The 64,780-nt window shown below is 42.1% G+C and overlaps 2 protein-coding genes and 2 long non-coding RNA genes across 4 annotated transcripts; all 4 read left to right on the forward strand.

Moving 5' to 3' along the window:
* The first annotated feature begins 6,283 nt into the window (after positions 1–6,283).
* On the forward strand, positions 6,284–14,600 carry LOC143418535 (uncharacterized). The gene is made up of 3 exons (XR_013098519.1): positions 6,284–6,496; positions 8,041–8,122; positions 13,571–14,600. It is a non-coding gene; the product is annotated as an uncharacterized LOC143418535 (long non-coding RNA).
* Positions 14,601–15,446: 846 nt separating this feature from the next.
* On the forward strand, positions 15,447–16,559 carry LOC143418536 (uncharacterized). Its single transcript, XR_013098520.1, has 2 exons — positions 15,447–15,731; positions 16,315–16,559. It is a non-coding gene; the product is annotated as an uncharacterized LOC143418536 (long non-coding RNA).
* Positions 16,560–28,626: 12,067 nt separating this feature from the next.
* Positions 28,627–31,297, forward strand: LOC101466260 (GTPase IMAP family member 4). The gene is made up of 3 exons (XM_004556487.4): positions 28,627–28,680; positions 29,409–29,432; positions 29,938–31,297. The coding sequence occupies exons 1-3, from the start codon at positions 28,674–28,676 to the stop codon at positions 30,720–30,722; spliced, it is 816 nt and encodes a 271-aa protein (XP_004556544.1). The 5' UTR covers positions 28,627–28,673; the 3' UTR covers positions 30,723–31,297.
* A 4,453-nt stretch (positions 31,298–35,750) lies between these two features.
* On the forward strand, positions 35,751–39,300 carry LOC101466550 (GTPase IMAP family member 5). The gene is made up of 2 exons (XM_004556488.2): positions 35,751–35,862; positions 36,816–39,300. Exons 1-2 carry the CDS (start codon positions 35,802–35,804, stop codon positions 37,679–37,681), a joined length of 927 nt encoding a protein of 308 aa, XP_004556545.1. The 5' UTR covers positions 35,751–35,801; the 3' UTR covers positions 37,682–39,300.
* The last annotated feature ends 25,480 nt before the right edge of the window (positions 39,301–64,780 follow it).

A 64,780-nucleotide genomic window follows, 5' to 3' on the forward strand; every position in this document is an offset into this window, starting at 1 on the left:
ACCTAAAAGAGGTCCTTGGTAGGCTTTAGTCCGCTGGCCTCTCTTTATAACCAAGCAAATGCCAATTCTGCCTTACAGAACTCACCTTCCTTGGTTATTGGGTTATGCCAGAGGGGATCCATTCTGACCCTGACAAGGTGAGAGCTGTGAGTTCAAAGTGCCACAACAAAGCAGGTGCGACAGTTCCTTGCCCTAACTGGCTACTGTCGCCGCTTTGTACATGGCTATGCCCGTCATGTCCTCACTAAAAAGGACGAAGAGTGTCATTCCAGAGTGCCGAGCAGCTGTAGACTTTCTGAAACATTCTATAGCCTCAGCACCAGTCCTCAGGTTCCCGTCCATTCTTCATTCACACTGATGCATGTGATGCTGGTCTTGGAGCAGCATTAATGCAGAAGTATTAGGATGGCAAAGATGTTGCTGTGGCTAGCCATGCCTTGCACAAATCAGTAAAACCCTACTCGACTCCAGAGAAGGAGTGTCTGGCTGTCATCTGGGCCTTGGACCCTATGTCGAAGGCTTGCACGTAACTATTTACACTGACCACAGCAACTGAAAGTGGTTGATGTCTCAACCAAACCCCTGTGGCAGGCTTGCTTGGTGGTGTCTTCTCCTTCAAAACCTTGAGTTCAGCATTATCCACAAACCTTGAGAACGTAATAAGGTGCCTGATGCCCTTTCATGTAATCCCCTCCCAGGTGTGGAAGTCCCTACCGATCTTCTCCCTCCCTATGCCGTGATTGGGAGCATGGACCTTCGTGCTCTACCTTCTGCAATTGTTTCTGACCGCCCGCATGTTCGTCAGTTGCAGCTTGAGGACCCAGTCACGGGCTCATTGCTCAATCAGCTCAAAAGTCAAAAACAAACTGTGGAGGATAGTCGGGATCTGGAGAAGTACGTTGTACAAGATGATCTCTATTTCCTCAACCAAAAACAAAATGTGGTCTCCATCCACTCAGCCCTCCTGTTAAAGACTGAATGTCCACGAAACGTCTTACTCAGATAACCTGAGAGCTTCACTTCAGGATGCTCATGAACATGCTCGCTTGGTGCTCGCAGAGAGTCATAAACGGCGAAAGCACTACTATGATCTGAGACGTCGCGCGGTCTCTTACGATGTTGGAGACCTAGTCAGAGTAAAGTCACACCCAAAATCAGATTCATCGTCCTACTTTTCTGCAAAGTTGGCCCCTTTTTACACTGGTCCCTACCTTATCCCCAAGAGGAGGTCTGAGGTGAATTACTGTCTCACCACAATGGACACTGGAGAGAAAGTTTTTCATGTTGCAAACCTGCAACCATTCTACAGATTTAAAGATCTCCAGACACCCTAATCTTAGGGAGGTGACGGGCAGTCACAACTTTTCTGGGAGAGGGGCAAAGATGAGCTGGACTGAAGGTGTAGAGATATATGATATGCTGTGGATGTTCTTTCTTTGAGACTTTTGGGAAGGTATAAAATAGTTCAGGGCGGTGTCCTTCCTCAGAAAACTGTTTGGTGCTTAATTTAAACTTTTTCTCCACTGCAGTGTTTTTCTTTTTCCTTTTTCTTTCATAAACCTCACTTCAAAGACACTCAGCTGGTGGTTGCAGTTTTATTTAAAGTTTCCGTAACAAAAGCTGAAGGCTGCAGCAGCTTTGGATCTCAGTCTCCTGGACAGCAGCTTGCCTCCTGCTCTTCCAGACCCAGACTGTAGTGACTTGATAATGTTGATACGAACACTATTGTCTCTAGCCACACCCCTGCCGAGATTGACTTTGACCGTACTGACACTGTCCCGCTTTTCGTGGACCAGAACTCTTTCCAAGAGACTACTGACATTGCTCTGGAGACAGAGGCGTCTACTTTAAACAGACCTGGAGTGTCAACAACATCATATTTTTGACAGTCAATGATCTTTCCTTCCTTATGGCACTTCTTTAAGTCCTTATCAGAAGTGAATATTTCTCTGCTGCCCATGTTGATGCCTCCTAGAGTACTTTTACCCTGTCCACTCTGTCCATACGGGACGATTCTCAGCTCACTCGCAGAAAAAATATTTGCATGTCAGAATTTTCCCAGTCATAATGGCTTCAAACTCATCAATCTCTCGCTCTCAAACCTGATTCAAACTGTGAAACATATTTCATCATTTACAGTAATGTATCCAAAAATGTATTCATCAAGTCATTAAACAGACTTTAAAAGTACAAATGCTGCAGTCAAAGGAGCTTGCAAAGAAAAGCGTCTGGACTTCTTTAAGTTGCTTGAAGACGTTTCACCTCTCATCCGAGAAGCTTCTTCAGTTCTAAGGTCAAATGGTGGAGAGTCCCAGATATAAACCTAGTGGGAGTTTCCCCCCACAGAGGGACAAAAGGACCCCTGATGATCCTCTAATCGCCTGAGCCAAGGTGTGAAACTGGGTGTGGGTCACATTCAGCCAGAGTTTCGGGTGTGTTCATTGTGAAACCTGGCCCCACCTTATCATGCGAATTCCTGAGGTCAGATGGCCCAGGATGTGAGTGGGCGTTAAGGCGTCTGGGGAGGGAACTCAAAACTGCTGCACCAGCTCACATACACATATTTTTATAAATTAAATAATTTGATTTTATGTATTTTTTTCTGAAACCTAAATCAGTTAAAATGAAAAATAGGAATATTCTGAATATCGATTTTCTATATCTATCTGGGTTTGCGTCACAGCTGCAGCGGTCAGAGCAGAGACGCCCAGACTTCCCTCAGCCCAGCCACCTCTTCCAGTTCATTCATAGTCCAAGAGCTCTCCTAATCAACCATCCCAACAGGAGCAGCAGCTCCACTACAAGTGCCTCTCAGATGGCTGACCTCCTCAGCCTGCCTCTAAGGAAGAACTCCTCATTCCTTTGGTCACAAAACCACATCAGAGTTGGAGGCCACCACCTGATAAAGCATAAACAGATAAACAGAACCACACCATGGTAAATGGTAGCTGCAATGGTTCTTATGCAGCGCTTACTCTGCCTGTGCTATAAAGTGCTCCTGAGCTACAGCCACTGCTCATCTGCAAAAAGTAAAGATGAAATCCTGAGGCCACCAAAGTGCAGTCCTTCCACCACCTATGCTATTCTGTCTATAAAGGTTATAAAAGCCCAACACTCAGTGTCATATTTTTCCACTCTGGGTCTACTTCTGCTGGATTGATGGATGTGCACCGCTCTGCCTCTCCTCTGTAAGCCGACAACACTGGTGAGACTGTGCTGAGTAGACCTCATACTGGACTGTGTTAATGGTGAAAACATTTTAATAATTTAACCATCATAGAAAGGAAGAGCTTTCTTTTACCAGATCTTTGTGTGTTATTAATCTGCTGATGTTCAGTGAGCAGTTTCCTGCTACTGACTGACTTGGTGATGGTTGAATTTCACTTGTGTTAGCTAATATCGTCTAAAAAAACCCCAAAAAACAATACAGGGTCAGATCTGCTCTGAAAAACCAAAAGATTCGTCCAGGAATCGAAGTTTAGATGAAACTGTCTTTCTTCTGTCTAATGCTGACAGGAGGATCTTCTAATGCTGTATAGTTGTTACTGTACTGCTGCTGTATAAATATGTTTTTTTTTTTTTCTTTTTTTTTTCTTTTTTTCTTTTTTTTCTTTCTTTCTCCAGGCACCAAGACTGCCAAAATGAAATAAATAAATATATCATTAAATAATTAATTAAATGTGTCAATAATTAATTAAATGTGTCAATAATTAATTAAAATGTGAAATACATAAATAATTAATTAAATATGTCAATAATTAATTAATTAAATGTGTCAATAATTAATTAAAACGTGAAATACATAAATAATTAATTAAATGTGTCAATAATTAATTAATTACATATATCATAACTATTTATTTAATTAATTAATTCCAATTTTAATTAATTATTTTTTTTTTTCATTTAAAAAAAAAAAAAGAAAAAAAAAAGTATAAATATGTTTAAATGTGAGTGAAACACCAAAGAGTAAAATGATATCTGATCTGTTGTTGCCTGTTTCTAAACTCCGTGAATCATTGCTTACTTGTGTGCTAGAGAACATTAGTGCCTGTACTACGCCGACAGTGTTGGAGACGAACACACGTGTTACTGAGACGAACACGCGTGTTACTGAGACGAACACGCGTGTTACTGAGACGAACACACGTGTTACTGAGACGAGTGTCGTCCTGTTGTGTGGGCGTGCCGTCACTGAAAGAAGGAAATCTGCTGGAAACAGAGCAGTCTGGAGCTTTTGCCTCACATGGATTATTCTGTATACCTCTAAACTATTAGTCACTTTTAGTCTAATTTGACCTCTGACCTTTCTGATAGCAGGTGTGGTTCCTACATCACCGTTAAAGAGAATCATTTCTGTATCTTTGACGTGTAGCGAGTTCAGTTTAGGTGTGGACAGCTGTCAGAGGCAGAAACGTTTCAGTAACCTGAACTATTCCTGCAGGGAGATTAGTCTGCATGACTCAACACGACGATAATTATTAGTTGGATTTATTTTCCCACAAAGACTCTCTGAATAAGCTGAAATACTTTGATGTGTTAGCTTTTTGTCTCACCGTGTTCACTGTGACATGAACAGTGGTTTTCCACGCTGCGTATTAAAGTGTCATGTACACAAACACACCGTCGGGTGAGCTGACGTGATGTTTTTTAGACAAAAGTATGAAATAGTAAGTTTAACACGATCCAGCTTGGTCAGCAAGCTGCATCTAATCAGATGATCAGATGACAACACAGTTCATCACTGACCTTCACCCTCCAGCAGTGGATAAATAAACGTTTACTGCTTTCTGCAGATACTTTTAACCAGGCAACGGGACTTGACACATCACACCTTAACAAATGTAACCAGGTCATAAATTACATATTGTTATATTTACACAAAATATGTTTTAAACCCCAAACTGTCCCTGGTAAACCTTACCGTTAGGACCTCCAAGTCTGTAGCTATCTTCATCATCAGTTAGAGCCCCTCCTCATCCTTTTCTTCTTCTTTGGTGCAACCCTGTAAATTTGGGGTACCCCTTTGGCCTCTCCCCTTTCCTACAATTCCCCTGTGGGAGAGGTCGGTGTCATTTCTTGTCCTAATGATATCTTTATCCACCCTGATGTTTCTGATCATGTGTTTTAGTTCACTATTGTCATCATTGCGCCTCTCTTTGCTAAATGCTGAGTATGTGGTACGTGTGTGCTGTGTATGTGTATAGGCGCTGATCATGCTAGCATGAACAGTCTTGCTAGCTTGGAGGTTGTAGTGTGTTGAGCAAACTCTCGTCCTAACTGTTCATATTTGGTCATAGCAGGTCTTTCTGTTTACCTTTCACTGTCAGAGACAACACAGGAACACATCGGTTACATGTACAGTGGATCACCGACACCAACTCAAAGACTAAAATTAAGAGCGGATCCATACAAAGAAGATCCACACACTGCTGTGCAGGTACGCCCACACTGTGCGTGCAGACCTGACTTTGTTGATTCAAAAAAATCTTCCTTCCTGTTAGATCAGTCTAAAAGAATCCACTGCCACAAACCTGAGATCTATCCCAGTGTCTGGTCTTTCGCTTTGTTATTCACACGATCCTGTACTCATCCACACGCTTAGCATGCACAGGCAAACTCGCCACACACCACAAACATGTGGCTGCTTGATGCTATAATACTGCTTAAAGAAGATAATGATTGTCACCGCACCCTGTGGTTAAAAACAGCACAGGAAACAAAGGCTGCATGGAGAAAACTGCTCTCCGAAGAACAAATGTTCACAATCTGTTAGAGAGAGGACACACGTGAGCCCGACTGGAGTAACTGACAAAGCTTTAAGACACCAACAAAACGCTCCGTCTTTCTTCTCTCTCACGTACACAAATACACTCTGTTGGGTTTTATATCTTGTGGGGACATCTAACGCTTTCCCCAGCCCCTCTCCCTAACCATAACCACCAACAATGAATGCCTAACCCTGAACCTAAACCTAGCCATAACCCATCGGTAACCCTGACACTAAAACTACAAACTCAAAAATGCCTTCACACTTGTGGGCACCAGGATACACACACACACGCACACACACGCGCACACACACACACACACACACACACACACACACACACACACACACACACACACACACGCACACGCGCACACGCGCACACACACACACACACACACACACACACACACACACACACACACACACACACACACACTCTGTTGCAGTTTGTTACAGTATCTATTTGCCAACTAAATGTGTTACAATTAAAACAGCAGAAAATGCTAGAGGAGAAATTATTTGAGGCAGTTTCTCTGAAAGTGACGCCCAGCTCTTTCAGTGTGAAAGACGGATCCTAAATGGTTCAGTAGCATCCGTCCTTTCAGCCCCCTGTACTTTCACTTTCAGGGTATAAAAAGAGGACTGTTTAGTAACACAGCTACACCGGGAGGACGACCCATGTGGACACTGCTTATTGCTTTTATCTGAACTCATCACGTTATTGTAAGTCAATTTTTCATTGTTTGATATTAAAAAAACTAGTCTTAATTTAGTCTTGTACGTACAGCTTCCTCTGATTCACTGCATTTTCTAACGTAGGGTTTCAGACTGTGTGAGCCTCACTGTGATTGGACTGTTGAAACAGAATGAGAGACAGAATCTGAACTTTGTAATCATGACTTTCAAAGGGTGGAAATCATAAAAACACGGAGAAACATTCAGTAAAAAGCAGCAGAGGCGGAAACTGTGACCACAACCTGATCGAAGTTTCATCAGTGGTGAAGCCGGAAAGTTTTCAGTGGGGTGTCCAGGATGGATCTGTGATCATTATGGGATGCCACACATGTCTCACAAAAACACAGGGCTGTTTAATCTAGACTATGTTTGGAATGCAGATCAAATAAGATTCAGTGTTTCCAACTTTTTCCTTATTCTGAGATCAAGAGACAAAGAAGCACAAGCTGCACACAGTACTGTAATACTGTAATACTGTACAAAGTACTGTAGTACTGCACACAGTACTGTAATACTGTAATACTGTACAAAGTACTGTAGTACTGCACACAGTACTGTAATACTGTAATACTGTACAAAGTACTGTAGTACTGCATACAGTACTGTAATACTGTAATACTGTACAAAGTACTGTAGTACTGCACACAGTACTGTAATACTGTAATACTGTACAAAGTACTGTAGTACTGCACACAGTACTGTAATACTGTAATACTGTACAAAGTACTCTGTGCAGTATTACAGTATTACAGTACTGTGTGCAGTATTACAGTATGTTGGATTACTGCTGTAGATGTTTACATGCTTGTACATTTATATATATGCTTTATTCTTTTGAAGGTAAGTTGATCTACAGCATTAGATCGTATTTCATAAAGATGTTTAAAGTTCTGTGAGATGCATTTAACAAAGATCAGCCTGTTTAAGGCTCTGACGTCTTTTATATATGACTTCAAACAGTTATGATAACACGTGTTTTTCTCACCCAGCAAAGGAATATTTGCTATACAATTAATCACGGCTTGTGATCAGCATTTTAAGCTTTCAGGTTGAGGCATCAACACAGTAAAGGAACAACATTTGTCTCTTTCATAGACAATTCATCCGTATATAAGCTGTAAGAGATATTTGCCTTTGAGATAAAGAAGATATCAAATGATATGAAATGTAAATACTGAAGCTCAGTGTTTGAAATTTAAGTTTCACTGCTGTCATTTTTTAAAATAAGTACATTTCATTTACTAATACAATGAATGTAACGTTGACCTGTGTCGGCAACCTGAGCAGTGCTTGGTGTTGTAGACCAGAGCTCTAGGCTACATTAAACAGCCGCTCACTCCGGCCTTCACAGCCGGGTCCTTCAAACAGTGCAGCTCCTGAACTGAGACACAGCTACAGCTACTGCACCAATTATCTGAAGGCAGGATGTGTCCACAGTGCACAATTGTTGATGTGAAAGAAAAACCTCCTCACATCTGTCACCATCCAGCTGAGTCCCTGAAGGCTCAGTCGTTTTGTTCTTCTGCTTGCAGACGTCATGGGTGCTTCTGACTCTCGACAGTGTGAAGTTGTCTTTAGCAATTACAGCAAGAACTACTCGCTGCGCAACCCCAGGTGACTCCTTACTCAAACACAATCACTCACATTTCATTTTTTCTGCTGGTTAGTTCAAAGTGCTTCACAGATCATTGACATGCTGTTAATAACAGAACTATTAAGCAGATTAAAAATAGAGACATGAACGACATGAAATTAATTAAAAGGTAAAAACATCATAAAAAATGTAGAACAGAGTGTGAATGACTAACAAAGACCAATATAAAGCATGTTAGGGGTGTTCATCGTTCGCCTTGGAGCAGCTTTCACAGCAGAAACGTCTTCATGCAGCTCTCAGTTTCTCATTACACACACTCACCTGTGCAAAACACACTGCAGCAATCAAAACTTTTGTCCTATTTGTCATGAAAACTCAGTCAATCACTTCATCTCTGATCACTGAATTCAGATCCTTTCATTACATTTTTGAGGCTTTTATCAAAACTTTTCTGACTTTGGAAAAATATTGGCCTCGTGTAGAAAAGTGTGACACAAAAATAAAAATCTAATTACTGCTTGTTTTACCTAAAACTCTTCTTAGAACGTGTTTATTTTAAAGGCAAATTCACTGCTGTTCATGTGTTGCTATGTTTGCTCTTTCATACACGTCTGAATAACGTTTGAAGTGATTTGATTGAAATGCAAACAGTGCTGAGGAAAGTGAGAGAGCTGTGCTGTTCAGATGAGAAGCATACTGAGAAATATGTTGATGCACATATTTCACACAATGAATTATGACTGATGTGAGAACTGCATTAAGAGCAGTGAGAATGACAAACTGTGAGTGGTGTTTAGGGCGGGGCTCTGGACTAACTGTTTGCCACTGTTTCACTGGTGCACCTACATTTTTTTTCTTCGGCGCACCGGCACAAAAGTTTGGAGCACTCAGATTTTTCAACTGCACCGCTTCACACCGCAGTTTCACATGTGCACTTTTGGGGGGGAATTGCTGACCATACAGACAATATTCATTTGTAAATGATTAACTAACGATCGTGTGCTTGTGCTTAAAGTGCGTTGGCATTCTGGTAATATTGTAGACAATGTTAAACTTAATCATCACATCGGCCTCTGACGACCTGTTTGCTGCTGCACAGCTGCTGAAAGGCAGTGAGGAGAGGGGACACCTGGGCATTTACTCTTATTATCATGATTCTGATGCGTCGGGTCTGCGCTCTGTGTTTACATCTTTGTGTGGAATCTTCTCTCATTTGTGTCTGTTGTTGACCACACGGAGACTTTTTGTTTTTTTGTTACTCGAACAGTTGGTCGCACCGGTGCGACCTAAGATTTTTTTTAGTCGCACCATTGAAAATGCGATCAAATTGGCCGTGCTCTAGAGCGCTGGTGTAGGGATCTGCATTTTTAAATGTTGCCTGAAACTGGAATTTTATGCAAATTGGGAATGGTTGAGGAAAAATGTTATTTTCTAGGAATTTGCTGATTGGATGGAATCACTTGGCACTTGTTTAGTGAGCAGAACTGAGCTTCCAGAGCAAATTTACCCACGAGAGTGAGAATCTGCTGGAAGCTCACAAAGCCTGCCCTGCTGCATGTGCAACAGTTTCTCTGTGCTTGGATTCAAAACTCTTGTGCCTACATACACACCACTAAATGGACAAGCTACACAAAGACACGTACATAATGTACTGCTGCTAACATGGGACCGGGTGTGTGCTGAACAGGGCGTGGACACAGATGTAGGACTCAACAGACGGATTAAATTCTAAATCCAAGCGTTTAATTTCTCTGCATCTGAGACCACAGTTATAACAACTTCTACTGTTATAACTGCACATTACTTCTCTCAGCTTATATATACACTAACTTATTGGAAGTTACATGTCTACTTTTTAATGCACAGATACAACACACAATCTGCACTTTTCCAGTTATTCTAAATATTCTTAACTATTTAAACATCTTTCAGTATCCTGCTCTGATTGCACACTACAACCTGGGTTTGCCACTTATCTGTACTCTAATTTTAATAACTGTACAGTACTCTGATTTGGTAACTACTGTCCATGATGTAAATATGTAAAAATTTTGTTTCTGTGTGTATTTGTGGGGGTTTTGCTGCTGTTATGACCAAATTTCCCCTTGTGGGACAATTAAAGGATTTTTCTGTTCTAAATGTAAATCATAAGTCCAAAGGCAAAACTCATGACTCAGAATACTGGGTCAAAGTCCCAGGACCATGACAGCTCCAGGCTCAGAAGTTGTTAGTTGTTCCTTGTTTGAGCTCAAAGACCTTTCAGTCTGGAGCAGTTGGTGGATCAGCTCCCAGGTTCTACAGTCCTTGTGTCAAATTCAATTCAGTTCAATTTCATTTATATAGGACCAAATCACAACAACAGTTACCTCAAGGCACTTTATTTTGTACAGTATATCCTATAATAATAGATACAGAGAAAAACCCAACAATCAACAAACTCCCTAAAAGTAAGCACTTTGGCGAACCAGGCTCAGGGAGGGGCGGGGCCATCTGCTGCGACCGGTTGGGGTGAGAGAAGGAAGACAGGATAAAGACATGCTGTGGAAGAGAGACAGAGATTAATAACAAGTATGATTCAGTGCAGAGAGGTCTGTTAACACATAGGGATGATCTGATATCGTCGTGTTGGTGTTGTTCCCACATCATCATGAAAATGTTGTTCCAGGTTCAACATTGCAAGTGACCAATCACATTCTTGTGGCGTTATTCTTTTGCGCGCCAAGCCATTCGTGCATTTATGAAATTCCAATGTTGCAAGGACAATATCAATTCTGCTTACCATTTATTAAAGGGTTAGGGTCCGTTGATTGGCGGACAGAGGCGGTTTCTCGCAGCTTAAGTACAGTTTTTTGTTTTACGGCGTTTTTTCCCGAAGTCGCAAAAGTATGACGTCACAACATTCTGATTGGCCACTTGCAATGTTGATCCTGCAACAACATTTACTATGTTGATCTGGGAACAACACCAACACGACGATATCAGATCGTGCTAACACATAGTGAGTGAAGAAGAAACACCCAGTGCATCATGGGAATCCCTGGCAGCCTACATCTATTGCAGCATAACTAAGGGAGGATTCAGGGTCACCTGGTCCAGCCCTAACTATATGCTTTAGCAAAAAGGAAAGTTTGAAGCCTAATCTTGAAAGTAGAGATAGTGTCTGTCTCCTGAATCCAAACTGGAAGCTGGTTCCACAGAAGAGGGGCCTGAAAACTGAAGGCTCTGCCTCCCATTCTACTTTTAAATACTCTAGGAACAACAAGTAGGCCTGCAGAGCGAGAGCGAAGTGCTCTAATAGGGTGATATGGTACTACAAGGTCATTAAGATAAGATGGGGCCTGATTATTTAAGACCTTGTATGTGAGGAGCAGGATTTTGAATTCTGGATTTAACAGGAAGCCAAAACAGGAGAAATCTGCTCTCTCTTTCTAGTCCCTGTCAGGACTCTTGCTGCAGCATTTTGGATTAGCTGAAGGCTTTTCAGTGAGTTTTTAGGACTTCCTGATAATAATGAATTACAGTCGTCCAGCCTGGAAGTAATAAATGCATGAACTAGTTTTTCAGCGTCACTCTGAGACAGGATATTTCTAACTTTAGAGATGTTGCACAAATGGAAGAAAGCAGTCTTACATATTTGTTTAATATGTGCATTGAAGGACATGTCCTGGTCAAAAATGACTCCAAGGTTCCTCACAGTGTTACTGGAGGCCAAGGTAATGCCATCCAGAGTAAGAATCTGGTTAGATACCATATTTCTAAGCTTTTCAGGGCCAAGTACAATAACCTCAGTTTGATCTGAATTAAGAAGCAGAAAGTTAGCGGCCATCCAGGTCTTTATGTCTTTAAGACATTCCTGCAGTTTAACTCATTGGTGTGTGTTATCTGGCTTCATGGACAGATAGAGCTGGGTGTCATCTGCATAGCAGTGTAAATGTATGCTATGTCTTCTAATGATGCTGCCTAAGGGAAGCATGTATAATGTAAACAGAATTGGTCCTAGCACTGAACCCTGTGGAACTCCATAATTAACCTCAGTGTGTGAAGAGGACTCTCCATTTACATGCACAAACTGGAGTCTATTAGATAGATATGATACAAACCACTGCAGTGCAGTACCTGTAATACCTACAGCATGTTCTAATCGCTCTAATAGGATATTATGGTCGACAGTATCGAACGCTGCACTGAGGTCTAGCAGGACAAGCACAGAGATGAGTCCACTGTCAGAGGCCATAAGAAGATCATTTGTAACCTTCACTAAAGCTGTTTCTGTGCTGTGATGAGCTCTGAAACCTGACTGAAACTCTTCAAATAAACCTCTGCAGATGATCTGTTAGCTGTTTGACATCTACTCTTTCAAGGATGTTTGATATAGGTGACAGTGACAGTGGCAGAGAAAAGGACATTAAAGAAACTGCTGGACATTATGGACAATGCCAGGCATCCTCTGCACACGGCCATAAACAATCAGAAGAGTCTGTTCAGTGACAGGTTGCTTCTCCCAAAGACAAGAACTAACAGACTTAAAAACTCCTTTGTCCCACACGCCATCAGACTGTTTAACTCCTCCCTGGAGGGGAGAGGGAGGGGAAACAGGAGGACAAAGGAGGGGGGAACAACTAAGCTGTAGTGCCTCTTCACCTCACTGTGCAATACCTTTTGTGCAATACTTTTGTAAATAGTCAACGGTGCAATAGACTCAATACTTGAAATGTGCAATTCACTTGTATTTTATTTTTTATTCCTATTTATTCTACTTATCCCCTTCATATATTTTATTTATATTGTCTCTGTATTTATATATGTGTGTGTGTGTGTGTGTGTGTGTATATATATATATATATATATATATATATATATATATATATATATATATATATATATATATATATATATATATATATATATATATATATTCTGTAACTCTGTAACTTCTGTCGGTGCTGTGCTTTTTTGGAAATCGAATTTCCCAGAGGAACCCACCCGAGGGATTAATAAAGTTCTATCTAATAAATGAAGGTTGGAGATTGGCCTATAATTAGCTAAGACTGCTGGGTCTAGAGATGCTTTTTGAGTAAAGGTTTAACTACAGCCAGCTTGAAGGCCTGTACCACAGGCTGAAGGCCTCTCATCCAAGACGCTTCATAAGTTCTAAAACCAAATGGTGGAGGATCAAATGTTTATTTATCCAAATATATCAAAAAGCCAAACACTACTATTTTTTTATAAACATTGTGGGAAATGTGTTAAATCTTTTTGTATATCAGGATGTGATATGGAAAGTGTCGTGTTGGAAGTATTTATACTGCGTGACTGTTAAATGTTTGCTCTGTGCAGTCTTTGTGGCAACCGTAGCCAAACATTTTCTGTTAATCCAAAGTAACCCTGGTACACGCCTGTCTCATGACCGCTGCCCTTCATTTCAAAATTGACATATTCATTGAGATGTCTTTTGTTTCTCTGTCCAGAGTGCATTTGGAGAGTGGACAATATGACACTGCCATGCCTTCAACACTGCGCACTTCTGAATATGGCAGCGCTGTGTTTTCTAAGACTGCTGGCGCAGCGCGCGGATGTGTTGGAGTCGTCACCTACGATCTTTACAATGAATCTACAAAGCGAGCTGATAAGAAAATTGCTGGCATGTTCTCTGTTCCTTTCGATTATAACCTGTACTACATCTGGCATGGAATCGGAGTCTTTCCCATCAACACACAATGTAATTCTTGTCTGTTTGACATTATGAAAAACAATGAACAGCGAGGGTTTGTCAGAGGAAGAGCTGAGGGTCCCACTCTTACTTACAGAGATAATGATGTTACCCTTACTTCCGCCATCTCAAACTGTAGTCGAGCGACTATGACAGTGGAAGTGCGCAACCGATAGTAGACAGTCTAATAATGGAGAAAACAGAGTGACGGGTTTTTATTTTGTTCTTTGGTATAACCTTCAGACGATCTTTTGTTTTTAGTGGTTATCAAGACAAAGAACATCAAAGTGGAAATTAAAATGCATCGACATTAAAACAAGGAGGTCAGTGATATAGAAGCTCACTCAGCACAATACGTCAGAATTCACAACTTATTGTCCAAAAAGTGACAAATATAACTCTGAGCACAGTTTGAGTGAAGACCTATTAGATGAGCATTGTATGTAAGTTTGATTCTATTCAAACCAATAGTGTGGGAGAAGAAGCAGGTCTGGGGTAATCGTGAAACAGAAAACAATCATCAACAATGAAGGAAATTTGGATCTTCTGTAATGTGGAAGTCTGTTCCACAGTTTGGGCCTGACATTAACTGCTAAACAGTGAAGAGGAGTTCAAACAGGAATTTGGGAAAGAGTATTTTAAATTATTCCTATGATTCAATTGTTTCATGCAGAAATAAACTCACACTTTTGTTCTATTAGAAAAAATGTCCCCGATACAACAAAAACTATGTGATGGTTTGTCTGCAGATCACTGAATATGAACAATAAAGATATCTGACGTTACTATCCCTCAGCCACTCCTGTGCTTCATTAACTGATCATGATGGCATTTCATTATTACTGGGTTGAATATTCGACCAAATAATATATTTGTTTAAATGTCTGTAGATAAAAGAAAAAACTGTGTCTTCAGGTAGATACACAAAATGCTCGATGTCTCACAATTCAAAGCAGTGTATGTGTTCAGTGTAGCAGCTTTGTTGAACCACCAGAGGGCATCAGTACTTTTCTGTGACAGCTCCAACTTGTCAGCTAAACACAGCCCCTGAGATTCACTTAAGCATTCATCATCAGCAAGGATAAAGTTACACCTAAAAACCAAAATCTGGACTTTGGTTTCTCAATCAGTAAGACAATAAATAAATCAAACAGGCAACATGTTTCATTTATCTTAAGCAAGAGTTCTGTGAATGCTCAAAAGAGATTTTAGTCCACAGGATTAACATATTATACTTCTCTTATATTTAACTAGTCGTACAAATTAGAAAGTGAAGATAAGAACTACTCCCCAAAGACTTAATGTCATAATGTAATTCATTTGAAGTGTATACATAATATAATCACCAGATAATTCATTCAACCTCACCTCAATCAATCAATCGATTTCTTAATAAACACACTTAAACAACACTCTGAGGTGGAAAAAGCTGACTTTTACAACAGAATTTATTTGCTTCTCAAATAAAAAAACTGCCTTCAAAGAACACTGGCAGATTATTTGCAACAGGAGTTCTGGACTTTTCCAGAGGGCCAAGGTCATCCTTAAGAGAAGGACGAAGGTCTAAAGGTCCAGATACAGCAAATTCAAAAGTGTTAAATGTTTTGGTGTTAATAGTCTTCTTGCAAAAGTAGAGTTAATTTTACTCTAAGCAGAGTCACATTCTTTTAATGTAACTCTGAGGTGTAAAATGATAGTAGTTAAAATCGAGTGTTAAAAATGAGTGTTTCTCTGTCAAATCTGGAGGTGTTACAATGGAAACATTAACTCTTGACCTCTTAACTCTGAACTCCTACAGGGGCTATGACACCAACAGAGTAAATTCACAGACTCCGCCCCCAGCACGGCTCCAATCGAAGCTGAAGTGAAGCCGTTTCAGAACATTTTGCTCTACATATTTGAGTTGTTTGCCATGCTTGGTAAGTCATTTTTTCAAAGATTGTTTCAATTATTTCTATTAGCTTTTACTTCTGTGGCTCTTTGGAGTTGAGACAAAGCTGTGTGAAAGGCATTAGCCATGTTGCTCGCTGATAGCATAATATTCTGTTTTAGCTAGCTGAAAGGTATTGTTTGCGGGCAAATACCACAGCCTTGAAAAAAAGCTTGCATGTGAATTTTCAGTCAAACTTTTGGTCAAATACACCTAAAACAATGTCTAGAATGTGAAATGTTGGTATAATGGTGCTACTTGAAGCCTGAAAACGATCGCCCATTAAAATAAAACGAGCTAACAGCAGTAGCTGATGTCCTGACTGGGTTCTACGTTAGCATTTAGATCCCTCCAGAGTTTTGTGCACACGGTTTAGGTAAAAATTAAAAAGGTTGAGGTTTTACATTTAGTTCAGTATTACCTGTTGCCTGTGTCCTTGTCTTTTGGGAAAATACTTTACACAAGTAATGGCTCAAAGAGGATTCCTTTTTTTTTTACTGTGCTGCAATTGTTTACTGGATTATTTGTGCCATTAATTAGTGTCAACTAATTTTTATTCAATCTCCACACAGGATATGCTTGTGAAGATGGAATATGGGGGAGAGCAGAAGTGCGTTGAAGTTCCACAAAGGGATGAATGAAGGACATGCATATTGTATTGAAGAAATAAGTGATGAGATGCTGTTATTTGCATTTACCATGTCAGACCTTTTGATAAACAAAATTCTAATGAAAGTGAGAACATGTACACTGTTACATCTTTCAGAAAATGTTTTGAAATTGTGGTGCACAGTTCAGAATAAATGTTTTTCAAAAACCATTGCATCTTTTTAGTAAATGTTTATTTCCAAAAGAAATTTCTAGAAGGTCAGAACAGTAAAATTCCCGCTTTTTAGAATGAATTAGAAGATAACTCTTACGTAGTTAAACTAAAATACTCTTTGAGAGTTAATATATAAACTCTTAACACCAAGTGTTAAATTATCAACTCCAGACAGATTTGGTGTTTAACACTAAATCAGAGTTAACGTACCAACTCTCCAAAAAGAGTTAAATTAACACTCTCTGGTGTGGACCCATATAGACACTTTAATAGTGTTGAAATTAAATCCGACAGTGTTAATTTGGACATGCTGGATTTGCTGTGTACAATCTCTGTTTTGTTTTTATTTTTTTGATCATTTATATTCAAAAATGTAATGCCAACCATGATTTTATATTGTCAAGACAGCAAAGACAAGACCAAAAAAACACAGGCTCCATAAATGCTAAAGAGGTAAGTATTTATCAGTTGCAGTAGATAGAAATAGAAAACAAGCTGTAGGAAACCAAAACAGAAGAAAGAAGAAGAGAAATAACAATTTAAGATAAACCAGTGACACACTCCGGGGCTAGTGTGTCTAGTGATAATGGCCGAAACACCCGATGAATCCAAGGTCCACTACTGATGATGTGTCCCAAATTTAGAATGATAATCTAGATCGAAACCCTTAAACCTAGCCAAGGAAGGAAAATGGCAGATTAGCCTGGGTAAAAGACAGAAAGTTGAGGCACACATAGATGTGTGTTTCTGGGCTGCCTTTCCTCATAACAGCCATCCCTCAAGAGTCTCTCCATTTAAAGCAATGCATTATCAGGGACTGTAACATCTTGTAACTGAATTTTTTAAGTAGATTTGAGAATCATTGGCGTAACAGTGAAATGAGATTCTGATTCTGAAAATAGAACCTATATGGGAGCATGTAAAGGGAAAAAATACTGGACCAAGGATATATCCTTTAGGCACCCTGCATTAAAGGGGGTTGGATGTGGATGAAGAGCCACCAAACCTGACAGAAAAACTGTCAAGATTGGTGCTGGTTAAATAAGATTTAAACCATTCAAGCGCAGTTCCTTTAATACCCACAGGGTTCTCCGGTCTAGACACTAGAATACCATGCTCTGCTGTATCAAATTCAGCATTCAGGTCTAAAAGAACTAAAATAACAGAGTTCCAGAGTCAGCAATTAATACAAGATGATTAAAAACTTTTAAAAGCACAGTTTCAGTGCTATGTAGTGCTTTGAAACCAGACTAAAGTGTTTCAGAGATGGGGGGGAAAAGGCTAAGAAATTCAGTTCAACTGACAAATTGTTACTTGAATTATAAAGACAAACATACATTTAAAAGAAAATGATAAAGACACCCACTTATGTGACTCAGAGGTCACTAAAATCAATATTGAATCGGTGTGCAACTTTGCCAAAACAATGTGGGACTCTGTAGTTTTCTCTGGTCCCCTCCCCAATCAGACCGGGAGTGACATGTTTAGCCGCATGTTCTCCTTAAATTGCTGGCTGTCTGAGTGGTGTCCCAGAAACGATGTGGGCTTCATAGATAATTGGCAAAGCTTCTGGAGGAAATCTGGTCTTGTTAGGAGAGACGGCATCCATCCCACTTTGGATGGAGCAGCTCTCATTTCTAGAAATATGGACAAATTTATTAAACCCCCCAAAATATGACTATCCAGAGTTGGGACCAGGAAGCAGAGCTGCAGTCTTACACGTCTCTCTGCAGCTTCTCTCCTCCTGCTACCCCCCCAAAAACCCATCTCCATAGAAACTGTGTCAGCTTCCAAACAGACAAAAAACAAACTAAAAACCAGCAACAAACAACTTAAACATAAACAATCACAAAGAAAGAACAATACAGTATCCACATCTGAACCAAAGAGTAAAACAGTGAAATGTGGATTATTAAATATTAGGTCTCTCTCCTCCAAGTCTCTGTTAGTACATGACTTAATAATTGATCAACAAATTGATTTACTCTGCCTTACAGAAACCTGGTTGCAGCAGGATGATTATGTTAGTTTAAATGAATCAACACCCCCGAGTCATTCTAACTACCAGAAACCTCGAAGCACAGGCCGAGGGGCAGGTGTGGCAGCAATTTTTCACACCAGCCTATTAATCAACCAAAGACCCAGACAGACTTTTATTTCATTTGAAAGCCTGATGCTTATCCATATTCACCCTAGCTGGAAAAAACTTTTATTTGTTATCATCTAACATCCACCTGGGCCTTATACAGAGTTTCTACCACTTTATTAACAGTCTAAATATCTTGGTTCTTTTAAATTTTGAGACAAGCCAGTTGAGTCTAATAACCGATTAAATGCAGTGTTGAGGCTGTCATTTTTAGCATCTACATGGATGTTAAACTCACCCACAATAATAGCTTTTTTTTCTTTATCAAACATAAAAGCTTCTTTAAACTAAAATGACGTCATTTTCTCTGATTATTTTGAGGATCTTTTTCTTTTTTTTCCCCCCCCCCAAGAAACCTAGGATCACTGGACTAAATGACTACAGACCCGTGGCTCTGACATCTGTGGTCATGAAGTCTTTTGAGCGCCTGGTTCTCTCCTATCTCAAGACCCTCACGGCCCCCCTCCTGGACCCCCTGCAGTTTGCATACAGAGCCAACAGGTCTGTAGATGACGCCATCAACATGGCCCTACACTTCATCCTGCAGCATCTGGACTCCCCAGGAACCTACGCCAGGATCCTGTTTGTGGACTTCAGCTCTGCCTTCAACACCATCCTTCCAGACCATCTCCGAGGCAAGCTTTCCCAGATGAATGTGCCTGATCCCATCTGCCGGTGGATCACTGACTTCCTGACGGACAGGAAGCAGCATGTGAGGCTAGGAAAGAATGTCTCTGACTCTCGGACCATCAGCACCGGCTCCCCTCAGGGCTGTGTTCTTTCTCCCCTGCTCTTCTCCATGTACACCAACTGCTGCACCTCCACCCACCAGTCTGTCAAGCTAATCAAGTTTGCAGATGACACCACCGTTATTGGACTCATCTTGGACGGGGACGAGTCTGCCTACAGGAGGGAGGTTGAACGTCTGGTGTCCTGGTGCAGCCACAACAACCTGGTGCTGAATGCCCAGAAGACAGTGGAGATTATTGTGGACTTCAGGAAGCACACAGCCCCACTCCCCCCCATCATCCTGACTGACACCCCCATCACCTCTGTGGACTCATTCCGCTTCCTGGGTACCACCATCACCCAGGACCTGAAGTGGGAGCCCACCATCACCTCCGTCATTAAGAAAGCCCAGCAGAGGATGAACTTCCTGAGGCAGCTGAAGAAATTCAACCTGCCAACACGGACGATGATGCAGTTCTACACTGCAATCATCGAGTCCATCCTCACCTCCTCCATCACCGTGTGGTACGCTGGAGCCACTATCAGGGACAAACAGAGACTGCAGCGTGTTGTGCGCTCTGCTGAGAAGGTGATTGGCTGCAGACTCCCATCTCTGCAGGACCTGTACACCTCCAGGACACTGCGGCGTGCAGCCCGGATCTCAGCTGACCCTTCTCACCCTGGACACAGTCTGTTTGACCTGCTCCCCTCAGGCAGGAGGCTCCGGTCCATTCGCACCAGAACCTCTCGCCATAAGAACAGTTTCTTCCCCTCTGCTGTTGGACACATGAACAATAACCGTATGACTGTTCCCACCACTAACACATGACCCTACGCTGTGTTCACTGCATCATTCTATGTTTGGCACTGATCACCACCTGCACTCATGTATATATCATGTATATATCTATCTATCTACTTAGCACTTTTAATTCTTATTCTCATTTTTATTTTCATATCTATTTAAGCTTAATTTATAACAGTATTTATAACAGTATGTTTGCACTGAAGCACCGCAGCAATTTCCTAATGTTGTAAACCCGCTCAACATTTGGCAATAAAACCCTTTCTGATTCTGATTTTTTTTGTTTTTGCATCAAGAGAGCAGACTGTGTGAAGTGAACCTGCTCCCTGGCGGGTTCTCTTTCTGACTCCTCCTCTTCCTGCTCAGCCTACAGCAGCTGTCTGATTCGGTGGCTGTGTCCCCATCCAGCGACCGCAGGCTTCGGAGGACGCGCAGTTCGCGTACTACGTGCGGCGGTATTATATGTATTGTCAGATTATTATGATATATATATATTACAGGATATATTACAGCAGTGAGTTTGAACTCTGTGTCAAAGATTCAAGTTGCAGTTATTTATATTTCCCATCACCTTAAATCATCACTCAAAGACAAGTATCTGTGACAGTGTATATGTAGGTGTATTATATATAAGAGACAAATATTGTTCTTTTAATATGTTGGCATTATTACATTTGGCTCAATGCTTATATATGTGTGGAAAAAGCAAATGTACGAGCTGTGATAACTGTGTCTGATAGAATGAAGAGTAGACTGATATATGAAATATTCCTTTATTGGGTGAGAAAATCAGACCATGTCATAACTGCTGTAAGTCATACAGAATAGATATCAGAGCCTTAAACAGGCTGACGTCTGCTAAATGGGTCAAACTGGGCAGGAAGTATACAAACACATAACATCCTTATAGAATATGATGTAACACTATAGATCAACTTAGCTCAGAATATATAAAGCATATAAACAATTACAGCAACATGATGCAACAAACACAGCAGCTACTGATCCAAAATACTCAAAGCTTCATAGAACTGAAACCAACATTTATTTTAGCTCCATTCTGCTGCTGATACATACTTGATGGGGTGACCGTGGCTCAGGGGGTTGGGAATCGCATCTGTAACCGGAAGGTCGCCGGTTCCATCCCTGGGCTCTCTGTCCTGGTCGTTGTGTCCTTGGGCAAGACACTTTACCCTACTTGCCTACTGGTGTTGGCCAGAGGGGCCGATGGTGCGATATGGCAGCCTCGCTTCTGTCAGTCTGCCCCAGGGCAGCTGTGGCTACAACTGTAGCTGCCTCCACCAGTGTGTGAATGTGAGAGTGAATGAATAGTGGCATTGTAAAGCGCTTTGGGTGCCTTGAAAAGCGCTATATAAATCCAATCCATTATTACTTTATGTTTCTGAACATTAAACTTGTTGCTGCCTTTCACAGTGTGTAACTTGAAGGCCCTGAGTACTTTCTACCACACTGAAAACACTGGAATGATAAAATTATTTGAACATTACCTAATAAGACTGATTCAGGACAGACAGACAGGTGACAGTCTCAGGTGTACACACTGCTACAAACAGGAGGATTTAGTGTTTGTGTTATTACGAGTGTAAACAAGAAGAGTTCCAGATGGTACAGTGGACACATGTGTGACTGCTGTGATTAAAGCATCTTTCTTTCAGCTTAACGAGTGAACCGTCAGCTCGTTCAAACACACGTTAAAGTCCGTTTGGCTCGACACCACCGAACAGAGGCAGCAATATAACATAGCTAACAGTCATGTTTTAATGTTCTTCATTATTAAATATTCACACATAAATAAGTGACATAATGTTCAGTACTTACTTTTGAAAGTAAATCTGTCGTCAGTTAAAGACAGAGGCAGTGTGGATTTATTCTAAGCTCAGAATAAAATCTCGAGGCTCCATCTTTCTGTGTGACTCTGGACTAATGCAGCTTCAGACCCACAGTGGGCCTGAACTGGGAGGCTAAACTGGAGCTAACTGATTAAAAACAGCATCCTGCACACACGTGAATTTAGTTACTACTTACACAATTAAATCAGACTAAAGCTAACTTATATTTTTATGATTATTATCTTTTAATTCCCCTCTGCAATGTAATTAATTTAACGATAAGCTTGTTATTTTTATTTGCTACAAGTGAGAATTTGAATTTTCAAAGGGGGGGACTGCAGTGAAAATAAAACGTGGCATTTTAAGTTCATGTGCATTCATCAGTGTTTTAACAGAGGGGGTTAAGTTCTGTACTTGTACCTCTGCATGCTGCATGTTGCATGAAACAGAAACTCGCGGTTAAGATGCCTGAGACGAGCTCTTGCAGTTCACCAAGGTGATAAATATCAGCCTCTTGTACAGGAACAGTTGTGTAAAGCCCCTCCTCCTCAGCCTTTTTGGATTCACCGCCTGTTTGCAGTTTGCCTTCTTGCTGTGCAGACTCCGATCTCCGTTTGAAGATATGATTAAAACTCAGAAAGACTCCTGCTCCCTTTTGGAGTCAGACTCAAGTGGTCACTAGGGGAGTTTCATTTGTGAGTCATAAAAGACTCAATGAAAACATGGCTTCCAGATTAATTTAACCGAAACTGTGAGCAGAGCCTGCTCTGAACTAGGTCAAGTGTTCAGTATAGGTTACCATGGTGATCTGATAAATTAAAAGACATCCATCTTGTGAGACTGACAACTCTGACTTTAATCTGTGTTAACCCATTAACTCAGCTTCATGGTACAGCCCTCAGGGCAGCAGCTTCAACTGTTTAACCACGGTGCACATACAGGGCTCGTCCCAGAGAGGAAGGCAGGCTAGTTCAGGTTCAGCTGTAAAAACTAGAATGAAAAACAGGACCAAAATCAGAGGAAGATTATTCTCTCCATTATTCTTTATGGTTATTTATGAACTTTTCCTGTCATCATGTTGTCTTGATAAGCTGCTTGTCTCAGTCCTCATGTGTGCGCTGAGGGGGCGCAGAGATGTTTAGACAGGAAATGTAAGGCACACTTTACAAAGGTTACAGGCGGTGAAATACAGCTGTGATGTTTTGCATCTGTAGGAGTGCAGTGCAGTACTCATGAAAGAGGAAGTACTGCACGCTTGTGAAGCAGAGCATAAAAAGAATGAAGAGAAGTGAGGAAAAAAGTGAAGAAACTGACGTGTTGAAAACACATGAGGTATACTGGCATAAAAACAAAGGTGCTGGTGCAATCCAACTTCCCGTTTAATGCCGTCTAAGGACAGGACAGACATTTTAAAGATGACCAGAACTGAGTGGTGATGGATACAATGAAGACCCACACCCTGCTGTACAGGAACATCCACACTGCATGGAAAATAAATAATATTCCACACCCTGAGGCCTGCAAACACACTGAATGCCGAGTCCTTCTCCAAGTGTGGAAACATAGTTACACATATCACAAACACGTGGCTGTAAACCATGGTGTTTCATTGCTTTAAGAACATGCTGTGTGAAAATTGGACTCATACCCATAAAACCTCACCCTGTGGTTACAAAGCAAGTGGCACCTCAGGAAGTGACAGCTACACAGTTCTTTCAGTTTTACACACAGACCTGTAGAGCACATTTGTGAAGAAGAAAAAACTGGCTGGGTCACAAACAGGGCGTGTTAAACCGTCCTGAACATGCTGATCTGGCACACAGCAAAGACCACATGTCAGCAGGAAGAGATCACAATCTGCACAGTTAGCCAGGGTTAGTACCGAGACACTGTTTCAAATGACTTCCCAACATTTTGTGAGTATGGAGTAATCTGTGCTTAACACATAACAGAGAAAGAGAAGGAAGTAGGTAACACAATCACTGATTCACAAACATCCAAACAAAGGCTTCAGGCATCTGTTTTGCTTCTTGACGCACCTCTGAAAAGCAAAATGAGCGGCCTAGTCCAGACCTGAATCTGTCTGAGATGTTGTGGCATGATTAAAAAGGCGGTTCATGCTGGAAAATCCTCCAACGTGGCTGAATTACAACAATTTGGCAAAGATGAGTGGGCCAGAAATCCTCCACAGTCCTGTAAAAGACTCCAGGTAGCCAGTTAATGCAAATGCTTGAATGCAGTTGTTGCTGCTAAGAGAGGCCCAACCAGTTATTGTGTTTAGGAGGCAATCACTTTTTCACACAGGGTCATGTAGGTTTGGTTTATTTTCCCCTCAATAAAAAACATCTTCATTTAGAAGCTGCATTTTGTGTTTACTTGTGTTATCTTCGTCTAATATTTAAATTTGTTTGATGATCTGAAACATGTAGGTGTGACAAACATACAAAAAAACAGGAAATCAGCAAGGATGCAAATACTTTTTCACACCAGTGTAATTCCTGTTTTTAAATCAGATATCGGTCTTTGCATGTGAAATGTTTTTCATATTGTGAAACGTGCTGCAAAACAAACTAGGCTGTTATCTAAAGGCTGCATTAAAATACTCAGCAGTTTAGGTTTGCAGTACTGTGATGGATTTAAAATAAAGAGCAGTGTGTGATTGGTGCACAGTGGTTATCGTGTTCACAGTCACAGTTAGGGTTCATCAAGTGTAGCGTGATGAGTTTGGGGTGGGGGGCGGTAGCTCAACAGGTAAAGCAGGTCACCAAACAATGACTTCCAAGTCTCTGTTAGTACATGACTTAATAATTGATCAACAAATTGATTTACTCTGCCTTACAGAAACCTGGTTGCAGCAGGATGATTATGTTAGTTTAAATGAATCAACACCCCCGAGTCATTCTAACTACCAGAAACCTCGAAGCACAGGCCGAGGGGGAGGTGTGGCAGCAATTTTTCACACCAGCCTATTAATCAACCAAAGACCCAGACAGACTTTTAATTCATTTGAAAGCCTCTTACTCGTCCGTGTCCAGGCTAGCTGTAAAACTCAAAAAACGTTTTTTTTGTTTTGTTGTTTTGTTGTTGTTGTTGTTGTATGTAAAATCACACTGGATCACTTTCCTACATATGGCACAGTAAATGAACATTTTCAGTATTTCCTGAAAACTGAGGGAAAAAAAATTCCATTCCAAATCACATTTAAATTTACAATAAAGGTTTACACGGCTGTGAGTAATAGATTTCATCACAGTAGACGTCGTTCTAAAAGTGCTGTAACTAAGTTTATAATTCCTATAGGATATAATTCCTTCGTTGATATTCAATGCCATGCGCCAGCACAGTGCAGGGAAGCTACCTGAACTCTGCCTCCACAGAGGTCGATTATCTTGTTAATAGTTCAACATCTACACTGCACATGGCTCTGGACACTTTAGCTCCTCTGAAGAATAAAAGTCTCAAATCAGAAGTATTTGACTCCCTGGTATAACCCTCAAGGACACACCTTGAATCAGAAAAACTACAAGCTGGAGCAGAAATGATGTCTCAGTAATTCAAAAGATCTTTATGTAGCCTGGATAAAAAGTTTGTGTATCGATAGGAAAGCCCTCTGTAACCATCTCGTAACACGTAACATATATACAGATACTTTCAATACTACTGATATTTTTTAGACTCTTTTTCTCCATCTATTTTCTTCTACTTGTCCAGGGCCATGTCACAGGAGCATAAGCCCAAGAAGAGGCGTCCAGACATCCCTCTCCTTAGGCACCTCCTTCAGCTTATCCTTGGGAACACGAGGACATTTCCAGGCCAGCCAAGAAACATAATCTCTCAAGTGTGTCCCGGGTCTGCCCTGGGGCCTCCTTCCAGTGGGACATGCCTAGAACATCTCACACAGGAGACACCAGGAGGCATCCTTATCAGATGCCCGAACCACATCAGCTGGCTCCTTTCAATAGCGAAGAGTATCTCACCCGGTTTCTCTAAGGGAGAGACCAGCCACTCACTGGAGAAAGCTCATTTCCACCCTTTGTATCCACGATGTAATTCTTATACTTTTGGTAACTACCCATACGTGAGGATGAGGATGTAGATCGACCGGTAAATTTTGACCTCCGCTTCAGCATTTAGCTCTCTCTTCACCACGACAGACTGGTATGTCTCGGTCCGTCCAGTCCAAAAATAACTTCAATTTTTATTTCAATTTTATTTATACAGCTCCAAATCACAACAACAGCTGCCACAATACAAAGAAAAAAGAGAAGACCCCAACAATCATATGACCCCCTATGAACAAGCACTTTGGCAACAGTGGAAAGGAAAAACTCCCTTTTAACAGGAAGAAACCTCCTGCAGAACCAGGCTCAGGGAGGGGCGGGGCCATCTGCTGTGATTGGTTGGGGTGAGAGAAGGAAGACAGGATAAAGACATGCTGTGGAAGAGAGACAGAGGTTAATAACAGATATGAGTCAATGCAGAGAGGTCTGTTAACACATAGTGAGTGAAGAAGAAACACCCAGTGCATCATGGGAATCCCCTGATTCCCCGGCCAATGAAGGGAAGCCAAAACAGGAGAAATCTGCTCTCTCTTTCTAGTCCCTGTCAGGACTCTTGCTGCAGCATTTTGGATCAGCTGAAGGCTTTTCAGGGAGTTTTTTGGACATCCTGATAATCATGAATTACAGTCGTCCAGCCTGGAAGTAATAAATGCATGAACTAGTTTTTCAGCGTCACTCTGAGACAGGATATTTCTAACTTTAGAGATGTTGCACAAATGGAAGAAAGCAGTCTTACATATTTGTTTAATATGTGCATTGAAGGACATGTCCTGGTCAAAAATGACTCAGTTAATCCAAAATACTGCAGCAAGACTACTCACAGGGGCTAGGAAGAAAGAGCAGATTTTGCCTGCATTTGCCTCTCTTCATTGTCTCCCTGTTAAATCCAGAATCAAATTTAAAATCATCCACATCATATATATTATATATATATTATATCTTGAATAACCAGGCCCCATCTTATCTTAAAGACCTCATAAGTAGGGCTGTCAATGTCAACGCATTAATGTGTAATCATGATTAACGCGATTAAAAAATTTTAACGCATTTAACCCATCTGGAGCACAGACAACCAGCTTTGGACAAACTGCCTGAAATGTGTTGACATTTCAGGGATTTTGAGTCATTCTGTGCTCTGGATGGGTTAATCGTGATGACAGATTAATCTGCATTAATGCATTAAAATTGACAACCCTACTCATAAGACATGATCACCCCATTAGAGCACTTCACTCTCCAACTGATCTCAGTTTTCAGGCCCCTCTTTGGAACCAGCTTCCAGTTTGGATTAGGAAGACAGACGTCTCTACTTTTAAGATTAGGCTTCAAACTTTTGATAAAGCATATAGTTAGGGCTGGACCAGGTGACCCTGCTTCAATAATGCTGCAAAAGATCTGAGGATTCAAGGATTCCCCTGATGGACTGAGCACTTCTTCTCTCACCTGTTTTCACTCACTATGTATTAACAGACCTCTCTGCATTGAATCATATCTGTTATTAATCTCTGTCTCTCTTCCACAGCATGTCTTTATCCTGTCTTCCTTCTCTCACCCCAACCAATCACAGCAGATGGCCCTGCCCCTCCCTGAGTCTGCTGGAGGATTCTTCCTGTTAAAAGGGAGTTTTTCCTTCCCACTGTCGCCAAAGTGCTGCTCATAGGGGGTCATATGATTGTTGGGTTTGTCTCTTTTTCCTTTGTCTTGTGGAAGCTGTTGTTGTGATTTGGTACTTTATAAATAAAAATGAAATAAATAGATTATGGAACTTTTTATATATATTTTTTCTTTGGTGCCCATTAACAACAAAGAAATTAGAACTAACTAAAGTTTATAAGATGCTTATATTAAAACAGAAAAATGTAGCATTTAGTTACCAAAGGCAGCGTAATGGTTTGCTCTTCTTTCTCTTGTCAAAGACATTAGCGCCATTCCTCTATGCGCTCTGAAATGGACAAGCTAAAGGTCTGGTTGTAGGTAAATAGCTGGCTCAACTTAAATTTATCTGTTAATTCAATGTCAATTATCTAGCATCAGAAATTTTAAGAACATGGTATTACTTACTCTATAACTACTAATTTTATAACTAATTCAGTTATAAAATGTTAGGCGAACAATAGAAAATGTGCTAATTCAACATTAATCAAGTTGACGTTTTTACAGTGTGGGTAATCCTGCTGCACAAAAAAAATACTTCCTCTATCCCGCTGTGGCTAAACGGTCAAAATGCCAGGTTCAGCATCCTGGAAAGTTCTCATTCCAGATTGCCTTTTCGATACTCAAACATGATTTTACTGTAAGAGAGGGAGCTTCCCCGATTCCTCCAGTCGTCAAACTTTTGTTTGGTTCTATCGTTTGCTGCGCACGGATATTTTGGTTTCTGGTTTCTGAGAAGTCGGCTCATTGGCAAGCAGACGATAGTCGAACGTCATTAAGGGGAGGACGCGGCACACTGCTGAATATAAAGATGGCAAACTGTTCAACGACATCAACGACACACTGCTTTTACAAAGGACAAAGATGGGCGGTACGTACATTTTACATTTCATACAGGTTGTAAATAAACCAGCAGAGCATTTCTTTTCTTTCTTATTACGTTTTCATGTGTTATTAACAGCAGTACTAACAACACAAATGTCTCATCTGTAACAGAGAAAGCTACACTTACACAGTCCAACACTCCCTGTTTAGTCTACGAGCTCGCTGGTTTTTAAAATAGTTTCTAGTCATCAGACGCCTCATTGATTACATCAAAGGTCACTCGGCTTTTTAATCGCCTTCATTTGTTGCTTCTTTCATATAATTTAATATTTGTAATAATTTCTTGATTACTTGTGTAAGTGTGTAACATGTAGAGATTTCTCTTTTTTCTAAATTGAATCCTGAACAGTTCTCAGTTAATCTGACGACATGAAATAATAGAAAAGTTGTTATGTGCAGTCAGTGCTGAGTGCAGCTTACATGATCACTCCGAGCACCCTAAAACTTTATCATCTATAAAATAGTAATGTTATTACATTTAATATCATTTTGACTAAATTCAGTTTTTAAATAATTGTGGCAAAGTTCTGCTGAGCAGCATGACAGAAAGGCTTCAGGTGCAAACTGCTCCAGATTTATGTATTTTTAGCCATTTTAGTCAGAAAATCCTCATGTAGAACTGCTGGATCTGTTGAAATATGCAGTGTGTACCATAATAAAATTAATACTTGTACACATTTGGGGTTTTAACATCTTTAACAATTCTCTTTATAGGGTCCCAGGGGAGTAAACCAGAAGGTAGGACAAACGTCTTATGCAGCTCCTATAAGTGACATTAACATAAAAAGCAGCTTTCTAGGCTAAATCTTCTATGCATTAATATACCTGCTTTTAATTAGACGCCTGCCCTGCACCAGACCAACAATTACTGCAGTACACAATGAAACTGTTACTTTATGAAGTACATTTTCTGAAAATGAAAACATTCAACTGTACAAATGGTCAATATGCTGCTATCATATTTATCTGAAGTGTTTCTGAACTTTGAATTTATCAGCGAGACACCATAAAATTAAGATGGGAAAGTGTGGGAGTAAAACGAGACTGACTGTGGTTTACATGAAAACTAATGAGTCTATAATGCTGATAATTAAGATAATAAAAACATCTGAAAGTTAATTTCTTTGTAATGCAAAGTCAGTAAAACAAATGCAAGCTGGGAACAATTGAAGCGTCATTCAAACATCAGCTGTTGTTCAGAGTAAGTGCTGCAGTGCTGATATGTGATATGATTCTCCAACAGTGCCAGAGGAGCTCAGGATCGTGCTCATTGGAAAGACTGGAGCTGGGAAAACTTCAATCATGAACACATTCCTGGGAAAAGCTGCTGTGACGAACAGCTTGTTTGCCTCAGATGAAGCGCCGTGCACAACCGAGACGGCGCCGTTTGGAAACCAAAGACTGGTTTTAGCTGATACTCTCGGCCTGTGCCACACCAGCAAATCTAAGGAGGAGGTGCTGAGTAAGATCATTGCATCCACCTTTCAGTTCAATTCTAAGCAGGGGCCTCACGTGTTCCTGTACGTGCACAGCTGGGAGGACGATTTTACGACACAGGATGTGGAACGAGTGAAAGTCCTGAGGAGGATCTTTGGTAAAGAGGTCATGCGTTATTTCTTCCTCCTGATCACGCATATCGATGGAGACTTGTCTGGTAGGCAGAGAAACCAGATAAGGAAGTTTATTAAGAAAGTGGGATTTAAAACACAGAAATACTGTGTTATTAACAACAGAGGTAATGAAAAAGATAAAACAAAAGAACAAAAGCAGCTGGTGAAGGAAATCAATGAAATGGTACAAAATAACAAGCTAAGAAACTACACCAAGGAACTGTTCGAACATGCACAGGAAGTCTTAAGGAAGCAAATCCAAAAGTCAAAAACTCAGAGGCAGATGGGGGCTGGAGACCAACATGTGGCCACTGTCGCTAAAGCCCTGTTGTCTCCTGTGCTGCCAGCGGAATTTGTTACCTTAGCCCTACAAGCAAATGTCTGGCTGGCAACAAAGTTTGAAAACTGTCTCACTTAATAACAAAAAGCAGGGAAGTAAGTCGAGACCTTAAGCCTTCAGACTGTAGCAACAAACCCATTAAAAACGATCCACATTTATTGTGCTGTAATAAAACTGCAGCTGAGTTCTATAAAAGAGTAAAATATTCAGCTATTTTTACTGCACTTTATTAATCTGATACCTTCAGCTTCTCTGCAGACCGCAATCAATAATGCAACCAATGCATCACCATGCTTTAGAGGAAGGACATTTCCATGCTTGCTCCATCTGTGCCGACTCCACCTTTATCATTTTTCTGTAAACACTTATGTAATTTTTTTTAAAGTGATCGTTGTGTTTGGTGATGTCACATTCTTCTCCTCGTGTGTTCTTTTATCTTTCTGATTCAGTAAAGTTAAAATGCTAATGTATCAATCAGTGTGTGAAATTAATCAGACATTAACAGCAAAATCAGCAAATAAAAGATGATTCAAACAAAACGGTTGATTTTCTGACATGACTCAGCTGTGATGTGACGGGAAGATTTTAACAAAGCAAAATACAAATTTACAAAACTTGGAAAGAAGAAAATATCAAATGCAGCAATAAAAATAATAAAAATAAAACTGTACAACAAAAGATTATTCTGATTTCTTTATAGACCTTTTGTAAGAGCTAACAAGAGTACAGAGACTCAAAAAAGAAGCCCAACAACATTTAAAGACTCAAAACAGAAAGAATGAAAACAAAGAAAAACTACAACAACAAAAAGTGATCATGACAATACACAACAAGTTGCTGCTGTCATTATTATTATTGTTACTGATGACATCATTGTAAACGATTATAAGGGTGATTGGTTTTACTATTGTATAATTTTACAAAGTATTATTATTTTTATTATTATTATTGTTATTATTATCTTTTAATGCTATAATGCTATTTGATCCTGTGAAATCTAAGGTCTCTAATCAGAAGTACCTGACTCCGTGGTATAATTCTCAAACACGTAGCCTAAAGCAGATGACTCGTAAGCTGGAGAGGAAATGGCGTGTCACAAATTTAGAGGATCATCATTTAGCCTGGAGAAATAGTTTGCTGCTTTATAAGAAAGCCCTCCGCAAAGCCAGAACATCTTACTATTCATCACTGATTGAAGAAAATAAGAACAACCCCAGGTTTCTCTTCAGCACTGTAGCCAGGCTGACAAACAGTCAGAGCTCTGTTGAGCCAACCATCCCTTTAACGTTAACTAGTAATGACTTCATGAACTTCTTCACAAATAACATTTTTATCATTAGAGAAAAAATTACCAATAATCATCCCACAGATGTAATATTATCTACAGCTACTCTTAGTACCATTGATGTTAAGTTAGACTCTTTTTCTCCAATTGATGTTTCTGAGTTAACTTCAATAATTACTTCCTCCAAACCATCAACGTGTCTTTTAGACCCCATTCCTACAAAACTGCTCAAAGAAGTCCTGCCATTAATCAGTGCTTCGATTTTCTTAAATAGAGTATCAAGTACTGCTGTAATGCAGAAATGCACTGTCTTTAGTCTGGTTTTATTTTATTTGAAAAATCTTGTACTTATTTTTTTATTATTATTATTTGTTTTCCATTAAAATGATATTAGATTAGATAGAACTTTATTAATCCCTCGGGTGGGTTCCTCTGGGAAATTCGATTTCCAAAAAAGCACAGCACCGACAGAAGTTACAGAGTTACAGAATATTATATATATATATATATACACACACACACACACACACACACACATATATATAAATACAGAGACAATATAAATAAAATATACAAAGGGGATAAATAGAATAAATAGGAATAAAAAATAAAAATACAAGTGAATTGCACATTTCAAGTATTGAGTCTATTGCACTGTTGACTATTTACAAAAAGTATTGCACAAGGTATTGTACAGTGAGGTGAAGAGGCACTACAGCTTAGTTGTTCCCCTCCTTTGTCCTCCTGTTTCCCCTCCCTCTCCCCTCCAGAGAGGAGTTAAACAGTCTGATGGCGTGTGGGACAAAGGAGTTTTTAAGTCTGTTAGTTCTTGTCTTTGGGAGAAGCAACCTGTCACTGAACAGACTCTTCTGATTGTTTATGGCCGTGTGCAGAGGATGCCCAGCATTGTCCATAATGTCCATCAGTTTCTTTAATGTCCTTTTCTCTGCCACTGTCACCAGAGTGTCCAGCTTCATGCCGACCACAGAGCTAGCCTTCCTGATCAGTTTCTCCAGCCTGGATGAGTCCTTCTTTGCTGTGCTGCTCCCCCAGCACACCACAGCATAGAAAAGTACTCCAGCAACCACCGACTGGTAAAACATCCTCAGGAGCTTCCTGCAGATGTTAAAAGACCTCAGCCTCCTGAGGAAGTACAGTCGGCTTTGGGCTTTTTTATACAGGTGCTCTGTGTTGCATGACCAGTCCAGTTTATTGTCCACCCACAGCCCGAGGTACTTGTACTTGTTGACCACCTCCACCTCCTCCCCCTCTATCTGAACCGGCAGTGGACCTGCTCTGGACCTCCCGAAGTCCACAACCAGTTCCTTAGTCTTTGAGGTGTTGAGTTGCAGGTGGTTTGTGTGACTCCATGCGACAAAGTTCCTCACCAGACTTCTGTACTCTTCCTGATCATCCCAGATACACCCCATGATGGCTGTGTCATCTGCAAACTTCTGAATGTGGCATAATTCAGAGTTGTAGCAGAAGTCAGAGGTGTACAGGGTGAAGAGAAGAGGGGACAGCACAGTTCCCTGTGGTGCTCCTGTGCTGCTGACCACAGTGTCAGACGTGATGTCCTTCAGCCTGACGTACTGTGGTCTGTCGGTGAGGTAGTCGGAGATCCAAGCGACCAGGCAGGGGTCCACCTCCATCCTGTTCAGTTTTTCTTGAAGCATACAGGGCCGGATGGTATTAAAGGCACTGGAAAAGTCAAGAAACAGGATCCTGACCGTGCCTTTTCCCCCATCCAGGTGTGAGTGGGCTCTGTGTAGGAGGTACAGGATGGCATCCTCCACTCCGACACCCGCCTTGTATGCAAACTGTAGTGGGTCCTGGGCATGTTGTACCTGTGGTCGGAGGAGGTTGAGGAAGAGCCGCTCTAGAGTCTTCATAAGATGTGACGTCAGTGCCACCGGTCGGAAGTCATTCAGCTCATTGGGCCGGTTCTTTTATATACCACCCATTAAAAAGATTCAAAATACAGTTTCAAACAGTAGTAACTGAATATATACTTATAGCAATCTACTCTTCATTTTTGATTATATTAACTACAAAAAAAGTTTAGCTAGCCAAACAACAACTTTAGCTGAGTATAAGCTAACATTATACCAGCTAATGTTAGACTCCAGTATGCTAAATACTAAACTTCTAAGAAACAGTTTAATTATTCTCAAATTGTATTAGCAATTATTTGCGTCAGAGTCCAACAACATTAGATCCACTTCAAATAATTTTTCACCAACGCTTGTAACAGAGGCTAACAGCAGCCAACAGAGTGTAACAGCAGCTAACAGAGGCTAACAGCAGCCAAAAGAGGGTAACAGCAGCTAACAGCAGCCAAAAGAGTGTAACAGCAGCTAACAGAGGCTAACAGCAGCCAACAGAGTGTAACAGCAGCTAACAGAGGCTAACAGCAGCCAAAAGAGGGTAACAGCAGCTAACAGCAGCCAAAAGAGTGTAACAGCAGCTAACAGAGGCTAACAGCAGCCAACAGAGTGTAACAGCAGCTAACAGAGGCTAACAGCAGCCAACAGAGTGTAACAGCAGCTAACAGAGGCTAACAGCAGCCAAAAGAGGGTAACAGCAGCTAACAGCAGCCAAAAGAGTGTAACAGCAGCTAACAGAGGCTAACAGCAGCCAAAAGAGTGTAACAGCAGCTAACAGAGGCTAACAGCAGCCAACAGAGTGTAACAGCAGCTAACAGAGGCTAACAGCAGCCAACAGAGTGTAACAGCAGCTAACAGAGGCTAACAGCAGCCAACAGAGTGTAACAGCAGCTAACAGAGGCTAACAGCAGCCAAAAGAGTGTAACAGCAGCTGTGGCGAAAACAGCAGCTTTTAAGAAGAAAAGTTAACTATATCCTCAAAAACTCACCGCAATAGTGAGCTTGTCTCATGTCCTTTCCTGAGTAAATGAAAGCAGATGCTGCACAACCAGCACCAACAGCAGAGTGACAGCATTCCACAAACAGGGAAAAACTCAGGGTTTGGTCCAAACAGTAGTAGAAACAAGCCAGCTGGCCTTGGCCTTCATGGGGTACAAACCAGATTTATTGTTTCTGATCTATCTTGGCTGTCTAAAACATGTTTGTCCTATAGCCTCCACCCAGCTAGGATTATGCACCTAAACTGGTTGGAGTAAGAAAACGTTTCACTGCAATCTGCAGTCTACTGACATCAGGCTGTGAGATTCTACACACTGTAACTGCTGGTAACTTTTTCATGATTTTACTCTAACTGGAAACTAGGAGCAGACTCAGACATCAAGATACAAGAAAAAACATATTTATTTACAAAGTGAAGCAATGAGGAAGAAGTGAGCGAGCCTGGGAGAGTGACTCTGCCAAAGAGAAAGGAAGGACCATCAAACTCGCCCCAGAACCCGGCATGTTTTTAGGGTTGTCTTATTTTATATGAATGAACAAATAGTTCTTCTACATTCACATTTGTCCAGGTTTAATAAGATGTTGTCTGTGCTTTCTATAGATGTGTTGCTTTTGACAGCAGGTTGTTTCTGTTTCCAGCTGTAAATCTTTCTTACAGATATGAAAATGTAAACATAACTGTCAAAAAAGACAAAATCATTTTTCATAATGTGAAACTTTTGTTTTGAATTTGCCACTGTTAGGGTTTAAATGAAACTGTGAACAGATGTGTTACTCTGATGTCTTCATGGAGTCATGTAACTGTTATGGGTGAAAAGGCAGACCTGTGGAAATGCACTCTGCATGATGCACTCTTTTTCAGCCTTCTGATTGGTTGCTTTGTGCCACACTTCCTGCCCTAGAACAGCTGAAGTGTTGTATGTGAGGAAACGAGCAGCGGATGGTGAAATAGAGGTGAGATGGAAATTTAAGCAGCCAGATGAAGACATGGGCAGCACTGAGCCTTCAGAGAGCTCGGTGATGATCAATGAAGATCCAGAGAATGAAGGTGAGGTTGTCCTGCAGGGATACTCAGGCTGCTGTTTGGCTCAGTTTAGTGTCAGATTAGCTCCAGTCTGCATTCATATCCGAGTGCAGTCAGTGAGAGTTTAGTTTGAAGAATTACTGCCGAGTAACCAGCTAATAAAATTATTGTAATCACCTTTTATTTCACAGTAAATAATGGACAATCCAAGCATGCTGCATGACAGATGTTCAGTCCTTTGAGTCAAATCCTTTAAACAACTTCAGTCGTGTCTGAAACTTCAGTTTGTTTTTTCATTTTAATCTGTAAATGCTAACTTGTTAGCATAGTAGGGTTTTCCATGAAGGAAAAAAGATTACAGGCCCTATTAGTGATGGTGTTTGTTATGTTAAGTTTCCAAAACCTTTATTAGAAAATAAATCAAATGTATGCAGAGGCCGCATTCACAGTGTTGACCCTTCTTCATGCTGAGTATCAGCGCCTGGGCCCAAATAGCCGGAAGACTCCCCAAAGCTTAATCTGACTGAGAATCTGTGATGAGTCCTTAAAAAGCCCACAAACTGTGCTCATGTTGGAGCTCTGAGGTACAAACAGCTCTCGACCAATCCGGATCTGACCCAGAAGCTGCATGGAGAAGCTTCAACACTGAATCCAGACTGTTTGCACATATTTGATTGATCTGCCGAGAAAAGTCTTTGAAACTAAAATATTTCCGATTGTTTTCACTTCATCGTGAATGAATGAATTTAGATGCATTTTTATTTTTGTGCGTATATCGAATTATTAAGTTTCCATGTGTGCACTATTACATGCATATCGATGTCAGTGCAGCACGTGGCCTATGAAGGTCATTCGAAATGTCTCTTTGAGAAAACTGCTCATGAATTTGTGGTCAGCGGATGCATTTTGGGGTAAAGTGATTCCACAGTTAGACACAAGAGTGGGACTTTTCTCACATGCAAACCTTTTTGTAACAGATGAGCAGGAGCTTCCAGAGCTGAGGATCGTCCTGTTCGGGAGGACGACGGTTGGGAAAAGTACGCTAGGAGGCATCATCCTGGGGGACAGTGCTGCATTCACGTTGAGCGATCCTCATGGAGAGCGCACAAAGACCTGCCACGTGGAAAGAAAGACAGACTCTGACAGTCACAGCGTGGTTGTTGTGGACACTCCGGGTCTGTTTAAAATGGGATCAAGTGAAGAGGACGTGGTGAAAGAGATCAAGTGGGCCACTGAAAACGTTGAACCTGGTCCTCATGTGTTCCTGTTGGTGGAAAGGCTCAAAATCATCACATCTGAAGAGTTAAAAGCACTGCAGGTTTTTGAACGCACTTTTGGCAAACGTGCAGTGGCCTACGTTACGGTGGTGTTCACCCACAAAAACGATCCGAGAGGGAACGAAGCTGACATAAAAGAGGGCATGAAAGACAATGAGCACCTCAGGGAACTGATTGAACGGTGCCAGTGGAGATATTTTATTTTTAACATTGCTGACAGGAGCCCTGTTCAAGTCACCGAGCTGCTGGAGAAGATAACTCAGGAGAGACAAGATTACTCGGACTTCTTCTACACGCCTCAGATGCTCCAGGCGGCTGAAAAAGCTGCGAACGAGGAGCGAAGCAAAGACGACCGCAGGAGGAAAGCATCAGAAAACAGACTGGCTATTCTTGAGAAGAGCGGATTGTTGGGAATATTTCTCGGGAGTGTTGTTGGGTATTTTAGCTGTGGTGGTGAGCTGACACCTACATCAGGAGCTCTACTGGGAGCTTTACTGGGTATGATACTGATAATGGGAATGACATTTTCAGGGATCTGTGTATTCGAGAAATACCATAAAAAGTGACTTTTCACTCATCTGCAGGGAATCCTGAGCTGGAAACTTTCTAAAGTTACTTATAGCATCAACACAGTGTGACACACTGACACAGCATCTGTGAGAGAGGGCTGATGCTGCTCTATCTAAAGTCCTGTAAAGACATGGGCGCAGGCCAAAGGGAATATAAAAACCATCCACTGACAAGACACTGCCCCCTGTTGGTAAAACAAGCCACAACATGCTGCATGGCCAAAAGCAGCATCTCACAGAAGAACGCAAACAAGTCGACACATGTTAGTCTGTTAATCTACAGAACCAGTCAGACCTCTGAACAGCGGATCAGGACAAAGCTGCTCAAAGAAACAACCTGCATAGTTATACAAGCACAACATGCAGTGAAATGTGACCTGATGCGCTCCTGTGCAGAAACAGAGAACATTATAGTAAATACATGCAAAGAGGACATTATGTGCAGTAAGCGAGTGAATTATATACATCAAGTAAATTCAATAGAATAAAACAATCTGGAAATTTGCAGTTCGAAATTCGAGAATGTACATTGTGAGAGTGGGGTGTGAAAGTGAAGCCAGATCAGGATGTGATAACAATGAGTCCTGTCTCAGTCACTTATGGTTGATGGAGCTTGGGGGGGCAAAGATAGAAGCTCCTCTTGAGCCTCTCTGTTCTAGCCTGCATGGTGCCTGATTACAGAAGCTGGGACAGTTTATTGCTGGATGGGTCCTTCCATATCTGAGCAGCTCTGGTTCAGCATCTTCTGATTTAAATGTCGTGTAGAGGGAAAGCGTTCTGCCGTATGGAGCAGTCTACGAAGAGCTTTTTTATCCTTGACACAGCTGGTCTGTGTGAGGATGCTCTCCACAGCGCCTGTAAAGAAAGTCCTGAGGATCTCTGGAGAGACCCTGAGCTTCTTCAGTTGTCGTAGGTGGTACAGGCGCTGCCTGGCCTTTCTGGACTGCACCTGGATGTGGGCAGACCATGTCAGGTCTGAGCAGATGTGGACACCGAGATACTTGATGGATTAAAACAATGATCGGCACACAAACTGGTCACACGCTGCCTCCTTGTGGTAACAATTATCATTACATGTCATTACAAACGTGCCTCTGGCCAAGTCTGTCCATTCATCCATTCATTCTCTTCTGCTTATCCAACAATCCTCACCTTAATTATATCTTCCTCTTAAATGTTGTATCCTTGTCTTATTTATACCCCTGCTAGCTTCCATTGTTTTTCTACATATACATAATATTTTTAACTTCTGTTGTTTTGTGTCACTGGGACCTAAATACTTCATCTGTTCCTGTTCTTATACCTCACGTGTTGGAACAGCAAAGCCCAAAGATCCAAGTTACCCAAAGAAGACAGGAAGAACTGACAGCACGATGCATACAAACCAGGACTATGAAGCCAGGTGTAGGAACCATTTTGTGATGTTACCTTATGTGTGAAACTTTTTGTGTTTTTACAGTATGGTGTGTTTATGTGACTGTATTTAAGGTAGACACACGTAGTTAATGTCAGGTGTTGTTGGTCGGACGGAGCAAACGGTTTGTGATTTATGTTACGTGATGTTGGATACTGTTGAACAACAAATACAGGAATGTATTAAAGATGTTATACAGACAGGATGAGTAGAGTTTCACTGATAACAGTGGCACCGCGTCACCCCAACCATCGAACACCTCCGTGGATTCAAGCGTCGGCTGAGCCTCTACACCAGGAATATGAACAGACAGAAACTGGGACAACAAAACTCACAACACAAAACACTATAAAAAGTAATAAAATCAAAGACGGGAAAAACAAACAGCACAATAACGACTAACAAATAGAACTAGAAAGACCAAAAACTCAAAGTGCAGGCTCCAAAACCCAGGAGGAGCTGCCTGGATGTGTGCAGAAAGATTCGACCTCAGAACCAAAAGCACAAATCAAAGTACAGGTACGTGCACTCAGAGTGAGCTCAGCGTGTGCAGGGTATCGCTTTCTGTTGTCTGGATTCACTTATCCTAACCGGAGATCAGGACAACCAGTTATCAGATGGTAAAGTTTCACACGAGAGACCAATGACGCTGATGACTGTGCCGTCAGCAGAGCAGCTGATTGTTCACAGAAAGAATAAACAAAACATTAGAAAAACATGATGTCGTCACACAGTTTGGTCATAAAGACAGGAGAAGAGCGGCTGTGTTAATAAAGTTTAGCCTGTTTGAAACCTGGGAGGAGAGCCGAGGAGGAGATTATGGCGAAATCGTGCTTCGTAGCTACGGAGCACTCTGACATCACATGGCCTGCAGAAGCAAACACATGCAATGACGTGTGCATTTACAGTGACGCAGCAGCACTAACAGCGCCAAACAGACGGACGACCTGAACTCAAAGACAAAAGATGACAAACTGACCCAGGAACCATTATATGCATTTCACTCAGCACCAGTCCAGACCAGCTTCACCAGTAACAGCAACGTGTGCAAATAAAAGACAACAGCAGGTGAAAGTCTTTCACACACACAGGTTACAAAGAAGCCTTCGTTTCTTTCAAATATATGCAAACAATTGCAGAAATCATCATATGAACAACTATGTGATTAAATTCTCTGATGATAAAGCAGTTTTTTAACGTAAGATTCAGATGTTGCTACAAATCAGCAACATCTGAATCTGTTGTCTGGTGTCCCTCGCCTGAAGCTCTCTGTGAGAGCTGCTGTTACACTCGTTCCTGCACGCCTTCCTCTAAGTCTGCACAAACACCTTTTCTATTATTTTGAGTGCTCAGTATGCAATCAACTATTAAAGTGATCTAAAATCAGTGCAGTCCCCGTGCCATTTGCCAGAACAGCTTTTGTAAACCAAACTTTTCCAGCTCTCACACTCTGCTGAGGTGGTTTGGGCCTCTGACGGAGATGCCTCCTCGGCACCTCCGGAGTGTTCCAAGCATGTCCCAGTGGAAGGACTGGGCAGACCCAGGACACTCTGGACAGATTACATCTCCCAGCCAGCCTGCGAACGCTGTAGTGCTGCCCTGGATAAGCCTGAGGAGCTGGCTGGGGAGCGGGGAAAAATGGATGGGTGGAGTTTTCTAACCGTATATATATATATATATATATATATATCCTTTTATAGTTTAAGTAATGTAAAGCCAGTCTGGTGGCCTTATTGATGTAAAAATCAAAACTGAGATCACTGTCAAAATGATACCGAAGTTCCGACTCGCTCCCTGAGTTTCAGAGAAAAGGATGACAACTATGAACAAATCTGTTTCTGACATTTTGGAACAACAAAAATGTTCCCATGTTGTCTCTGCTCAGCTCTGAAAACAGACGCCAAGTAGTTCATCTCATCGATGCAGCTCAGCAGCATGACGTGCAGTACTCCCACGCAACATCGCGGTTCGCCTTTGGAGGTCACCACAGATTTATCAGTAAATTTATATTGTGTGAAATGTATTATTATGCTGCCTATGGCTATTTGAATGTTGTTAGAATTTAATCATTTTTGTGGTGCAATAAGCATCTTCTAGTCTAAAACATTAATAACAATATAAATACCATGTTATAGCTGAACAGCACAGCACTGATCCAGTCTATGCACCAAGGTATTCTCATTTATTCACACATTTAAGAGGCTTCACAGATGCCATATTACTCAGGTGATGACTCTTCACTGAATATCTAAGATTTGTCTCTAAAGTGTGTTTAAGAGTGTACGAAGGGTTTGTAACAGTGCAGACAGGATTTTATGGCTTATAATGCATGAAAATACTAAAATAAACTATCATTTTGATCATCACGTCAACAGTTTCGAACGCAGCAGTGAGATCAACAAGAACTGAAACTGAAACTGTCTGTGAGTCACTGCTGATCCTCAGAGCTCTCTCTGTGCTGTGATTGGTTCTTATCGTAAAGTCTACAAGTTAAAAATATTCATTCAGTTGTTTATAAACATTTTTTCAAATATGTTGATGAGGGATGAAAGAAAAAAGGTCCATAATTATCAATTATCAGTGGGGTTCTTTTACTGAGTGGTAGCAGCAGCACATTCAAGAGAAACATGGAAAGTTCTAGACTGTAGAGAGCCCCTATCCCCCCCACCCACACCTCCAAACCAGATCCTAGAACCAGGTTGAGGTGCTTCCATAGCAGCACTCTGAGCTGTGAACGATACAGGTCAGCCCGTCCAATCTCCCAGAGGAGGACATCTGAGAGCGTTCTCCTGTGGAGAGCTCCTGGAGCTCAGAGACTATCAGGACACAAAGAGAAGAAGACGTCTGTCTTTCAGCAGGTTATCAAGAACCTACTTCTGTTTTATTACATGCACGAGGTTATACAAAGGCCACAAGTGAAACGAGTCCGACATGTACAGGAGAATGACCTTTGACCTCTGATCTCGGTCCATCTATGAGACGGACATGTTCCTCTGCTAACACAGGGAGACGTCTGCAGACACGTCCCACTGTCTGTCTGCATGTTCACATGTGTTTGCTGCTCAAAGGCACAAGGTCAGGACTTCCTGCACAAGTTCAGGCACAAAATCCAAAGCAGAGCTGGTACTTAATACAACACACAATAACAATAACAGTCAGACATCATTTAGACTGTTTACCAAACTCCTCAGCACGAGCCTGTGGGTTCACATCAGGACAGATGTGACTGTGTTATATGTGCTCATGCTCTGGACTACAGAACATGCTCTAACATATACTGATACAAGAGTACAAATACTGGATTACATGTGTATGTGAGTAGAAATGCTGTCTTACATGCATTAGAATACAGGTAATGGATTATGTTTATATATGTGTTTACAACACCAAACTTTTTTACAGCATGTGAAAGTTGAAGCACCTTTCTCCAGCCACCTAATCGATCTCATCCAGAGATGAAAACTCTTCAGCGTGTTCTGGGTCTGCTCGCCTCACCCAGGGGGCGTCCAGTCTTCCTGTATTCTGTATGTAGCTTTGATTAATGAACAAGCTCTGTTTTCCAGTTCCCAGTCTTAGATCCCAGGGAGGTTGAGGTGTGCGATCTCCCTGTGGTTGCAGCACCCCAGCCTGCCAGCCCAGAGACACCCCCTCAGATCTCCATGGGCGAAGGCGTATCAACCAAGAGTCCTATAACATCCAGAGCCATTAGGAGCTGAGTCTTGGTCACCTCAGTGGAGATGTTTGACTATCTCAGTGACCAGCGAGGGGCGAGTTATCCCCCTTATCCCCAGACTGGGGATACTACGGAGGTCCTCAAAGCATTCCTTCACCTGCCCGACTTTACCCTCAGTTGAGGTTAACACCATCCTATCCTGCTATACACTGTGTGAGCAGAGCACTGCTTTCCCCTTTTTAGTTGGCTGACGGTTTGCTATAAATGCTTCAAGACCAGTTTTTGGTTCAGCCACTGACCGAGCCTTGTTCTGCTTGTTCTGCCAGTATGTGCAGCTGCCTCCAAGTCCCCAAGCCCAACAGGATCCTTCAGCTTGATGGCTCCCTTCACCTTCGGTGCACACCATCTGGTTTGGGGATTAACACTACAATAGGCACCAACCATCCGCTCGGACTCCCAGCCTCCCTCAGTATGCCGTCAAAGTTCTGCCAGAGTTGGGATCAGGAAACAGTCCTGTAAAAGGGCTTTGATTCACGTCCACCTCTTTTTATCCTATTTTAACTGCTTCAGACTCCCAAAAGGAAAGACTGTGAAAGCCAAAATTTGAGAAATATTATTTGAAGCATCTTGTTGCTTATTTATTGACGTGTGTCTCAAGCAAACCCAGGCTGAACCCTGAACCCTCTCCCTGCACGTACACTGAAGCAACAGCAGTAACTAGAAAATATTTAGTTGTTTATGCTGCAAATCGCTGGTTCTGTCTTATGAACTGTTCCTGGAATAGAACATTTAACTGCGTTTGACTCGTTTTGAAAAGCTCAACCAGTCAGCAGCCGACTGAACAAATAACTTTTAGAATAAAGAACTTTACTCAAAAATAAAGTAAAATACATAAACATACATCTTTATGGTTTCTAGACTAGATTTGGTCAGATCAGCGTAAGCAACAAAATCACTGACGCTGTCTGAAATCTATCTGCATCATGCCTGAAGTTTAATTTTAGCAAGTACGCCTAAAAACGCTATTCCCACGAACAGCATCATACCAACTACAGCTCCAACCCCAGCTCCTGTTGTAGGCGTCAGCTCGCCACCACAAATAAAATACCCTGCTGCACAGCCGACAGCCATTCCAATCAAACCACACCGGTCATAAAAAGAGCGCCACTCTTCTTCTGGCTTTGGTTTTGTTTCCTTTCGTGTTTTCAGAGCTTCCTCAGCCTCCTGGAGCATCTTAGACGTGTAGAAAGGTTGACATTTTTCTCCCGTCATCTTGTTTATAATCCCCAGCAGCTCGTCGAGTTGAGACCCTTGTTGTTCGTCTCTAATGTTAAAAACAAAGTATCTTTGCTGGAACTGATCGGTTAATCTTCTGAGGGATTTCAGTGTTTCCTGCATGAAAGCGGCGTCGATTTCCTTCCTTTTAGTGGTGAACACCACTATAGTGTAGTCCACTGCCTGTTTACCAAACGTGTCCTGAAAAGTCTTCAGTGCGTCTAATTTCTCTTGTGAGATCTCTTTAAACCTCTCCACGAACAGGAAGACATGAGGACCAGGTTCAGCATGTTTGATGGACCGCTTGATCTCTTCCACCACTTCCTCTCCATCATCAGCTACTTTAAACAGACCTGGAGTGTCAACAACAACCACGTCTCGACCCGTGATGGTCTTTCTTTCCTTACGGCACTTCTTTGAGTCCTTATCAGAAGTGAATATTTCTCTGTTGCCCAGGATGATGCCTCCTAGAGTACTTTTACCCTGTCCACGCTGTCCATACAGGACGATCCTCAGCTCACCTGTTGGAAGAACGTCAGTGAGAATTATGATCACTCACTTCAAATACAGTTATTACTTCAAATTCATCGATCTATCAGTCTCAACCCTGATGTGGGTCACTTCTCATCTTTTGAACCCAAAATGTTTAATCGAAAAGCTGTTAAACCCTTTAAAGCAGATATGCTGCATTTGGTCAGACGTGGATATTGTTTGACATTAAAAATGTTGCTTTTAAGTAATTTTTCTAAAAACTAAACACGTAAAAAAAACTGTTAAAAGTCATTCAGCCTCCGGTTTTGGTTCTGCGCTTGAGCCCAATCCCTATTCTCGGGCCATTGAGCCATGCCAATAAATCCTCATCTGAACTTAATCCCTCCACTAGAGGGCAGTACAACCACCTGCTCTAATTAAATGGGTTGCAAACTGCCAGTAAAACAGAAGAAGATGAAAGAGAAATGAAATAATAGTCATGCTGTGAGAGAGCGCAGCACGTAATGGCAATAGATAAATATTTGAAAAGAAAAAGTCAGTCTGAGAAAACTCTGATCCAGATGATCCAGAGTTTTTTTGGTGGTGTGATTTCTCTGAAGTGAAATATAGATTGGTAAACACCGGTCTTAGGATTGTTGCCATTCCTCCTCCTCATCCTGTGATTGGAAGAGTCTGATAGTTGACTCAGGGGTGTCAAAAGTGCAGGAGGGACTGATGAAGAGGCCAAGCTGCTAGCAAGTCAGCTACAAGATAAACTACCATAGTGAATCCCTAAAACAGAGCGAATCAACAGAGACTGTGCTTTGGAAAAAAGTATGTGATGATTACACTATGAAATAAGAAGTTATCAGTACGTTTTTCATTGAAATGGCTACAAAAACACCACTGTGTGCTGTAACAGGAAGTGACCCACTACCACAGAAAGAGCCAACACCATTTAGAAGAGAGAGGCCTGATGCAATAATCCATATTTCACTGTTTTATCACTTGGTGCAGGACGTTATATTTTTCTTTCTTTGTGATTTTTTTGGTATTTTTTAATGTTTTTGCAGTTTTTTGGTTTCGTTTTTTTTTAGGTGTGCGAGCTGACACAGTCCTGCAGAGCTGCGGTCCTGCTGCTTTTTGATGCATCTCTATAACACAGCTGAATCAAATGGTTGGATTACCTCTTGTTTGGCAAAGACCTGGCAACAAGCTATTCATTTGATTCAGGTGTGTCAGAATAAGAATGTGTCTAAAAGCTGCAGGACGGTACCTCTGCAGGACTCGAGTTGGACACCCCTGCCCTGAGGGGACGGGGTTTGGGGGTAACAGGAGGAGAGAAGCTGCAGAGAGGCGACTGCAACTCTGCTTCCTGGTCCCAACTCTGGAGATTCATGGTTTTGGGCAGCTTAATACATTTCAGCAGATTTCTAGAAATGAGAGCTGCTACAAATCACAGGGCTGAACACACAATACACGGTTCAGTTTACTTCTCTTAACTGGCTGGTTTATTTGTAACTGAGAATAGAAACTCCAGAGTCGATTCCACAGAATTCTACCTTCTTAACTTCTTGTCTACATCTGCTTGTAAAGGTTGGTGCAGCTCTGTTTAAAGGTCTCACTTGGAGAGATGAACTCTTTTTATCACTCTTATCAGTCACAAATTTTGTTGCTATATATAGTTTGACATTTTGAATTTAGGGCACTGAAGCATCGTTTTGACATCACAGAAATATAAATTAACTGACAGATTTTGTACCTCAGCAAGATACTGAGAAGCTGATTTCGTTTCTTGTAGAAATAATTCTGCAGTGCTGTTTGTATTGGTCCCAAACACTATCAGAGTTATGGTTAGTTAAGCATGCTGACAGAGTTTGAAGAGAGCCGGTCGAGTCCTCATATGGATCGATGTGAACTTGTGTTAAATGTAATGTTATCATCAGAATACATGTTGAATTTAAAGGAATTGTTCATGAATCATTAAATGGCTTCTGTCCAAATATATATGAGATCATTAATGGTAACACACAGATCTGAAACTAAACAGGCTGATGAGGCATTCAGTCACCGTGCTGTCCATGCAGCCATATCGGCCTCAAGGCTGAACAAAACAAATTCACCCTGATAACGACGGTGTTTAGTCTGTTCCTCCCCGACGCAAGGCCACCTGGGTCGGCTGGAGGACTGTTTACTTAGCCTGGCAGGGCGAAGGACACGGTCTCAGCTAAACTCAGGACACACACACTGATACACACTCATCCTCCCGTTCCAAACGCCTTCGATGCTTGTCTCCTCCCGGGCAGATGGCGGTCGACTGGACCAGCGCAGACATGCTTGCAGGACCGGACGCGCCATCTACACCGGCTCTCACCTTTACCCGCCCCTGTTGCTGTCTTGTGTCTCTGGGGTGCATCGACAGTCACGTGCTTTTTGTGCTGGGGTGTTTTTTCTGTTCTCCCACTAGGTGCTCAGTCTGAGTGGAGTGTTTTTCTCCTCCTCTCACCTCATGTTATGTATTTTCGTTGTTTTTTCCTGTCAGCCTACCTCTCTGACGTCTCCCAGTCTGATGTTTGTGTAAAGTTTGTTCAGAGGGTTCCTTTGTAAGTGTGCATGCACCATTAGCGTGCTGCCTGCTGTAACCCATAATTTCCTTCAGGATTAATAAAGTGATTCTGATACTAAATAAACTTCCCTCGTCTACAGCAGCTCACTCAGTCACTGCATTCGTCTCCAGTGAAAACGTCTCTAAATGCTGCTCGGTACTAATCAGGCTTCAAACCGAACATAAAGGAACAATCTAACATCTCTGAACCAAACATCTGTCCAGATGAGCTGCTGCTGGTTTGTTTCAGGAATTAATTACTATCCCAAATATCAAACTAAACTCCACCCAGTGATCCTCCACCCTGAGTAGGATAACTTCACTTACCCATGTTTTCTGGATTTTCATCATAAATAGGAATCCTGGAGCACGTCGATAGCTTAGTATAGCTCATGTTGGCGTTTCTGTCTCACCTCTACATCACAATCAGTTATTTGTTTCCTCCTCACAACACTTCACCAGTCTGAGGGGTGAAAAAAAGTGCGTCAAGTAAAGTGTATTTCCACACGTCTGGTTCCTCACCCCTAACCTCACAGTTACATCCCTGCATGAAGACATCGTAGTAACACACCATGTGTTAATAGTTTCATCAGCTAAAGTGTCCTGTGAGTGCAGAAAGTCGGCTAAACACAGTTTTTACATTCTGGAACATGTTTTGCTCTCTTTCTAAGCCACAGTGTCCAACTCCAGGCCTCGAGGGCCGGCGTCCTGCAGGCTTTAGATGTGTCCTGCTCCAACGCAGCTGATTCACATGGCTAAATGACCTCCTCAGCATATCTTGAAGTTCTCCAGAAGCCTGGTAATGAACTGATCATGTGATTCAGGTGTGTTGGCCTGGGGTGAGATCTAAACCCTGCAGGACACCGGCCCTCGAGGCCTGGAGTTTGACACCCGTGTTCTAAGCTCTTCGGGCTGTATCATCACAGAATTTGATCACATAAATTCTCAGACCTGAACAACTGCAGTAAAGATGACACCACGTGTAACACGTGCTTTCTACCATGGCGTCCCCTCTCCACTTTGCATTTTGTTGTTGTTTCTGTGTGGCCTGCAAAATGTGAAGTCTCTGCTGGTGTACGATTGGCAAACAGTTCTGGAGCTTCATCTGTCTGCTGTCAAACTAGTACAGTTCCACCATGAGGGGCCAGATTGTTCCATCCCATTCTTGGATTGTCACAGCCCTGGGTCGGTGACTCAATGTTTTCTGTATTATTATTTTAATTTGTTATCTCTAGTGTGTAAAATAAGTTTAGTTCAGTGCCTCTGAGTTTTGTCTATGGATTTCCTGTTTTACTTTGAAGGTCTGTGCCTTGTGTTTCCTGACCTGCTCCTCGTTCCCCTGTGTTCCTGTCTGTATTTATACTGTGTGTCCTTCAGTGGTCGTTGTCATGTCGTACCACCATTTCTGCCGGTGTGCTCCGTTCCTTTGTTATTTCAGTTTTGTATTTTGGCCAGCAATAAAGCTGAGGGTTTTTTAGGTTCACTTTTGCCTCCAAGAGTCCTGCACTTGGGTCCTTTTCCTGCCTGCCTGCACACAGACTATGACAGGGATACTGGTTTTCATCTACCAACCTCCAGGATCACCTCCCTGGATGAAGTGTGACAGACAGCAGCTCTGACTGTGAAGTCATAGCTATCCTGGCCCAAAAGAAATCCTTGCTAGTTGGATCCGGTGAACTCCTGGCTGGATACCTGTCTTTGACTGGTATCCAGCGATTCTACCTCCACGCTCCTACCCACTACACCTGCGCTGGTGAGGAGCACATCTCCAGAACTTGTGGCATCGGGTGTGCATTCCCCTCACCTCTGCTGTTTTGGATGTATTTGCCCTCTGGATGGGTCTGGTGAATGCCAGATCAATCATATCAATCATTACTGAATCCTGGATGTCTCCTGGTGAGTCCAGAACCTTCTGAGAGCTGTGACCATGTGACTCTTTGTTTTTAAAATCCCCATGGGATTAGCGACTGTGTTCAAGTGACTTCTAGGGGGAAATTGTGCTAAGATGTGACAAAGTTTTAATTGTCGGGAACTTTAATATCCACATTTGTTGTCCTAAGAAGCCTCTGGTGAAGGACTCTTTAGATTTAGTGGACTCTTTTAATCTATTTCAATCAGTAGATAGTTCTTCTGAGGAACATGTGCACACTTTGGATCTTGTTGTATCCGTCATCAACTTGGAAATTGGTGATGCAGTGTTTTCTGACCTGTTTTAACTGACTTTGTTACTAAACTGTGCGTTCCTGCAAGGCGCTGCCGTGCGATGGATGGATGGGTGGGTGGGTTGTCCATTTCTTGATGAAAACATGTAAACTGTTCTGTTTTGTCAAACTTCTCTATGATGCCTTCTTTATCTAAACTACCCAACTAAAGTCCTTCCTGGATGAACATGCAATTCTGGAAATGTTCCAGTCTGGGTTTAATGTTCGATTGTGGAGCAGCAGCTGCTCTACTCTGAGCCCCTCCCGGATGGCCGAACTTCTCACCCTATCTCTAAGGGAGAGGCCAGCCACCCTTCGGAGGAAGCTCATTTCTGCCGCTTGTATCCGAGATCTCGTTCTTTCGGTCACTACCCACAGCTCGTGGCCATAGGTGAGGGTAGGTCGACCAGTAAATTGAGAGCTTCGCTTTTATACTCAGCTCTCTCTTCACTACAACAGACCGGTAATCACTGCAGCCGCTGCACCAATCCGTCTGTCGATCTCCTGCTGCCTTCTCCCATCATTCGTGAACAAGACCCCGAGATACTTGAACTCTGTCACTTGGGGCAGGAACTCATCCCTGACCTGGAGTGGGCACTCCACCCTTTTCCGGCTGAAAACCATGGCCTCAGATTTGGAGGTGCTGATCTTTATTCCCACTGCTTCATACTCTGCTGCGAACCGTTCCAAGGCGCGCTGGAGGCCTTCACCTGATGAAGCCAACAGGACCACATCATCCGCAGAAAGCAGAGATGAGATCCTGAGACCACCCAGGTGAAAGCCCTCCGCCACTTGGCTACGCCTACAAATTCTGTCCATAAAAATTACAAACAGAATCGGTGACAAAGGGCAGCATGGGGGATCCCATCACCCACTAGGAAGGAGGAGTGTGAGTTCCCTGTAGTTGGAACACACCCTGTCTGGTCCAGGAGTTCTGCCCCTGATCTCTACACAACATTGTCGATTCAGTTCAGTTAAATTCAAATCAAGTTTAATGAACTGAAGTGAATTTAATCAAATTACAATTGAAAGAACCGTGTAGCTGCTGTTTCTGTTTCCACTGCTAGTTTTGCAACCATGAGGTTTTAGTGTGACAATCCAATGTTCACACAGTAGCTTCTCTAATATGGTAAAATGATAAAACAATAACCTCAAAATACTCAAGCATAGAATCAATTCATCCATGAACCAAGAAATATCTGATTAGAAACCAAGTTTCTAAGACATTTAGGGTCACGTGCAATGACCTCAGTTCTGTCTGAATTCAGAACTAGGAAATTACAGGTCATCCAGGTCTTTATATCTTTAAGACTTTCACACACCTTAAGTAATTGATATGTGCTATCTTCATGGACAGATAGAGCTGGGTGTCATCTGCATAGCAGTGAAAATGTATGCTATGTCTTCTAATGATACTGCCTAAGGCAGGGGTGGTAACCCCAAGGCCTCTAGGGCAGGTTTTAGATCTCACCCTGGGTCAACACACATGAATCAAATGATTAGTTCATTACCAGGCCTCTGCAGAACTGAGGAGGTAATTTGGATTTGGATTCGCAACTTTTCTTTTCTTTTCTAGGCTGAATGAACAAAATCTAAATTAGTGAGATGCCATTTCTGTCCACCTTACAAGTTATCTGTTTTAAAACATGTGTTTGAAAAAGGCCTGTGTGGGAGAGGTTTACACAAATGTCCCTTTATGAAAACTAACCACAGATTTCAGCTTCATCAAATATGCAGAAGTACCAAAAGAGAACTAAACAAACTCTGCTGGGTTGTGGTGACAACTGATGTAAATTCAAACAATGTTCCATTTTCACACAAAGTTCTTTCTGTTGACTTTAATTTATCAATAAAATCTGTTTTCTGTTGCTTTTATAGAGCAGCAGGTAATAGGAAGAGTTTGATGCTCTATAAAAAAGCTCTCCATAAAACTAGATAAAACTAATCCCAGGTTTCTCTTCAGCTCTGTAGCCAGGCCGACAAAGAGCCAGAGCTCTGTGGCGTTAAGCATGACTTCATGAACTTCTTCACAAATAAAATCTGAACCACTCGAGGACATTCCCCAAAGCCTCCACTGGCTTTCCTTCTTCCTATACTGGTTTTAAGGTGGTTTTAAGGCAGCGACCATTCCTGTGCTCACACTGGTACAGTAGAACCAGGAGTCCATCACAAATGGTTCAAATGACAGTAAATGTTTTGGCCAGCAGGGGGCGATGTGTGCACATCTCCAGAACAAACACCTTTTTTATTTGGAAGCAGTTGAAAGCTTCAAGGCTTCATCTGGACATCGCTGTTCCCCATCTCAGCGCTTTCTTTCTTTGGGATCCAACACGTGTTGATCACAATGATTGATAATCTGGTATAACAAGTAGTCTTGTTCAGAACGCTGCATTGTCTGTGTCGCTAAAAGTGGCCAGCAGGTGCCGCTGTGGAGCTCGCTGTGTCAGAGTGGAAACCACATCTGTATGATACAGAGGCCAACTCAAAGTCAGCTTTTATCAGGCTTTTTTAGCATAAATATATTTGCACTCATTCTTTTCTGATGTTATACTTATATATATATAAAAGTGTGTTTTTGAATCGCCTTCATCAGCCGTGAGAAGACAGAGGTGTGTGGTCTAAACCACAACTTCTCTACAGCTGAGTGCTGTCTGAGGGAGGAACAGAAGCTGTGGGTCTCCACAGAGGAGCTGTGAGAGATGAAGCAACGGTGATGAAAAGGTGTGAGAACATTAAGCTCTTACTGAGAAGCCTGCTTTTCACCTCTGTCTGCACCTCATGTTGGCGTGAGTAGAAACACAGCTTATTGATTTAATATCGTATTTATCTCATTACACTGAAAACTCCAAAGCTAAGTTGTTTCTGAAATTTCTTTCTCATCGATTTCTTTGGTCGTGAGTGATGACTTAATGTCTGTAAGTCTGGGTGTGATGTTTTTCATGTGGTGAAATGATCTGTGTAAAAGAGAACCTGACCATGGCGCCTTTATTTATGATAATAACTCACAGGTTTGTGTCTCTTGCAGCTGTTTCATCTGGCATGTTTGTTGTGACCCAGAGTCCAGATGTTTCTGTCATGGAGGGAGAGACAGTAAACATCACCTGCTGCTGGGCAGGAACGTTTGAAAGATTCAGAGTGAACTGGCTGAAAAATCAAACAGTCATTAAGAGAGAGGCCAAATTAAATCAATCTCATGGGTCTCTGAAAAAGGAGGCAAAGACCTGCTCACCTTTGAACATTTCAAACATCAGAACAGAGGATTCAGGAACGTACATCTGTAAAGTGATTGTGGAGATTCCATCTTTAACTGAGGCTAAAGGAAATGGGACCATCATCACAGTCGGAGAGAAGACGATGAACAACAACAACCACACAGACTCCAGTAAGTGAACAGGTGACCAGCGCGCCTCCAAAATATGTGAATGTCGTCTTTTACAGGTTAAACGCTGTCACACATTTGTTGTAGTGAAACTACGGTGATGATAAAGAACGAAGGAAGAGCTGACACACTGTAACGTGGGTTAGACTCAGTGGTTGAGAGGAGGCGACGCACTCACGACCACACTGGTACTGGAAACTCCACAGTGCTCATCCTTTAATGAACACACTCTTCACCAACGTTACAAAGCTCGGCTGCTGTCTTATCATACATGAGTCGAGCCATAACATTACTCTGAGTTAGGGAGGTAAAGACATGAGGTCCGTCTCAGTGTGAGCATGGACACTGCCTTCTGTGGAGCGTCTCCCACACTCCACAGAGGGCAGTGGTGCACACTTGTGACATCACATTAACTTCAGTTGCGACTGTGCCTTGGGGGTGGGCAGACATCTGTCATCTCTGGCGCCGGTGCCCACATCTCAATTTTAAATACATGTCGACATCGAGGGTTGTGAACGGGCCGTGCTGACTCCAGCTGTTATCTGGCAGAGGTTTGCTGGCTACATGGCTCGGTAGGGCACCTTCTGGGGCGTGGAGGGACCTCGGACCTCAGGTCTCTGGGCCCGAGGGCTCAGGTCACTCTAGCATAACTGGCTGCCAGCAGAGACCGCAGGCTCATCGATGCAGCTTCTGCATCATGGTTGCTCGGTGACTCCCATCCAGAGTTCTCCTCAGCTCCTTTCTAGGTGGTTCTTCTTGGGCTGTCGTTCTCTGGGGGCCAGGTCTCCTCCGTGCCTGCTTCATGACCTGGGGGGCGGGGACTATTAGACACCTACATGGAGGAATCTTACGAACATAAGCGCGCTCACACACACAGGTCACAGACACTCTGTCTTGGTTGGCTGAGCCTCTAAACCAGTGGTGTCAAACTCAAATACACAGTGGGCCAAAATTCAAAACTGGAACAAAGTCGCGGGCTAACATTTATATGAAAAAAAATCTTCCTCCAGATATAAGAATGAATCTTTTCTTATGGACTCAAACAGGTTTTGCTGAAAAACTGAATATGGAACAAGCAAAGCTTAATACTAAACAATATATACATTAGCTGTATAATACCAGTAGGCCAGCTCTGATAGTAATTTGGTATGGCTTCGCGGGCCAAATGTAATTAGGCTGCGGGCCAAATTTGGCCTGCGGGCCAGAGATTGACACCTGTGCTCTATCAGTCCTGCGTGCTGCTCAGTAACATTCAGTATTTATTATTTACTGTTACGTCAGTTGGTCTGTGTTGGTCGTCGCTGTGCTGTTTTCTTTTTTGCTTGTTGTCTTTCTGTGCAGGTGATCAAACAAACTGCTGGTAACGCCCAACCTCTCTTTCGTTCCTGTGCCCGGTGCTGTCCATTCTCATTGTAATAACTCAACTAGAAAAAACCAAAATAAAAATAAATCACAATAATAACAATAAAGATCGAATAAAAAATGACAGTCAAGAAGTCCAGTATAGCAAATGATCCACTTAGGAACTGGAATCTTTTAGGCGTTTTCTTGGCCTTCAGACAATAATTCTGGTTGCTGCAGGGCAACGAATGAAGAGCTGAACTTTGTTTTGTGTGAATTTCAGCTCCTTCATCATCGCCTGTCATCTTCGTCCTGAGGAGTCTGCCCTTCATTCTCCTTGTTCTGATCTTCTGCTGCTTTAGAAACAAGTGGACCACATCACAGCGTCACAGGTCACTACAACACATCTGAACCAGACTCTGTTACACTTCATGTGTTTTGTGCTTCTTGTAGTTTGTCGGTGTGAGTTGGTGTTTGTTGGCGCGTCGCTTTGGTCCAGACTGAAGTACCAACGATGGGATTTTATATTCATGCTCCTCAGGGGATAACCCCGTCCCTGAGGTTTGGGGGTTTAGTGACGACTACAACTTTTACTACTGATAGCTACGGATTATGTTCCCAATGAGATCGTCTGAAACGTTTCTTCATAGAGAAATGTTTGACTAAATGTCTTGAAGGTACCATCAAACTTTATCATGTTTAAAGCTAATTACTAAAGACAAGACAGATGTTACCAAGGTAACAGGCTAGCTTAAGGTGGCTAACAGTCAAATGTTGCTGTGTGGCTGGCATCATTATGATCCAACATGCAGGACTCGGAAGCAGCACTGAACTCAACAGCGACACTGCTGGACTCACAGGGATCAGTAATACAAAGCAATGGGCAGATATTAGGAACTTATTAATGAGGAAACTACGCAGGACGCACAACAAGGCCGTCTGAGACGGTGTACACACATGCAGGTGTTTATTGTTCTGTGTCTACGTGTTTGTAGCTCATGGTGTGGTTCATGTTTCAGCTGCTGGAAGTGAAAGTCTGCCCAGAGAGGAGACCAAGAAGAAGAAGAAGGAAGAAGTGAGAGAAGAAAAGTGGAAACACTGTAGAAACTTTGCAAACTTTTCAGTGTTTTTGGTTTTGTGTTAAATTTATATTTGATTATTCCATAAACATAACGAACAGCTGTCCCACAAAATGTCAAACTGAAGCTGAAATAGTTCCCAACAACAGCTTATTCACTCACGTAAACACACCCAGAGTGTAATTCAATAATAAATATGAGCTTGTTTGAATGATTGCTCATTAAATCATCTGAACAGAAAGTGTCTGATTTCCAGCTCTAAGCTCATCCTCACTCTGACCCGCCCCCCCACACACAAACCTTCCACCCAGCAAGTACAACAAAGTGTAAGAGCTGATGAAGCGCTGCCTGGTCAGTGTTGAGCTGTTCGTGTGGGTTGACTGTGAGGTTTGTGGTGTTTCTGTTTCTACTACTGAGCAGTTAGCCGGCAGCAGAAGTTTCTTCCTGTGGTTTGTTGAACCATCTCTTTGTTTTTTCTCGATATTTTAGTTTGTGTCCTTTTGTTTAGCTCGTATGTTTGTGTAGCTTTCTCTGCGAGTTCGTCCTTTTTAATAAATATTAATGTCACAAACGACTCAGTTTGGCCTTTTATTTTGCAGTCTTACTATTGTTACCTGCCTCAGGCCCTCGAGGACATAACAGTATTAAAAAAGAAAGAAAAGTAAGAAATCATCTATTAACTGCAGATCACCTCTTCATGGCGGGGTGAAGGAAAACTGAAGGGTGGTTTTAGGTTTTCTTTCATTAAACAAATCCACATAATCCTACCCACAAGCGGTCGTGGCCCCGCCCCTCCCTGAGCCTTATTACGTTGGAGGTTTCTTCCTGTTAAAACAGAGTTCTTCCTTCCCACTGTCACCAAAGCGCTTGCTCACACAGGGTCATCTGATTGTTGTGGTTTCCTCTGTATTACTGTCGGGTCTTTACCTCACAGTATAAAGTGCCCTGGGGAGACTGTTGTGCTTTTGCACTATATAAATAAAAGTGAACTGAATTAGCAGGAACTTGTTTACAAAATATAATTTATGAATACAATATAACTGAAACTACAGATAATTATCACCGTCAGTTTGGATCAACTTCACGTTGGCATTGTTAGATAATGGTGATCTTTAGGTGTTTTGGGCGGCTGTGGCTCAGGAGGTGGGTTGTTGAAGAGTCGGTGGGTTGATCCCCGAGTATTCCAGTCGTGTTGTTGAAATATCCCTGGACCAGAGTTCAATGCATCCCTCACACTGTGAGTGTACGAGCTGCTGTATCACGTCCAATCAGCAGGTTTCTTCTGTGTGAAGTGTTTCTGTGACGACCCCAGCTGACTGTGCTGATCCTTCCCTCTGTTGCCGCCCTCCCTGTGAAACATGTGCTCTTTGCTGTGTGTCATGTTAGCGCGACCTTTGCAGCTCTGCTCTGCAGGTAAAACTGTGTATCTGTTTGCTCTGCAGACACAGGATGTGAGGTTTTAGCATGGCATCTAACTCTAAACAGTAAAACAGCATGGAGTACAGCAGCCACATGTTGCTGATGACCTGTTTGTGTTTTGCATGTTGTGATTTGTTAGATCGCCATGGTAACTCATGCTTTGCCCATCAGCTGGTGCAGAGCAGGTTCTGTTCATGTTTAAAGTTTTCACTGATTCTTTTAACACTCGGAGCAGACTGAGAACACTCGGAGATGAAGAGCGACGTGAGAAAGAGGACATGAGAGGAAGAACAGAGGTTATGTTTGGACTGCAAGAAGCTTCATTAAATTTAAAGCTGACATTAAAGCTGACATGTCTGTCTTTTAGAGTTTTGTGAACACACTGGATCTACACGTGCTGCATCCTGTTGTTGTTTCACATTGTGAAACATGCTGCTAAACATTTTCATGTACACTATCTCTGAGTTATTAAAGGGCTCCATGAAACTACATGTAGTTTAATGCTAAAGTGGTCGGTTTGCCGCACTGTGGTGATGTTTACAGTGATGTTATTCATGGTCAGTGTAACCAGTCAGCAAATTCAAATTCAAATTCAAATTTTATTTGTCACGTACACAGTCATACACAGTACGATATGTAGTGAAATGCTTGGACAACTGCTCGTGACCTAAAGAAAACAAAAAAGGAAAAGGCTATGAATAAGATAGGAAATAAATATGAAAAATTAAAAAGGGTAAATTTAACTAGGAAGGAATAAAATATAAATTAAGGTTAAAAATGAAATAACTGTACAACACAAATTAGAATGAAGGGTAAATTTAACTGGGAAGAATAAGATAAAATATATAAATTAAAGTTGAAAATAAAATAACTGTACAACAAAATACACAATATAGAACTATATAAGAATGTATGAAGAAATATAAATAAATATATACACAATAACAGCAGCTGTACAAGTGTTAACCGGAAATGAAGAATATAGTGACCAGTGTTGTGCAAAAACAAAGTCCAGAAAGTCCAGTGTGTGTGTAAGAACTGTATGTGTGGGTCAGTACTGTGTGGTGGTGTGATTGAGAGACCGTATCGCCTGCGGGAAGAAGCTCCTCCTCAGTCTCTCTGTGTTGGTCTTCAGGGAGTGGAATCGCTTTCCTGACCTCAGCAGAGAGAACAGTCTGTTGTTGGGATGGCTGAGGTCCTTCACGATCTTCCTGGCCTTGGTCCAGCACCGCCTGCTGTAGATTGAGTGCAGGTCAGGGAGCTCGGAGCGGATGGTGCGCTCAGCTGACCGCACAACCCTCTGTAGAGCTCGTCTGTCCTGCATGGTGCTGTTCCCGAACCAGGTTAAGATGTTTCCCGCCAGGATGCTCTCTATGGTGCACGAGTAAAAGTTCCTGAGCACCTTGGAGGGCAGTTGGAAGTCTCTCAAGCGTCTGAGGTGGTAGAGACGCTGTCGGGCCTTTTTCACCACGGTGTTGATGTGACAGGACCATGACAGGTCCTGCGTGATGTGAACTCCGAGGTATTTGAAGCTGTCCACTCTCTCCACTGGGCACTCGTTGATGACGGGGGTCTGGTAGTTCCTCTCCTGCTTAGTGCTGAAGTCCACTATCAGCTCCTTTGTCTTACTGACGTTTAGAAGGAGGTTGTTCCTCTGGCACCAGTTCTCCAGATTCCTAATCTCCTTCAGGTAGGCCGTCTCGTTGTTATCAGAGATCAGGCCCACCACGACGGTGTCGTCAGCAAACTTGATGATGGTGGCGGAGCTGGTAGTGGCCACACAGTCACAGCAGATACTAAATTTAAATTTAAGCTGTTGAATCACTCGCTGAATTCCTTTGTGCTGCTTTTAGGAGTGTGAATCAGCAACAGCAGCTCAGCTCATTCAGTTTTATTCATAAAGCACCAAATAACAGCAGCAGTCACCTCGAAGCACTTTACATTGTAAAGTAAAGGCCCAACGATAATACAGACAAAACCCCAACAATCAGACGCCAACAATCAGATGCCCCTGTGAGGAAGAGGTTTGGCGACAGTGGGAAGGAAAAACTCCCTTTAACAGGAAGAAACCTCCGACGTAATTAGGCTCTGTCACGGTTGTGGTCAGGAACAGAAAAACTTTATTCACTGACTGGAGCTCTGGACATGTTTGATCAGTCAGCCTTCTGGTGGAGCGACACTGTCACACTTGGGCTCGATCACCTCCGTCTCCTCCTGCAGACAGGTAGCAGCTACAGTCGTCTGTGTTGCCATCCTGTCAGTCAAAGAGACCACGCCCCTAATAATGCTTTAAGCCTTAATGGGTTTATAAAAACCTTCTCCCCCGGTACAGCTGTTATTAAGGAAGAGATCAAAACAGTTTTCTATTAGGTTGTAAACTAACGTTAGCCTGCTGCAGCTAGCTTGTTTTAGTTGTGGTAGCTAACTGGGTTATCTGCCACTTCAGTATCTCCAATGAACTACTGCTGTGTAATTTATTACTATTACTGAAGGCTGCATTACAACATGCTAGCAGCAAATAATAATGTGAAGTTATTATTTGCAAAAAAGCAGAAAGAAAACATGTGACCGATGCAGAAATAGTTTCTATACGAGATCGCTGCAAAAAGTGCAGCCTTACCTAACGTCCACCTACTGTTACTCATTTATATTACAGTTTTTTCTGAATGCTTAAACCCTAACTGTGATTCCTGTAGCACAATCTCTAAAACTATTCAGACTTATAGCAAAACCACTCACTGAGTTTGCAAAACTAAAAGCACAAAAACTGCTTTGCACTCAGTTTGCAATTTTGTAACACACACTTTGCAAAACTGTAGGCACAATTCACTGCACAACACTCAATTACCAAATTTCCAACACACTCCTAGCAAAAGTATACACATGTATGGCTATCATTAACACTAATTTGCCAACTGTCTGGCACACTTTCACATGTGAAAACTTTTTTAGATAATTAGTTCACTTTGCAATCAGCCTAAGCACTATAATACAGGTAAGCTGTGTGTGCGGAGTACAATGGAGGCAGCAGAAAGAGTGAGAAGTAGAGGAGCCTTCTGGTGGAGCGACACTGTCACACTTGGGCTCGATCACCTCCGTCTCCTTCTGCAGACAGGTAGCAGCTACAGTCGTCTGTGTTGCCATCCTGTCAGTCAAAGAGACCACGCCCCTAATAAGTAGAGGAGAGAAGTAAAGGTTTAACTACAGCCAGCTTGAAGGCCTGTGGTACATAGCCGATCATTAGAGATAGGTTGATCATATTTAAGATCGAAGAATTAATTAATGGCAGGACTTCTTTGAGCAGTTTTGTAGGAATGGGGTCTAAAAGACACGTTGATGGTTTGGAGGAAGTAATTATTGAAGTTAACTCATGTTCTGGCTTTGTGGAGGGCTTTCTCATAAAGCAGCAAACTATTTCTCCAGGCTAAATGATGATCCTCTAAATTTGTGAGATGCCATTTCCTCTCCAGCTTACGAGTCATCTGCTTTAGGGTACGTGTTTGAAAAAGGCCTGTGTGGGAGAGCTTTACACAAATGTCCCTTTATGAAAACTAACCACAGATTTCAGCTTAATCAAATATGCAGAAGTACCAAAAGAGAACTAAACAAACTCTGCTGGGTTGTGGTGACAACTGATGTAAATTCAAACAATGTTCCATTTTCATACAAAGTTCTTTCTGTTGACTTTAATTTATCAATGAAATCTGTTTTCTGTTGCTTTTATAGAGCAGCAGGTAATAGGAAGAGTTTGATGCTCTATAAAAAAGCTCTCCATAAAACTAGAACATCTTATTATAAATCACTGATCACAAAAAAATAATTATCCCAGGTTTCTCTTCAGCTCTGTAGCCAGGCCGACAAAGAGCCAGAGCTCTGTGGAGTTAAGCATGACTTCATGAACTTCTTCACAAATAAAATCTGCTCGAGAACATTGACAACATTCCCCTGGATGGGTGGAGCAGCAGGTTTAGGGTGTGGTTTCAGGGACGCTAGGTGTCAGCGCCAGTGAGCATCACCTAATCACGCCGAAGGAGAGAGCAGTGGATCGGATCAGCTGACGGAGACGCTGAAAAGTACAAGCAGACGAGAATAAAGTGTCGTTTGCAGCAGTTATATCTGGGTCGTCCTGGATTGTTGGGACCTTCTCCTCAGTATTGTTAAAACATTGTGAAATGTACTAGTACTATAGCAGCTGTAGAATATGTAATGTTGTTTCATCCATCCACAACATAAATTCATATATTATTTAAGTAATATATGAATTTATGTATTCTATTATCACATATGTCCAAATGGTAATTATTTAACGTTGAAACCACCTTACCATGATGGAGGGGACCAGTATGACCTGCTTGGGTAAGTAGCACCCACCCATGTGATCAGGAGAGATGAGCCCACCCTCCCGTAGGCCCACCACCCACAGGGGCAGTCTGGTGCAATGTGTGCTCAAGGATGGAGGCGTGGCCGTTTGATCCCCAGCTATCAAGGCCAACTATGAGACGTGGATGTGTCACTAGGGCTGGGTACTCTCACTGATTTCTAGGATCGATTCGATCCACGATTCGATTTGAATCGGGGAAATTTAGCCTCAGACAGTCAGAAATATTATAATTCAGATCAGCACATTTACATATTTTTGTACCTATAAAAAGAAAGCTGACACTTGTGAGACTTTATCAAAGGTGTGAGCGTCACAGCAGAGGCCTTTGTGTCAAAGCAGCTGAGGATAAAACAGAAAAACATGAAGGAGATTTTCCTGTTCTGGGATTTTATAAAAATATTCTGCAGTCGATCAAAAACGAAAGAAAACCATTAATGAACTTATGAACATTACCTGATGCTGCTGAAGTGAAACAGAGCAAAGTTATATTAGAGACACAGCGTTTTGCAATTTTGCATAATTTAAAGTTTAAATTTGTTCAGTATTGAACGGCAGAAATGAGGATTTCTCTTCGGAAGTAAGTAAAAGGAAAAAACAGCGGCCGACAGCCTGTAAACAACTTGTGCGTAACAAGCAAGCGAATAATGAAGAAAACAGATTTTTAGACGGGAAACAGAGAGAGAGAGAGAGAGAGGGAGCTGTGCAGGAAGTGTGACTTTATCCTGGTGGAAGCAAAACACCAAAAGTCAGAGTGAATTCATGACGATGTTTATGTGAAGCGTAGTTTGGATCAATGTTGTTTGGAGAGAGATCAAACTAACAGCTTCAGAATCAGCACAAATAGGGCGTGAACACAAAGCTCGACCCGCCGACAGAGTCAGCGAGCTGTCGGCTTTCAGCCCCGACCGTGTCCGTGCTGTCGGTGAGAAAGTCACAGCTCGCTGATCCTGATGCGTCGGCGGGTCGAGCTTTGTGTTCACGTCTCTGTGCAGAAGCCTGTTCCTGCTCTCAGTTACTGTTTTCATCTTTGGTGGTTGTTGAAGTTTTGTGAGGTTTAACCTGAGATTCTGGCGTTTCGGGCAAAATAAATTTATATTTAAAAATCGATTCAGGATTTTAATGAATCGATATCATGTAATCCAAGCTTTAATCGATAAATCGATTATCAAAACCCAGCCCTATGTGTCACCTCCATGGTGGAGAAAGAGCCTGAGTGCCTGAGGTGGAGAGATGGAAGCTAGATACCCCAGCGCCCCAGTGCATGCTGGGCCCCAGCACCAGTTCTCTGGACAGGGCCTGGACTCTTCCAGTCTACAGATGCCGTCCATGAGAGACAGTAAGCTGGGATGGTATCCTTGTATCCCCTCGGCTTGATAAGGAGGACTCGAATGTGTCCCATCTGGTAACTCAGTGGTCCTACTAGAAAACCTCAACACTCACATGGGCAATGACAGCGACACCTGGAGGCGCTTGATGGGAATGACCTTCCTGACCTGAACCCCAGTGTGTTTAGTTATTGGACTTCTGTGGAAATCACAGTTTGTCTGTAATGAACTTCGTGTTCTGTGAGTTTGCTGTGAGTGCATGCAGCTCCAGCACACCATGGTGTGAGTCAGATCTGCAGCTGCATATTCAGGTAGAGAAGAGCTGAACTGTGAACTGATCACCAGCTGGTGGCAGGTAAGATGTTTGACGCACCTAAACATGTTGTGAAGGCGTGCTGGGAATGTCTGGCAGTACGGGTAAAGAAGTGCAGAATATCTTCAGGTAAAGGTTCCTGCACCTGCAGCTGACAAACATGTCACCATCATCCTGGTCCTACTCACCTTTCTCTGTGTGCTTGTGTTAACCACGCCTCTGTTTGCAGGGGCGGGGTCTCTCCAGGATTCCCGCCCTTCGTTCCAGCACACCTGGAGTTTATAAGCACACCTGTGCTCCATCTTCTGAATCCACTGCCTCTGCTGGTAGTCTTTCATTGGTTGTTGAATTGACAGCATTAGTGTAGCTGACCTTTGGCTTAGTTTGTGCTCGTGGCTGGAGCTCACCTTCTTTCTCCATCTGTGCAGGAGCATCTGTATGTTCTGGGAGAAAGTTTGTGAATGGATCTGCTGTGGAAGGACCTCGTTTACCTGACTGTATGTGGACCTGAACTAAACAAACAGTGGAGCACATTGTGCCAAACGAGGATTGTTGCCTCAAGTTATATTTGCATGATTTGTCTTGTAAATAAACAGTTAAATTCTTATTCCACGAGTCCTGGATTTAAGGCCACCCTCATCTGTGACTAAATGATGCAACAAACGTCACCATTTTCCTGCTGGAGCTCCGACTTCTAAATGCAGAAGTTATAAAAACAAAATACTTTTTCTTTATTTTAAAATATGGAGCAACTAGTATTTTATTTTCTAATCTTTGACTGCAGGTGTCGGTCTTGTTGCGCTGCAGTAAAAACCACAGGTGTTCAGTGTAACTCAGCAGCTGAAACACAGAGCAGGTGACGAGCAAAAGAGAATATTTGAGCAGGTAAGTTACCTGAACCTGAAGAACAGGCCCTCTACAGAGGGACGACTGTACTAGATGGCGCTGCTGTTTGTGTCTGACTATGTTCAGAGCAGAGAAGCTGCAGACTACACACAGTAACAGCTGATGATTCTCTTCCCTTAACCGGACAGATCAGTGTGACGTTAAATGGATTCACTGGTTCTTCAGAGAACCTGTTTTCTCTCTCTGATGGGTTTATTTTGATCCTCCACCTACAGGAGCTTCTTGTGTGGTTTTCCATCGCTGGCACAGTTTGTGCTGATGATGATGCCCAGAGAGGTTCGATTCTGCAGCTGAGGAACTGTGGGTTCCCCGTGGGCATTAACACAAAGCTCTGATCATGTTTCCATAAAAGCAGCAATGATTCAGTTTTCAGCCCAAACACAAACATGAAACACGTTTTAAAGCGGAGCTTCTGACACTGAACATGCTGTTGATGCTTTCTATGCTTAATATTAAACTGAGATCATGATCTTTGTGTTGAATGAATGTTTTTCATAAAGCAATAATTGATCAGCATATTCAGTTTGTCTTACCTGGTAATACCAGGGTCAGTATGTTGATTTCAATCAGTCTCCACTCCTGAGTTACACCAACGGTCAGAATCCTCACAGGAGGATCAATCTCCCACAACTGATCACAGAAACAGCTTTAGTGAAGCTTACAAATGATCTGCTCCCTGCCTCTGACACTGGACTCATCTCTTCCTGCTTCTTAACTCAGATCAAACTGAGGTTATTGAACTCTGTCCCTAAAAGAGCTTAGAAATGTGGCATCTGTGTTTTATTTGAGTAGATTGTTTTTTACTGCTTTTCCTTCCTACATATATAAACAAATATCTGCACTTTGTACGGCTCAGATTTTCAGAACAGACTCGTCACTGTTGGTTTAATGGACTTGGGCCGGTTCATTATTCGACACTGTGAGCTTCCAAACATCAAACCGATCTGAGCATAAATAGAAACACGTGAAGGCAAATCCTGTTCGATTATTAATCACCAGCAGGTGTTGCAGAACTGTGACACAGTGGGAGGTGACACAGCACCAGAACAAGTGCAGGTTGTGTTTGTGGAGCGTCTAACTAGCCCTACAGAAGAGGAGCGAGCATAAAGGGAGCATTGCTGCTGCATTTCATCTGAAATGCAACGTTTCTATGAACTCAACAAACATCAGCAAACAAACAAACTGTGTGTGTGCAGTTTGTCTCACAGTGTGTTGCAGCTAAAGCTCCAGCTGCAGGCTGTGGTGATGCGCACACACACACACAGACACACAGACACACACACAGACACACACAGTAACAGGGCAGCCCTTAGC

This window comes from Maylandia zebra, linkage group LG4 (genome assembly GCF_041146795.1).
Source record: "Maylandia zebra isolate NMK-2024a linkage group LG4, Mzebra_GT3a, whole genome shotgun sequence".
Classification (NCBI taxonomy): Eukaryota; Metazoa; Chordata; class Actinopteri; order Cichliformes; family Cichlidae; genus Maylandia; species Maylandia zebra.

Bases quoted from the DNA above. Each gene is read 5' to 3' on its own strand.
- LOC101466550 (XM_004556488.2), top strand. From the start codon at position 35,802: ATGGGCAGCACTGAGCCTTCAGAGAGCTCGGTGATGATCAATGAAGAT. The intron at 35,863-36,815 runs GTGAGGTTGTCC...TTTTTGTAACAG, and splicing joins TGAAGATCCAGAGAATGAAG to ATGAGCAGGAGCTTCCAGAG.
- LOC101466260 (XM_004556487.4), top strand. The intron at 29,433-29,937 runs GTAGGACAAACG...ATTCTCCAACAG, and splicing joins CCAGGGGAGTAAACCAGAAG to TGCCAGAGGAGCTCAGGATC.